This window comes from Zophobas morio, unplaced genomic scaffold (genome assembly GCF_036711695.1).
Source record: "Zophobas morio isolate AGI-343-1 ecotype UQ-CSIRO unplaced genomic scaffold, CSIRO_AGI_Zmor_V1 ptg000030l, whole genome shotgun sequence".
Taxonomy (NCBI): Eukaryota; Metazoa; Arthropoda; class Insecta; order Coleoptera; family Tenebrionidae; genus Zophobas; species Zophobas morio.
This window is the reverse complement of record NW_026972135.1, coordinates 18,056,072-18,119,107: the sequence shown is the minus strand read 5'-3', so window position 1 is coordinate 18,119,107 and position 63,036 is coordinate 18,056,072. Positions and strand designations below refer to the sequence as shown.

General features: G+C 34.0%; 7 protein-coding genes across 9 annotated transcripts; 3 read left to right on the top strand and 4 right to left on the bottom strand.

The window, feature by feature from the left end:
- Positions 1-6,182: 6,182 nt before the first annotated feature.
- LOC135138301 (cytochrome P450 4C1-like) lies at positions 6,183-11,164 on the top strand. Its single transcript, XM_064068246.1, has 6 exons — positions 6,183-6,587; positions 9,530-9,727; positions 9,777-9,962; positions 10,012-10,614; positions 10,665-10,844; positions 10,907-11,164. Exons 1-6 carry the CDS (start codon positions 6,437-6,439, stop codon positions 11,074-11,076), a joined length of 1,488 nt encoding a protein of 495 aa, XP_063924316.1. The 5' UTR covers positions 6,183-6,436; the 3' UTR covers positions 11,077-11,164.
- Positions 11,165-17,809: 6,645 nt separating this feature from the next.
- On the bottom strand, positions 17,810-19,821 carry LOC135138177 (zinc finger protein 142-like). 3 transcript variants are annotated; one of them, XM_064068077.1, is made up of 3 exons: positions 19,619-19,821; positions 19,491-19,567; positions 17,810-19,437 (listed from the first exon to the last, which is right to left on the bottom strand). In XM_064068077.1, exons 2-3 carry the CDS (start codon positions 19,542-19,544, stop codon positions 17,851-17,853), a joined length of 1,641 nt encoding a protein of 546 aa, XP_063924147.1. In that variant the 5' UTR covers positions 19,545-19,567; positions 19,619-19,821; the 3' UTR covers positions 17,810-17,850. The 3 variants fall into 3 exon arrangements, with proteins under 3 accessions (XP_063924147.1, XP_063924148.1, XP_063924150.1); XM_064068078.1 differs by having other exon boundaries at positions 19,491-19,560; XM_064068080.1 differs by having other exon boundaries at positions 19,491-19,554.
- A 1,222-nt stretch (positions 19,822-21,043) lies between these two features.
- Positions 21,044-22,228, bottom strand: LOC135138679 (uncharacterized). The gene is made up of 3 exons (XM_064068656.1): positions 22,180-22,228; positions 21,460-21,573; positions 21,044-21,315 (listed from the first exon to the last, which is right to left on the bottom strand). Exons 1-3 carry the CDS (start codon positions 22,226-22,228, stop codon positions 21,044-21,046), a joined length of 435 nt encoding a protein of 144 aa, XP_063924726.1.
- Positions 22,229-25,124: 2,896 nt separating this feature from the next.
- On the bottom strand, positions 25,125-26,328 carry LOC135138086 (zinc finger X-chromosomal protein-like). Its single transcript, XM_064067942.1, has 2 exons — positions 25,960-26,328; positions 25,125-25,899 (listed from the first exon to the last, which is right to left on the bottom strand). Exons 1-2 carry the CDS (start codon positions 26,255-26,257, stop codon positions 25,214-25,216), a joined length of 984 nt encoding a protein of 327 aa, XP_063924012.1. The 5' UTR covers positions 26,258-26,328; the 3' UTR covers positions 25,125-25,213.
- Positions 26,329-42,925: 16,597 nt separating this feature from the next.
- Positions 42,926-43,614, bottom strand: LOC135137935 (uncharacterized). Its single transcript, XM_064067714.1, has 2 exons — positions 43,285-43,614; positions 42,926-43,234 (listed from the first exon to the last, which is right to left on the bottom strand). Exons 1-2 carry the CDS (start codon positions 43,476-43,478, stop codon positions 43,036-43,038), a joined length of 393 nt encoding a protein of 130 aa, XP_063923784.1. The 5' UTR covers positions 43,479-43,614; the 3' UTR covers positions 42,926-43,035.
- A 4,549-nt stretch (positions 43,615-48,163) lies between these two features.
- LOC135137875 (uncharacterized) lies at positions 48,164-48,730 on the top strand. Its single transcript, XM_064067636.1, has 2 exons — positions 48,164-48,460; positions 48,511-48,730. The coding sequence occupies exons 1-2, from the start codon at positions 48,267-48,269 to the stop codon at positions 48,707-48,709; spliced, it is 393 nt and encodes a 130-aa protein (XP_063923706.1). The 5' UTR covers positions 48,164-48,266; the 3' UTR covers positions 48,710-48,730.
- Positions 48,731-55,972: 7,242 nt separating this feature from the next.
- Positions 55,973-59,714, top strand: LOC135137823 (uncharacterized protein K02A2.6-like). Its single transcript, XM_064067575.1, has 2 exons — positions 55,973-59,501; positions 59,557-59,714. The coding sequence occupies exons 1-2, from the start codon at positions 56,321-56,323 to the stop codon at positions 59,625-59,627; spliced, it is 3,252 nt and encodes a 1,083-aa protein (XP_063923645.1). The 5' UTR covers positions 55,973-56,320; the 3' UTR covers positions 59,628-59,714.
- The last annotated feature ends 3,322 nt before the right edge of the window (positions 59,715-63,036 follow it).

Here is a 63,036-nt window from a genome sequence, read left to right as displayed (position 1 = left end):
AATTTTTGAGAACCTGTATCAAACTTTTGACTTTTTTTCAAGCACGTTCGAGATTACCAAAAGGGATTCCTTTATTGATTTCGATCTCCAGATGTTGTTTTTGGTTTTATTTGGTTGAAAAGTCGTAAAATTTTTCAGCAATCGCCAAACGAAATGTAATTTTTGAACTTTGAAACCGAATGTTTCGAAAATCTTGATCTGGGACCATCTAGACCTTGTGTTTTTTGATTGAGCTCGTCGAGATCAACATTTCAGATTTTTTTGTGGATTTTTAGTCAACTTCAACAAAAGCTAAATTTTTGAAAATCTATAAAATGTTTTTGACTTTTCCCAACCGTTTTCGAAAATTAGCAAAAGGGATCTCTTTATCGATTTCGATCTCCAAATGTTGTTTTTGGTTTTGTTTTCTCGAAAATTTGTACAATTTTTCCAAAGCCGCCAAAAGAAATGTAATTTTTGAGAAATTTTGAAATGTCGACTTTGAAACCGAATTTTTCGAAAATCTTGGTCTGGGACCATCAAGACCTTATGTTTTTGGATTAAGCTCATCGAGATCTACATCTAGGAATTTTTTGTTGATTTTTTGTTAATTTCAACAAAAGCTCAATTTTTGAAAATCCATATACATTTTTTGACTTTTCCCAAGCATCTTCGAAAATTAGCAAAAGGGATCTCTTTATTGATTTCGATCTACAGATGTTATTTTTGGTTTTATTTTTTTGATATTTCGTCGAATTTTTCCACAATCGCATAAAGAAATAACTTTTTTTTAAGTCACTTTTGAGATTTTTTAGAAATTTTAGGTAGAACCCAATATTTCGTAAATTTTGCTCCGGGAGCATGAACATGTTTTTCGATTAAGCTCATCGAGATCTATATTTCAGAATTTTTTGTCAACTCTAACAAAAGCTCAATTTTTGAAAACTAAATAAATTTTGACTTTTCTTAGCATTTACAAAAATTACCGAAAGTCATTCTTTTATTTATTTCAATCTTCAGATGTTTTTGGTTTTATTTGATCGAAAATTTGTAAATTTTTTCTAGAATCGTCAAATGAATTAGGAGTATAATTTTTGAGAAATTTTAAAAATTCGACTTGGAAACCGAATAGCAGCAAGACCTTATGTTTTTTGACTAAACTCGTCGAGATCTACATCTCAGAATTTTTTGTAGATTTTCAGCCAATTTCAACAAAAGCTCAATTTTTGAAAATCTATAAAAAAAATTTGACTTTTCCCACGTATTTTCGAAAACTAGCAGAAGGGATCTTTTTATTGATTTCGATCTCCAAATGTTTTTTTTTTGGTTTTATTTTTTCGAAAATTCGTACAATTTTTCCAGAGCCGCCAAAAGAAATGTAATTTTTGAGAAATTTTGAAATGTCGACTTTGGAACCGAATTTTTGAAAAATCTTGGTAACTGGGACCATCAAGACCTTATGTTTTTTGATTAAGCTCATCGAGATCTACATCTCAGAATTTTTTGTCGATTTTTTATCCATTTCAATAAAAGCTCAATTTTTAGAAAATCCATATAATATTTTTGACTTTTCTCAAGTACCTACATAGTAGGCTATGGAATAAAATGTGACATGTTCATTTTTTTATACGGTCAACATCAACGGTAAGGTGATATTGCCAAATAATATACCCTGTACGAAAATAAAGGTGGGGCGGGTGGGGCCAGTTAATATGCTTCGGCAATCGGCATTATATTGAAATTTTATTACTAATTTGAAATTTATAATGTATAAGTCTTCCAGGGGGGGCAACCACAACTGCTAGGGGGGGCTCAGCCCCCTCTTGCCCCCCCGTAGCTACGGGGCTGCTGGGCCCACAAACTTAGTGCGACATCGGATAAACACTGGAGATGCACGACCGATCCGTCAAGCTCCGCGAAGACTACCAACCTTTGGCAAAACAAGAAGAGGCAGAGAAACTTGTACGGAAAATGCTGGATGCCGACGTTATAGAGGAATCAAATAGTCCGTGGTCTTCGCCAGTAGTGCTAGTCACTAAAACAGATGGGTCGACGAGATTCTGCGTAGACTACAGGAAACTAAACGATGTAACCAAGAAGGACAGTTACCCGCTTCCACGAATTGATGACACGCTCACAACACTATCAGAATCCGCCTGGTTTTTCACGTTAGACCTAAAAAGCGGCTACTGGCAAATTGGTATCCATCCAGAAAATAAGGAAAAGACCGCTTTTTCTGCCGGCAGTGGCTTGTATCAATTTACTGTAATGCTTTTTGGACTATGTAACGCTCCGGCTACTTTTGAAAGACTGATGGAGATGGTATTACGAGGGTTAACATGGAAAACATGTTTGGTTTATTTAGACGACATCAAGGTAATGGGAAAAACATTTGAGGAGCACTTGACCAACTTAGAAGAAGTATTTAGTCGAATGAAGGAGGCAAATTTGAAGTTGAATCCGAAGAAGTGTCTCCTCTTCCAAAAAGAAGTAGAATTTCTGGGGCATACTGTTTCGTCGAACAGAATCAAGACTACGGAAACGAAGATCAAGGCGATTCGTGATTGGCCAAGGCCCAGAGATAAACACGAAGTCCGGAGTTTCTTGGGATTGTGCACGTACTACAGAATGTGAAGCAGCCTTTAAGAGATTGAAAAACGCACTATGCTCTAGTCCCATTCTGTCCTATCCTCGATTATCGGGAATGTTCATCTTGGACACGGACGCGAGCAACATCGGAATACGTGCTGTATTGTGACAGGTGCAGGACAACGAAAAAAAAGTCACCGAGTACTTCAGCAGCGTACTTTCGAAACCCGAGAAGAACTACTGTGCTACGAGGAAAGAGTTGCTGGCGATTGTCAGGGCTGTCCAATATTTCCATAAGTATCTCTATGGACGCGAATTCCTTATTAAAACCGATCACGCAGCCCTTACATGGCTCCTTCAGATGAAGAATCCCGAAGGACAAGTGGCTAGATGGCTTGAACGACTCCAACAGTATCACTTCAAAATTCGACACAGGGCTGGTAAGCTCCACAATAATGCGGACTCCTTGTCGAGAAGACCGTGTAAGAATTGTAAACACTGTGACAAGATCGAGCAGCGTGAAACGTCGTTCAACTGTGGGAGGACAGCAGTTGTGGAAGATGAAGAATGGACTACCGCCCAGCTTAGAAAGGACCAAGAGGAGGACGTGGATATTGGGCCGTTGCTCAAATGGAAAGAAGATGGGATAGAACGACCAGCTTGGTCGGAGATATCAGACGAGTCACCCTCTTTCAAGGCGTTATGGGCTCAGTGGGACTCCCTGCGTGTTGAGAATCGATTGCTTAAGCGAGCTTGGGAGAGTCCGGATGGGAAACATACCACCATGCAGTTGGTTGTTCCGGCCATTAGAACCAAGGAAGTACTTCGACAAATGCACAACGGTGGTTCTGGTGCTCATTTTGGAATCAACAAGACGCTTGCTAAAGTTAGGGAGAGATTTTACTGGGTCCGTTGTCGAGAAGATGTTGAGAGCTGGTGCAAGAGATATACGACCTGTGCGGCAGTCAAGGGGCCTAGGACTAGAGCGAGAGGGCCGATGTAACAATACAACGTCGGTTCTCCTTTCGAAAGAATTGCAGTGGAGATAGCAGGTCCTTTCCCGGTGACCGAGAACGGGAATAAGTACATAATGGTCGTCAGCAATTACTTCAGCAAGTTGAGTTTTTACCTACGCCTGATTAATTATTCGCCCGTCAAACGTAACAATACTTTCAGACGATTTAATGTATCCAAATATTGTTCACCTCTACCTCCGGTTCCCGTATATAGAACAACTGAAAAAAAATGCATGCAAACATCGTTTATAATTATTGAAGTCTCTTTGAACAAAAGTGTCAAACTTTATCGAAAACTATAGTTTATTTACAATCTAAAATTTTAAAATTGCATGACGCTTTATCAAAACTTCAAAGTACTGTTGTAACTCAATTAAAAAGTCTTCCAGGTGAATTTGGGAAGAAGTTAAAAATAAAAGTAGAAACTGTTTTTACTACAAATCCCGATGCAAGTACAGTGGACGCCGCTTAATATGATCACTTTGGGACTCAGACAAATTGATCACACTAACCGACTGATAACAATAAGCGAAAACCACCATCAGAGACAGGAAAACTTTAAACAAATCAAAATCATGAACAAGACAGTGTTCATTATGCTGGTAGATGAAGGTACATAAACATTAGAATTTATTTTAATTTTGGTTATCATTCTGAGAAGTGAGAAAGGAACTCTTGATTTCCTTTGGTTATTTTAGAAAAAAAGGGCAGAGAATTTTTTTCTCTTATAAGCTGAAATCTCGTCGTTGCGACGTGCTCATTTTTACATAAGTACTATTCAAATTTAAAACAGAAAAAATTCGTTCATTCAAAAGACGAAAACGCGCTGATTACTAAAGTCTGTCACTGATTGTGGCTCTATAAAGTGAGTAGTATAAGCGAATGTATATTTTGAGAGCAATACATGTTAATTAAAAAACAATAGTACTTTCAATCGTCTCGTTTTTTGAAAAAAAAAAACAATCCCGCTTGTATAAGAATTGGGAGATTGATCACAATAAGCGAAATATTGATCACAATAAACGGAAAACCTGTAATGCATTGGTATTGCGTGGGCCCGTTCCAAGCCATTTTGATCACACTAAGCGGTTGATAACATTAACCGTGATCATATTAAGCGGCGTCTATTGTACTTTGTATCCATTTTGCGATGGCATAACAGAGTCAAACATTTGAACAAAATATGAGACTTTGCTCGCATATTATAATTACCTACGCTCCCATAACTAGTTGTGGCGTGGAGTGTTCGTTTTCTAAATTGCAAGACTTCTTAACCCCTAAAAGAACACATTTTACAGAAGAAAATCTCGAGCGAACGCTTGTCGTGTATGCCGACGCTAGACCTTGAGCAGACTTCGAAAAGTTGGTGCTCGCCTATGGATTAAAACGGCTCTGTATATTAGACACGTAATCTCCGAAACTACCTGACCGATTGTTATCAAATTTTGTATATATATTCGGAATATCATGTACGTGGTTAAACGCTAACCAAAATTTGTCTAATCATCCCCAACGTGATGCGATCCCCTCAAAGTTTTTAACAACAAACATTTTTTAAGTTTTATAAAATCACATACCTACTCCTACACTTGTAATTTACGAATCCGCATTTAGTTTTAGTCATGAATCATGATTACTTTACAAAACTGTTTCTGCAATATTCGCTGCATGTTGTTATGTATATAACCGATATCTCGCGGGCATCCGGACAACTGCGTTGTAGCTGCCCGGGCTGGGGGCCCAGGACAATTTCTGCATTCCAAGCGTTCGAATAAGATCTGCACTAGTGAGATTCCTATCTCATTCATATCCTCGCTACATCTTTTTTTTAATCAAATCAAGAACGGTGCACCCCATTTACTTTTCTATCGTTCGTACTTGCAGTTTACGCCCCCGCGGCGCAGGAGCTGCGGAGGATTTATTTACGCCATTGAGAGGTTATCAAAATAAAACAAAAATCGCAAAATCTAATTTTATAACTTTTCAAAGGAATTTATCTCAGGAGCGAAGAAAGTTCTGTCGAAATAAATTTCGACTATTTTTTTTTCTTTTTGCAAAAATTCGGACACTCAACACGGATTTCTAAAGCACAGGTGGAAGGGAATTTTGGTTAGCGTTTTGCCATCTACATAATATTTCTAACATATATACAAAATTTGACAACAGTCGGTTGGGTAATTTCGGATAACTAATTATCTGTGTAAATAAAATCGACACAGACGGCGGACAGACAGACAGACAGGAAGACAGGCCTAATTTTTCGTACTCTCGGGGTCACGAAACGTCGACAAAACATGAAAGTAGCCAGTCACCCGATGGGATCGATTACAACACTTGCTTAACTTACTCTCGGAAAGGAAAAAATTGTTTCGTTTCTGAAGTCGTATCTACGTTAGATTTTTGCTAAAAAATGGGAAAAAAGTACACATATTTTATTTATTTGCGCACTATTGGTTTTCATTGTTAAGATCATATGCAAATTTTCATCTTAAGGTCACGGTGTTTTATAACATAAGGATCTTGTGCGTGACAAGCGAAAATAAATGCCAATTAGCAAAAATTAAGTGCTGATGTTGAATTTGTACGTCAGTTGTATTTTGTTCTAGGTTTTGGCTGTCCTCGAAGCACGATTTATCATCAAGGTTATAATCATGAGTTCTGTTTGTTATTTCTATACAGCACCACTTCCGCACTATCTCTACAACTTCAAACAAGCCTAACCAGATTACAAATTTGATGTGTTCCAAGTGTTAAGATAACATGATAAGTATATAAAATTAGATACTTAAGTGTTCTTTTAATCATACTTTCGACTGAACTGGAGTGCAACAGTCGAAACAAAGTGCATAACCATGTTTCTAGCCATCGCAGTGATTTTGTTTTGTACCCCCTTTATTTGGTGGTTCTTATTTTTGCAAAAATACAAGTCTTTGAGTGTCATTCCTGGCCCTAGGCCTATTCCTCTTCTTGGAAATGCGAATGATCTTGGACAGACTCCTCAAGGTGAGTACCCAGGTTTTATCTATGGGTTAGACATTAGGATAAATGTTGTGTTTAAACTAGCATCATCTTACAAAAAATCGCAATTGTTCGGTATTTATTTACATTTGAATATTTAATTCCTACTCTATTGCGTAAGCCAATGCGTATATAAATAAATGTAATTAAGTATAATTTGAATTCGCGTCCACATCGTTATAAACGCAATTAATTTAAATCAGGTGTCAAAAAGTAAACAAAAATCGATCAACGATTTATTTGAAAAAAGAGTATTAAGATCTTGAGCGTAGTGAACACGTTTAGGTTTTATTAAAAATTACTCTTCGGTGTCCCTGAGAAACTAAATTATCTATAAAAAAATGTTTGTTGTGAATCCAAAAAATATTTGTGATTATCTGCTAAAGTGGGGAGGTTTTTTTTAAATCTCAAGATTTATTCCTACAATGGAACCCAAACAACTGAGACTCTTTCTGCACATTTCTTTGAGAAATTTAAAATAGGAGCGCAGCGAGGTGTAATTTTAAAAAATATTTATTAACTTAAAAGTTGTTAGCAATTACTAGAGTCTGCAAGACTGAAACATTCTGAACAAGCTCGCTACGCTCGCATTTTAGGATTTGCTTTTTCCAGAGTAATTTACCTTCGCAAAAAACTTAAAAATCCAGCAATTGAAAAATTCTCAAAAATTAATATGTCGCAAAATTCAGAAATCGAAAACCTGAAAAATCGGAAAGTCGAAAATGTAAAATTAAAAAAATATAATATAAAAATTGAAATTTCACTAAACTGAAAAATCAAAAATTTAAAAATTGGAAAAATTGAAAAATACCATATAATATCGAAGAACACAAAAATAAAAAAACCGAGAAATTGAAAAATTCGAAAAATCAAGAAACTGAAATATCAAAAATCCGAAAAATTAAAATTTGAAACATCTAAAATATAAAAATTAAAGCATCGAAAAATGGAACATCGAATAATGAAAAACTGAAGCATAGAGAAACGAAACATCAAGGAAAAGTCGAGAAGTCAAAAAATCGAAAAATTGAGAAACCGAATAGCCCAAAATCGAAAAAACAAAAATAGAAAAATGTAAAATAAAAAAAATTGATAAGCAGAAACTTGGATAAAAAGCAAAAAATTGAAAAACAGAAACATCGAAAAGCTGTAAATTCAAGAAAAGGAAAAATCTAAGATTTTAATAATTGAAAAATGTGTAAAAATTGAAGAACCGAGAACACGAAACATCAAAAAAATCGAAAAATCAGAAATTCAGTATAAAAATCGAAAAATTGAAAAAGTAAAAGATCGAGAAATTGAGAAATCCAAGAAAAACTGAAAATTGAAAGTTTGGAAAACTGAAAAACCAAAAAATGCATAACTCGAAAATCGAAAAATTGAGATGAGAAATTAGAAACGACAAAAATTTAAAAATAGAGAAATTGAAGAATCGAAAATTGAAACATCGGCAAACTGAAAAATCGAAAATCGAATAATTGATGAATCGAAAACTGAAAAATCGAGAAATCAAAACATCAAAAAATTGAAAAATCTAAAATTTAAAAATCAACAAAAATTGAAAAATTGGGAAAATACAATTTCGAGACATCGAAAAATTTAAAAATCGAAAAATGGAAGCATCAAAAAGTCGAAAAACCCAATAATTGAAAAATTGAAGCATAGAGAAACGAAACATCAAAGGATCGAGAAATCGAAAAATTGAAAAACCGAAATAGCCCAAAATCGAAAAGGTGAAAAGATAAAAATAGAAAAATTTTAAATAATAAAAAATTGATAAATAGTATCTTCGAACTGTCGATAAATCGAAAAATTAAAAAATCAAAAAACTGAAAAATCGAAAAATTTAAAAACCGAAAAATTGAAAAATAGAAATATCGAAGAGCTGTAAAATCAAGAAAAAGAAAAGTCTAAAATTTTAACAATTGAAAAATTAAAGTGTCTAAAAATTGAAGAACCGAGAACAAAAAACATCGAATAATTAGAAATTCCACAGTATAAAAATCGAAGAAAAATTGAAAAATTGGAAAACTGAAAAACCGAAAAATCAAAAAATCGATTAATCGAAAATTTGGGAAATCGAAAAATTAGAAACGCCAAAAATTTAAAAATGAAAAAACTGAAGCATCGAAAATTGAAAGTCGGTAAAACTGAAACATTGCCAAACTGAAAAATCGAAAAATCGAATAATTAATGAATCGAAAATTGAAATATCGAGAACTCAAAACATCAAAAAATTGAAAAATCTAAAATTTAAAAATCAACAAAAATTGAAAAATTGGGAAAATATAATTTCGAGAAATTGAAAAATTGAAGAATAGTAATTTTGAAACATTCCAAAGCTGAAATATCGAAAAATTGAAAAATCGAAATATGAAAAAAATCGTAAAACAAAAAATTTGAAAAATCCCAACATTGAAATATCGAAAAACTGAGTAATCGAAAAATTGTTATGTAATTTTGCTTTTTTTCAAAAATCTGGATAAACCACAAGTTAAGGTTACTTTTTAAATTTTAAATAACATATTTATTCGACAAAATTGTAAGATAACATTAATTCCTGTGGAGGGGGGCATGAACGGATAAATTTTGTTTAACGATTTACCATGAGTACCAACCTTAAATCGTTTGCAAGATTTCAAAGCATTCGATTTTGCAATTTCAAATTTAAATTGTAAAATTATTATACAATTTTGATTTTTTTCTAAAACTGTGATTACTTTAGATAAAAACTCGACTCAGATTCATAATTCACAAATGGAGAATTATTGACATATTCTATTGTTGCTGGGATAGATTAACGCATTCATTAATTTTTTTAATTAATAAGTAATTATAAAAACTATAAATAACTATGAAATATAGGTTATTTAAGAAAAAACGTGCTGATTTTATCTAAATAAATCCGATTTTTTCCGTTGTTCCAGCCTTCTTCAACAACTGCTCGAAATTCATGAAAGAATACGGTGACGTTTTTCGCCTCTACATCGCCGACGAATGCAAAATCTTCGTCGCCAACGCAGACTTCTTGGAACAAATCATGAGCTCAAACATCCACATCACAAAATCGAGAGGGTACTCCCTCTTGAAAAAATTCGTAAACTATGGCCTGCTCACAAGCACAGGTAAATCGCCGAATTCTTCGCACCACATCCGACTACCTGAACATTTTAGGATCAAAGTGGAAAACGCGCAGGAAAATGATCACACCAACCTTCCACTTCAAAATTCTGGATCAGTTTCTCGAGGTATTTAACGCCAGTGGAGACATCCTCGTAGATAAACTCTCCCAAGAAGTGGGAAAACCTTCCACCGACTTGTACCCCTACATAAATTTATTTTCCCTCGACGTGATCTGTGGTAAGTTTAAACACTGCTTATCCACCATATGATACTCTTTTCCTTCCAGAAACCGCCATGGGGGTGAAAATGTCGACTCAAGAGGGCGAGAACTCCGAATTCGTGGATTCTCTTCGGGGTTGGCTCGATATTTTCATGGTCAGGTTTTTCTCGGCTTGGAAGAGATACGACTCTCTTTTTAAAATAACTTCGGAGCACTCACTGAATGAGCACTATTTGAACGTTCTTCAGAAGTACTCGAGTACGGTGGTGGAAAGAAGGCGTTCTGAAAAGGCACAAGAGAAAAAAGAAGTTACGGATTCGGATTTCGGGATTAAGCGAAAAGTGGCTTTGTTGGATATGTTGCTGGAGTCTGAGTACAACCAGAGTTTGACGAACGACGACATTACGGAAGAAATTAACACTTTCATGTTCGAGGGTCACGACACCACCACTTCTGGAATTTGTTTCGCATTGTTAGCTCTGGCGGATCATCCGGAAGTGCAGGAAAGAGTTTACGAGGAGATCGAGGCGACTGTCGGGGACGAAAAATACGTGACAATGAAGCAACTACAAGATACGAGATATCTGGAAATGGTTGTCAAAGAGGTCCAACGAAAGTACTCAGCGGTGCCGATTGTGGAACGTCAGTTGGAAGTGGATGCTAAAATTTGTAGGCTCTAATTAACTTATTTCGGTACGACTATATACTATTTGTTTTAGGTGGTGTTGATTTTCCAAAAGATACAACTTTGACTCTGTATCTTTATGGTGTTCACCAAAACGAGAAATATTTTCCTGAGCCGGAAAAATTTGACCCGGATAGGTTTCTGCCGGAGAGACAATCGGAGCGTCATAATTATGCATTTGTGCCCTTCAGTGCAGGTGCTAGGAATTGCATAGGTAAAAAATTGATTAATTAACTTGTGTTGATTTTGTACAAATAAATAAATGTGTTCGTTTAGGCCAAAAATTTGCAATGTTGGACATGAAAGTGACCCTCATAAAAATTTTGCAAAAATATAAAGTTTCTCCTGTCCCGGGCTACAAACCAGAGTTAGGAATGGCGGCGATTTTGAAGTCATACAATGGAATCAACGTGCGATTCCAACGAAGAAGTCACGAAATGAAATAACTTAATAGATTTAATTTTATTACGTGTTTATTATCTACAACTTAGTGAAATGTGGATACTGATAAAATAAAGATTTGTGGTGTGTAAATCCGTGTCGAATTTTCTAGATACTTTTAAATTTTTGGAAAAAAATTGACAATTGTATCACATTCTTTTGCAATTTAATTTTGAAAATGCAAAACCTAATGCTCTGAAATCTTGTAAATATTTTAAGGTTACCATGATAAATGTAAATCGTTAAGAAAACGTAATTTTTTTATTCCCTTCCAAAAAAATTGGTGACGTCATACCAAAATTTTGCCGTCTCTGAACTATGCAAAATATTATGACTGTATACTTGTGGATTATTAACGCACACAATATATAGTTTTTAGAATAACTTATACAGGGTGACCCAAAAAAAAATGCAAAATATGATGAAACTATACTTGCGATTTTTCATTACATTAAAGGTGTTTGAATTTCTTCTGATCGCCTTCAACAAAAAAAAATAAAACGGGAAATGTCAGAAAAAGCTCTGTCAGATTTGATTAGTTTTCTAGAATGTAGGTTAAAAAACTGCCACGTACGTGGCAAAAATGTCAGTTACTCTTTAACAAATACTATTGTCAAATAAACAAAAATTAACATAAACTGATAAATTAAATTTTCAATTCACATTAGGTCACATTTCATTTTCCTTTTCTTTGAAGCCAACTGTAACAGGGTGACTTATAATGTTATAAAAATTAATGAATGGGTCAATTTATTTTATTAATGAAATCAGGAATGGCTCACATCATTTTCCCGAAAATTTGGGAATACAGTAGGTACAGTTGGCTCCAGAAAAAACGGGAATGGAATTTTTGTACAGTGTAAAGTGTACCTGACCTTACCTGTCACTTTGACAAATCTGTTAGGTAAATATTTGTGAGTTTTGTCACTATTTTGACACAAAATTTTTGCAATGTCATTATTGTTCTAACCTATTTTAAAATAGTCCAATTTAAACTAGAAAAATTCACACAGTAATCTCTCATACTAACTTTGACAGTTCCCGTTTTTTCTGGAGCCAACTGTACTGCTATCGTTAGTATTACACTGCACCTCTCTAGAGTCCTTGACAGAATATGTCGTTTTTAAGAGTGGGGACACGAACTGACAGTTTCAACTTCAAAATATTTCAAGTTATATGACTTCTTCTTCATGTAAGTAAAGTACCATGTCCTTTCAGAACGTTGGTCACCATCATAGCGATTTAGATCTTGTTGACAGCTATTCTGAAGAGTGTGTTCGTATCTACACCGTATTGTGACCGTCAAATTAGACCGAATGCTGCCTGGGGCGCGGTCGTGCTGCCACTCATTGAAGTGATTAGGATGGTTGTAATTTTTATTACTCTCCACTGTTTGGGCACAGCATATCTCTTATTTAAGTACTAACTGAATGCTATACGCCATTCGGCCCAAATTTATGGCATCTATAAGCTGTGGTTAGGGGTTTATTGAGCACTTGAGGCGTTCAGCTTATTGTGACAGCTACTATACCAATCCCTCAAATTCTTCAACCATGATGTTTTACCCCTGCCCGAATTTCGTTTGGCTGCTATATGACTGGTTGTCAGAAATACGTGTATGCCAAAATTGTTGTCAAATTTATCATGAATGTTCGTCTCAAAGGTTTTCCAGTTTGCTAAAAAAAATTGCAGCAATCCACTTGACTGTAATTTTTTATAATTTGTCATTTTTTGAAGTAAAAAAGTCAAACATTTAAAATATTTTCTGAGAATGCACTGCAGTTTAATTAATTGTAATAACAGAGCAACCGATGGATATCGTTTATATAATTTTCCCTCATGTAAGAAAACCATTGCACTTTAGAAGCAAAGTTTGAGGCGTCCAAATCGGAACATTGGTTCTAATAGCTATTGTTGACCGTGAGCTTATACTACTGCTTGGTTTATCAAAATTTTAAGTAAATGGTTCCGTATCATGTCATCCCGATGTGACATTTCGGCTATTAGCAAATCTAATTTACGTGAATACAAAAACACGTTGAAATTTTTGCAAGAAGTTATTATTTTATTTAAAAATATCAAAAGCGGGAAAGGGGGTATCGGGAACCAGTACAAACAGGTTTAATTTTGTCAAGGATTATTTAAATAAACCACTTGCTAGAAGATTTCATGAAATTCACTTAGTCAGGAAAAACACCTTATGTTTAATTACGAATAGGTCTCTGGATGCATATACGTAAGTGTTACATTATAACACTTCTAAATTCTTCACACAAGATTGCTAATAGTTCATTTACGGCAGGTAAACAAGTTCATTATACTGAGAACTGGCGGGGGAGGTTTAAAATGTTTTCTTCCCTTAGGCGGTTATCAAAGGTGTTATCGTCGTCATCTTGATTAATTCATCGAGGCATGCCTCACAACGCTACAGATTGATTAATTCATCGAGGCATGCCATTACAACGCTACACATTGATTAATTCATCGAGGCAATTTCTCGCAACGGTTTTAAAATTTACATCACCGAGACGCTTTTTCCTCGCAACGATTTTAAAATTTACATCACCGAGACGCTTTTTCCCTCGGAGCGATGATTGGATATTTTTGTGTTTGTTGATTATGTGTTTTGTTGAGGTAACCAGTTCGCAGTATTTTAAACTCTCAAAGTAATTTGTTTTTTTTTAAGTAACCACTCACTTGGATCAAGACAATTTAACATAATGTAAACTCTTTGTTTGAACCGTTGATAAAGTGTGGCAAATATCAATCTCCTGTAAGTTTTGTTAACTTGCAATTTTACCACCTCATACTATATTTCTTAATCTCACAATTTTAACCTCAGTAATTTTATTTATTGTATAATTTTAATTGAACGTAAATTTCATGTTCTACAGTTTTATCCTCACATAATATTTTTATTTGCACAAGTTCATTTCACACCAGATCTCTTGTTTCATAAATCCTTGCTAAGTTTTGTTTTGTAAATACTTTGTTGATGAATGTTTCTATCATATAAATTATTTAATGTCCCATCTTTAATCTCACATAAGAATTATTTGTTGTTTAAAATTTCAGAAGATTGTATGGCGAATTTAACTGTTGTTTATTGCTCTTTGAAACTTTAACACTCGTTCGGTAGTTGTTAATATCAAAGTTATAGGAGATTAAATATTTGAAAATGAAATTGAGGTTAAATGACACAGAAAACGTGGCAGAAGCGAAGTTCGGTTCCTAGTCGAGCTGGCGAGATTTATCGTGTCACCTGCACAAGCCCACAGGTTTGGATAGATTCAGGGGCGGCCGCCGGTTTGTATTGCTCTCGACTTGGACCAATAGTCGAGATCCACTTGCGGGTCTGGCGACCGTAATGGAGATATGCGTGTGGAGTAGGCTTTGTGATAGATAGAATCACCGTCGTGCGGGGAGAACAGCTCCAGACCGGTAGCCCCAAACTCCGCTTATGCTACAACACCCCAGGGGTACTTTTGTTGTGCTCCTGTTAACTGCCGTAACTTTAAAAATCTGCCGCCACACGCCCGTAATAACTTGTGTATTTGCATCCAGTTACTTAAGTCGGATTTTGCTTTGTTTTATTAAATTTGTGATATTCAAATATTTGCATTGATTCCAAACAGATGTATAGAATTTTGCGTTTGTTCGTTTTTCGTATGTGTATGTCTGTCAATTCGCGAGTGTTTCCTTTCATATATCTTAAGGTGTTTGAAATGTAATATTTCGGTGAATAAAACCCCAGGGGTTTTTTGGGAATGAAGACCGATGACGCCTTGACCCTGCGGAACCACCAGAAGGGCACGCTGAGTCACTGTCGCTCTTCGTTTCTTTGCCTCCTAAGGAAGGATTTCGACCTCCCTAATTTTGTCTATTATTTCTTGCGCTCTCGACTCACATGCAGTATATGCTCACTTGTATGAAAGAACGTCTTCCCGCCATTTTTCAAAAACAAAAAAAAGCACACAACGTAGGTTCCTATTTGTTAATCAAGGCCAAACTTGATGACATAAGTATAAAAAGACGTACAACGACAAGAGGTAACTTACCCACATAATGGAAGCATCCCTTCCACTTATCTCTAGAGAAGTTTCATTTTCCAGTTGTGACAAAAGAATGGCGAATGATGGACCTAGTCAGGGTTGAGGTTGAGGACAGATACTTTTACAAATATCTAGATACAGATATAGATATATGGAAGATAAAAATACCTAGATACAGATTGTTTTCGATTTTTTCGAAATGTATCTAGATACAAGATACAAGAAAGCAGATACTTTTTGAAGCTTTGGCGAATAAAATAACTGAAAACCTGTTTATGTATTTTTTTAAGTATTGTTTAATGATTTTTTTTAAATTAACAACATTTCGAACGTATTGTCACCTAAATCTTCTTGATGTCAGAATTTGGTTTCCGCTACTAAACACCGGTTCCACAGGTGCAGAAGAAGGGATTGTGGTATTAAATTTAAAAAATAAACATTTTACTGTAGCATAGTTATTCAAGACTGAAAAATATTTTCTTTTTTTCTGCAAATAGGCCATCGGTTCGCTGTTTGATGTGTCGCAAGTTGTGCAATATTTATTATGTACGTTTAAAAAGAATATTTTTTTTTGTTTTTATTCCCATACTACAGTATCCAAATTGTGTTTGAGTATATCTAATAATTATCTCCAGCATTAAAATTAATATTTCATAAGAATACGGAAAATGATTATTCTGTGCTGAAGGTCTGTTGTCGGCAACCTGTCATAAATTATTATTCTTCAATATCGGCTTACGATGTTTTTATGACCATGTCCGGTAATCGTCTATCCCGGTGGGGCAAGTATATACATTTTAGGAAGAATTGCTGGTTCCGTTTAATAAGGCAAAATAAGTACAATTTCTTAGAAAGCTATTTAAACCCTTTATAGGATCAAAGGCTGCCTGGCAGGCCGGAATCACCAGAGTGCAACTTTAAATTTTCAGATTTTTGTTGAAACTCATTTTATTTTAATCTCGTTTCACGATTTCTGAGAATATATCACGATAAATTATTCTACCGAGGGTTGTAAAAATATTAATTTTATTTCCCAAGATTTACACTTAAACATAATCGGCCTATTCTAGGGCAAAACGGACCTGCCAAGCCCGCCTCGCGTTAGGTCCAACAATGAAAAAGTGAAGAAATAACACATGTGGCAACTGGAAAAGTTGCTACATTTGTCTGAAAAATAAAGGTATAAAACAGTAACAAATATGCGATTTATGCGAGAGAAATGTATGTATTGAACATTCGATTAGTCGATTACAGAACTAATTTGTGCTAATTGAAAAAATTAATCATTATGTCACACGCAATTATTATTTTCTAAAAATAATAACATACCTTAAACAAATATTTTTACTATTAAAATTACTCTTATTTGATAACACAAATACAACCAGCGGGCCTACCGGACCCGGGTTGCTCAGGTACACAGACAAAATGCATTGCCCCGGTAAGGGTGAAACGCAGTGAATAGTGAACTGTGGTTTATGGTTTTTAAAATACCATCTTACCATGGCTTAGATTTATTACCCCTCAGGATTATATTTAAAGATGTATAAGTACTGAAGGCTACAATGTAGGAAATGATGGTATTTAAAAGATCAAAATTTCCGTGACAGAACACTATTAATGGACCTCTTACCTCTATTTTTGTTTATGTTACCAAAATCACCAACATGAAGTATCAAAAATTACTACTAGTATAACTCAACTAATAACTACTGAAAAAAGTGAAATAAAAAAATGTATCTGTATCTGCGCCATTAAGATTTTGTATCTAGATACTGATATTTTGTGCTTAAATTCGATTTTATCTAGATACAGATACTAGATACCCAAAAATGTATCCAGATACTTTATTTAGATACAAGTATCTAGATACTGCCCAACAATGGACCTAGTATTTACTGTAAAGCAAATTATCCCTTCATCATTGATTAAATACATACATTAAGCATTTGCTTATTATGTCACAAGATAGCTGTTGCACCTGTGGCATATTTCGTTCGATAAAATTGTGGAGCCAAAGACACAAATTTAAAAATATGTTGCATACATGGACCTACAATTTTAATTCACTATATAACATTCCTGGTTGGACACATTTAAATGCTGATGTCGATGTTGTACGTCAGTTGTATTCTGTTCTAAGTTTTGGCTGTCCTCGAAGCAGGATTTATCATCAAGGTTAATCATGAGTTCTGTTTGATGTTTCTATACAGCACCACTTCTGCACTATCTCTACAACTTCAAAGAAGCCTAAACCAGATTAAAAATTTGATGTGTTCCAAATGTTAAGACATGATACGCATATAAAATTAAGAACTGTTCTGTTAATCATAATTTCGATTGAACTGAAGTGCAACAGTCGAAACAAAGTGCATAACCATGTTTCTAGCGATCGCAATGTTCGGATTAGAGAAGTCATCTGTACTCCAAACTATACTGAACGATGATTATCATACACGTAATGGAAATGAGGTTGACTCTATTTGGAAAAAATATTTTATTTAAAGGAAAATACATTACCTTAAATAAACTGCAAAAGATAGGGATATCGTTAAGACAATTTTTTTCTAATTTTCGAAATAATTGACTAGGCTTAAATTGAATAAATTTAAATATCCCTAAAATTTATTATTTCAGTAAAAACATTGCGAAAACAAACTATTATCTATTACATGTAAAGTTCAGATTACTTTTGTTCTTAGTGTTAAAAGTACACTTTTCGCACTCTTATACCTTAATATCATTTTCAACTAAATGTTTAATCTCTATTGCATTTTGTGTCACCTTATACTTTATTTGTTCGTTTTGTTTTAAATTCGAATGACGGGTTCTCACGTGCCTTCTTAAAGTCGAACTATCTCTAGACTTGTATGGACACTGCTGGCATTCGTACCACTTGCGGTCCTTTTCGTCCACATGACAAGCGTTCACGTGTTTGGTTAGAGATTTGTAACATTTATTTTTAAATGGGCACTGTTTGCATTCGTACCATTTCGCGTTCTGGTCGTCCAGATGTCGTACGTTAATGTGAGTTTTCAAACTGCTTTTTGCTTTGCTCCTGAAGGAACACTCATTGCACTGGTGCCACTTGATTTCGTCTTTGTCCAAATGTCGCGCATTTATGTGTTTCTTTAAAGATGAGAGATACTGGGCTTTGTATTGGCACTTGTCACAGTCGTACCATTTGATACTGTCTCCGTCCAAATGTCGCACATTCACGTGTTTACGTAAAAGCACCACGTGTTTTGATTTAAATGGACACTCCTCGCACTGATACCACGTGATATCTTCGCCTCTCAAATGCCGCGCATTCACGTGCTTCTGTAAACTATTGCTATATTTGGTTTTAAATTGACACTCCTTGCACTGATACCACGTGATACTTTCCTCATTCAAATGCCGCCCGTTCACGTGTCTCGTTAAATTCGACCGATCTCTAGTCTTGTATGGACAATGTTGGCATTCGTACCACTTGGCGTCCTTTTCATATTGTTCACAATCGTACCAATTCATGTCGTGTTCGTTCAAACGCGACGCGTCCACGTGTTTCTGTAAAACCCCCTCGTGTTTTGTTTTAAATGAACACTTGGTGCAGTGATACCACGTGATACTTTTCCCACTAAAATGCTGGCTTTCCACGTGTTTCTTAAAGTTCGAACTATATCTAGTCTTGTATGGACAATGTTCGCATTCATACCATTTGGCGTCCTTTTCATCCATATGAAAAAAGTTCACGTGTCTCGTCAAATATGTCTTGCGTTTACATCTATATGAGCATTGTTCACATTCGTACCATTTGGCGTCGAGGTCGTCCACATGCCGTGCGTTAATGTGCTTTTTCAAATCGGCTTTGCCTAGGGTCCTGTAAGGACACACAGGGCATTGATGCCCTTTGTTTAAATGCCGCATTTTTATGTGTCTGTTTAATGATGAGCGATATTTGTTTTTGTATTCGCAATTTTCACACTTGTACCACCTGATGTCTTTTTCATCTCCACGATGCCGCTGAATATGCTGTTTCAAATTTGGTTGTTCTTTAGTTTTGTAAGGACACTCTCTCATGTGACGTAACCATTTAAGCGAAAAATGCGTCTCAAAGCCGCACTTTCCACAAACGTACTTTTGAATGTTATCTTGTACACTTAAATCGTCATTGTTTTCTTGTTTTATTCCGTGACGGTCTTTAATATGTCGCTTGAAAGGCAACGTTAGTTCGGTTTGAAAATCGCAGTCTTTGCAATGGTAAGAATCAAGAGGGTTTCCACAGGTAAAAAATACCAAGGATGACTGATGACGGCGAATGTGGTTCATTATCTGAAAGAAGGATGTTGTAACGTATGGAAAACTGTACAATAGTGGACTTTTACCAGGGAAGACTTCTTGTGTGCCATGTAAGCTACGGAATATTCCAGTGTTTCCATTTCAACTAGTCTGAAACTGATGCCTTATTATTACGTTAAAAGATTATTATAAAAACGAATCTTGTATTACGTACCGGTAAATTAATAAATTAAAAACAATTCAAATTGTTTCCACATAACCTCACAATCTTGGTAGTTTTTACTTTATTTGTATCATGTTGGTGGAAAATTAAAGAGATCGAGATTATGCAGCACGTTATACACGTTTATTGTCATTTTTTACTTCCAGAACGTAAGGTAAGGATGTACACGTTGTAATATCGAGTCAATTGGACAATTGACCGTTTTCATTTTTTTTTTGTTGGTGTTTCGTGACGTTTAGAGACGAAAAAAAAGGTCTGTCGTTTCTGTCTGTCTGCTGATAGGTAATAATAGACATTACCAGACCGAGCATTCAAATTTTGTATATTAGGAGTGTCGTGTGGATATGATCATCTCCAAATTTTACAATAGCAAATATTATTTAAATTGTATAAAACGAGATACGAATTTTTACTCTAGTCATCCATATTTTTGAAAAAAAAATCAAAATTTTATGACACCATTTTACAATTTCCCCATTTTTTAAATTTTAGCTTTTTTATTTTCTTTATTATTATTATTATTACTAGGAGAGCGATCGGGCAGAGTCTAGCCTGTTATGCCCGCACTAAATCAAGTGGTGGTAAAAGTTTTAGAACAATGTTTGTCATATTTGGATTTGAAACTCACTACAGATGAGGCTAAAACAATATCTTTTTGGCAAAACGTTCCAATCATCAAACACTGTATTCCTTATGAAGCTCTGTCTTCCAGTTGTACGAAATTTGTGTTTGAGCAATTTAAGTGGATGACCGCTGGTGCGATCAGATATGTTAAGTGGAAGTAGGCATTTAGTTGCTCGACGCCTGGTATATAGTTATAAGGTCGCCTCTTTAATGTCTTTCAGCCAGAGAGCATATATTTATTTGTTTCAACACATAGGGGTATGATGGTCGATTTTTGCCGAATGGAATCCTAGTGGCCTTTCGTTGTACAGCCTCCAAGAGGAAAATGTCTCTTTGGAGGCCGGGACTCCAGACTCCGTTGACAAATTCCAGGATGCGTCTAATGTACGTTTTGTGAAACTTCAAAAAAACTAAGGGACTGGCTTTGACAAATGTTTTGCTTAATATAAAAAGCATTTTATTAGCCTTCTTCGTGACCTGCAAGAGATGGTCACACCAAATGAGGCTGGAGCAAAAACGTGAATACCAAAATCCATATGGGATTCAGTGGTGGCAAGCCCGTTGCTTCCGGTACTATATACGTGTCGGGGATTTCCCTTGCAAGGTAACGCATTTGTCTAAGTTTGTGGGTAATAACCAAACTTGAGGCCATTTGTAAATCGAACGAGGGTCAGATGATAAGGATGAAAAATTGTCACAACTGTTGTAGTGCAGAGATGGCAAAAGACTTGTGTAAGAGTTAGCCTTTCGGAACTCTATCGAACGCCTTCGAGAAATCAAGATATATACGAGTTATACGACATCCAACGGTCGTTCCGAATCTGCATCTTTTGTCCAGTCGGACATACAGCACAAGAGGTTTGACTGAACAGATCTACCTGACAAGAATTCGTGTTGTTCGCGTGGAATGAGCTGGTGTGTCACTAGAAATGCAATCATGTGGTCGTATATTATGGATTCCATCACCTTGACCACAAGAGATGATAAAATGACAGGGCGGTATTTAGAAGCATCAAACTTATCGCCTTCTTTGAAAACCGGACGAATTATTGCCGTTTTCCAGTCTAAGGGAACTTCTCACAACTTAAAAAATGTTTCCATCAAAACTGAGAGTGGAACCGCGAGGAAGTCTGCACAATTTTTCAAAACAGTGACCGAAATCTGATCTGGACCAGGGGATTTGTACGTTTTTATTTTCTTTAGTTTACCTAAGACTATCTCGCTAAATAAACTCGGGTTTTCAATACAGTTCGGGTTATACTTGCTGGACAAACTTAAATCCTTTAGAAGAGATTCTACTATGACCCCTCTGGCAAATGTGTCTGCAAATAGTGCAAATATATTCGTAACATTGTCGTTTTCGTGTACTGTTACACCGGAATCATCTTTGAATTGAAGTGATTTAATTGGTCCAGATAGTTTGGTACGAATATGTTTGAAGATTTTGGATTTTTGTTTTCCGCTATACGTTGTTCGTATACAAATGTAGTTTCCCTAATAATACACGAAAGGTGACTTGAAAACTCTCTATAGGCTTTGTAGCTGGATTCGGAACCTGTTCTTTGAAGATGTGCCACAGCTGTCTTTTTTCACATACCAAACCTAGAATTTTGTTATTGATCCACGGTTTCGAGGCCGATCTTTTAGAAATAATAGTATTAGAGGTATCATTGTGCGGAGGCGTTCAATAAAGTTGTCTTAAACAAATTCCAGTTTTCGTAAATCGATACAGCTGAGAGATATGATTCCAAATCCAGTTGATGGGTCTGTTTTCTCAACGCCTTGAAATCTGTTACTTCTCCTATAACTGTAATAGTTCTCAGTCGCTTTGTACAGCAAAACTGTATGTTATTATTAATATTATTAATATTTATAATATTAGCTGTATCATATATATAATAATAATAATAATCAATGCATATCATTACTTGGTCTTAGTACCCGTAATGATAGAAGTCTTGCCTGAATGCCGGTCATTTCCGGGTCAGTGGTGAGTCTTAATAATAAGACCCAATAATGATCCGAAGAGGAATTTTTCAAGGCGATTCTCTTAGCCCGTTATGGTTCTGCTTAGCAATAAATCCCCTCTCCGATATCCTGAACAGTTGCAATTATGGGTTCAATATAAGAATTAACAAACAAAGAGAAAACAGAATAAGTCACTTGCTGTACATATGGATGACATAAAAATATATGCAAGTACACAAAATCAGTTAACAAACCTACTAAATCTGACTGAACAATTTTCCGGTGATATTGGTATGTCTTTTGGTATTGAGAAATGTAAGACCCAAGCAATCAGAAAAGGCGTCCAACACCAAGTACCACATATAACCCAGAATAAGGAAATAATCGAAGCCCAAGAACGAAATGATACATACAAATATCTGGGTTTCTGTCAATCCTCCCACATCAATCATACCAAAACGAAAACACAGTTGAAAGATCAATACCTAGCGAGATTAAAATTAATATTGAAGACACAGTTAAATGGAAAAAATTTAATGAAAGCGGTAAATACATTCTGCGTTCCACTGCTAACATATTCTTTTGGAGTCATTAAATGGTCCAAAACTGATCATGAAAATTTAAACATCGCAACAAGGAAAATTTTCACACAATATAGAAGGCATCATCCAAAATCGTCCATTGAAAGATTCTCATTACCAAGACAGAATGGAGGAAGGGGTTTCCAGAACCTAGAAAACTTATATCAGAGACAAATCTCAAATTTGAAGAAGTATTTCTCGAAACGAGCGGAAAGAAATGAAATGTTTCGCACCATCACAAGAGCAGATTTGAACCACACCCTTAAATGTGTCGAACACCGAATAAATCCACACCCCCCACACAATAGACAAAATAATATGTGGGCTAAAACAAAAACAACTACATGGAAAATTCTACAAAGACTTAGAAGAAACTCATGTCAATAAGAAGATGTCATTGATTTGGTTAAAAAAATCAAGTTTGTATGCCGAAACAGAAGGATTTGTGTTTGCTATTCAAGACCAAGTAATCAATGCCAAGAATTACAGAAAATACATCATCAAAGATCCGAATATAAGAAACGACTGCTGTCGCCTCTGCAAAGCAAAACCTGAAACGATCCACCACATAATCTCTTCCTGCAGCAGCCTAGCACAAACTGACTACAAAGCTAGACACGACAACGTCGCCCAAAATCATCCACAAAGAATTAGCAACACTTATGAACTTAATCGAAGATACGACACCCTATTACACTTACATTCCATCTCCGTTCCTTGAAAATAACAAATACAAATTATACTGGGATCGCACAATACTTACAGACTTAAACATTACAGCTAACAGACCAGACATCATACTTATCAAAAAACACACGAACGAAGCCATTCTCATTGACATTGCTGTTCCTAACACAAACAACATTATTCAAACATACCACACCAAGATTTCAAAATATCTACAATTATCGATAGAAATGAAATCCATGTTGAATCTTAAAAAAATTTCAATTCTACCCCTAGTTATCTCTAATGTAGGTGTAGTTCCAAATAGCTTAGTTGAGAATTTAAAGTCTTTGCATTTGAATGATTCAATAATTATCAAAATTCAAAAAGCTGTTTTGTTAGAAACATGTCATATTGTTCGTAAGTTTCTTGAACAGTCTGATCATGTCAGTCAGATTAGATTAGCACCAGTAGGTCAGAGTAGTCAAGGTCATTTTCCAAGTGATGCGCGGATAAAAGGTCGGTAGTTGCGCTAGACTTTTGGGGATGGGGTGAGATTAGAGAATAATAGCAGACTAATTTGTATGCTGTAATTCTAGAATCTCGAAAGTTGTTCTGTTAATCTAACTGTGGGAAAGCAGAGAAAAATGTTGTGCCTCGGTGGGAAAGCAGAGAAAAATGTTGTGCCTCGGTGGGATTCGAACCCACGTCTCCAAGCAATCCGGGCTGGTATGCTAACCGCTACACCACAAGACAACTTATCTTTACTCTGCTTTACCCGCGTGTTATTGTGCCGCCACATAACCAATGCATATCATTACTTGGTCTTAGTACCCGTAATGATAGAAGTCTTGCCTGAATGCCGGTCATTTCCGGGTCAGTGGTGGGTCTTTATAAAAGAAGTGAGATTAGAGAATAATAGCAGACTAATTTGTATGCTGTAATTCTAGAATCTCGAAAGTTGTTCTGTTAATCTAATCAATGCATATCATTACTTGGTCTTAGTACCCGTAATGATAGAAGTCTTGCCTGAATGCCGGTCATTTCCGGGTCAGTGGTGGGTCTTAATAATAATAATAATTTTTCAATTTTTTAAATTCTACATTTTTCAACTTTCGTTTTTGTGATGTTTCGATTTTTCAATTTATTAATTTGCCGATTTTTTGACACTGATGTCTCGGTTCTTAACTTTCCATTTTCCGATTTTAAAAATTTTTGATTTTCGATTTTTCAGTGTTTCAAATTTAATTTTTTTAAGTTCTCAGTTTCTTATTTTTTTGACAAATCAATTTTTAGATTCTTCAGTTTTTCGGTCTAATTCGGTTTTTCCATGTTTCGATTTTGTTAAATTTTAAACTTTTTAATTTTTTAATGTTTCGATTTCTACATTTTTCGATTTCTCTCGACTTTTCGCCTTGTCGCTTTTTCAATTTTTCGACTTTTTATATTTTAGATTTTTAATTTTCTCGATTTCCCACTTTTTTCATTTTACAGTTTTTCAATAGTTCGGTTTTTTTTTTAATTTTAGATTTTTCAATTCTCGATTTTACGATTTTTGTGATAACCTTCGCCCATTTTTTTATTTACTAATTCATTATTACCCAATTTGGGTAGCACCAAATCTTTTCTAATTTAAATTTAAATAAATCAACAACAAAATTATTGAATCGTATTTAATAACACATTTTTTACACTTTGTGCGTTAATATAATGCGAAAAGCAAGTTCTCCCTGGATATTCGCCACAATCATACAGTTTTAACATCTCGAACTGACAAATGATTCGCACTTATGTGACACTTTAGATGCTCATGATATTTAGCTTTATATGGACACTTTTCGCATTCATACCACTTAAGACCCCCTTCATCAGAATGATTAAACTTTACGTGCTGCGCCAAACACGAAATTCGTTTACTCCTAAACGAACACGTTTCACATTCAAACCATTTAACCTCCCGTTCATCCAAATGACGCGCAGACACGTGTCTCTGTAACTTCGTCTTCTGTTTTGATTTATACCGACACTCCTCGCACTTATACCACTTGATACTTCCCTCATCCAAATGGCGCATCTTCACATGAATTATTAAATTCGAACCATGTTTAGTTCTGAATGGACAATTTTTGCATTCATACCATTTCGCGCTCCAGTCGTCCAGATGCAGTGCATTAATGTGAGCTTTCAAATTGCCTTTCTCTTTGCTCCTGAAAGAACACACACTGCAGTGGTGCCATTTGATTTCACATTCATCCACATGGTGTGCCTTTATGTGTCTTCTTAAATTTGCCTTTTGTGTGGTTTTATATGGGCATTGGTCACATTTGTACCCTGTGAGGTATTTTTCATCCAAATGGACCACGTTTATGTGGTGTGTCAAGGATTGCTTGTTTTTAGTTCGGTATGTACAGAGTGCACATTGGAACAATCGTGCTAAAAAATCGTGATTGTTTAAGTTGTGCTTGGAGTTATACTTGCGCCTCCATTGAGTACATGTGGAAACGTCGCTGGTGGGGTCAGTCGGTGAAAGCTTTTCTGGATTTTGTAAACAGGTTGCAGCGTGTTGAAACCATTTCATTGAAAAGTGGGTTCCAAAGCCGCACTTTTCACAAATATTGTTCTGAATGATAATTTCCGGAGAAATTGGAGGATGTTCGTTTTTTCTGCTGATAAGATGACGGTTTTTGAAGTGTTGTTTCAAAAGGACTCTTAATTGTGTTTGGAAGTTGCAGTGATTGCAACGGTAAGGTTTGATGTAGGAAGTTTCACAGTTGAAACATTGCACAAACATTTTGGTTCTGTTGCTAAAAACAGAAATATTAAATTCATTCTTCCTAATTTTTTGATGTTATTTTTATCAACATAACCTCAAAAAGCCAGCATGGGAATATGCAACACACAATACACACAACCAACTTACGAAACTGCGAGATCTCACAGTTGAAATCTTACAGAAGCAGTTGACTTCGAATCTTGTATTACGCATCTATGAATTACATTAAATTAAATAAAATTCAAAACAATTCAAAATATTTTGAGATAACGTCAACATGTTCGTATTATCGGTTCACGATATTTATATAGTAGGGTTGGCCATGGAAATCTAGTGAGTTTGTTGGTATTCGATGCAGAAAAATAAAAATTCCCTGAACTTTTTTCGTTAGGTTATCTATCTATCTATCTATCTATCTATCTATCTATCTATCTATCTATCTATCTATCTATCTATCTATCTATCTATCTATCTATCTATATAAATAAAAATGGATGGCTAAATGTGTTGCTAAGCGCATAACTCGAGAACGACTTAACCGATTCGGCTAATTTTTGATTTCAAATATTCGTTAAAGTACGAGGATGGTTCTTACGGAGAGAAAAACTTAAAAAATTGCCTGAAAAAGTCTAAAAACAACACTTTTCTATTATGTATAAAATTCTCGCGTCACAGTGTTTGTAACCGAACTTCTCCGAAATGGGTTTACCGATTTATATGAAATTTTTTATGTATATTCGGTAGGTCTGAGAATAGGTTGTAAACTACTTTTTATACCCCTAAGTGATAAGGGTGGCCCACCCTAAAAAAATTTTGTCTATTTTTTAAACAAAATTTTTTTTTTATTTTTTTAAGATTTGGCATAAAAAAATACATATAACTTTAAATTTTCACCTTTCTACCACCAACCCCCATTTTTTAATCTTCTATATATGGGCAATTCCAACATTATTTAGACTAAAATCGTACGGGACTCTGCAAAGTTTATTTATTTTAAACTGTCCTCATAAGTGTTTTTACACTTTCGTTTTTTAACCTAATCGTAGAGATTTGTTTTCTCTTTTTTCTTAATAATTTGATTTTACTAAAGTCATATTTAATTTAAACAAAATTTAATTAAAAGTTTGCGTTACTTACGCGAAATCTTTGAACCTGCCTTCTCTCGAATTAATACATTTTCTCCATTTTCTATGGAATTGTGAATTATCATACAAAAACAATTATATTGATAAAAAATTTAATTTTCGGGTTTTCAAAAACCGAGAAGAAGTTTAATATTGATTATGTCTGAAAAGAGAAAAAATTGCGTTACTTACCTACGTCTTTGATCATTATATATTATACTAACAAAAACTTTACTATAACCCTAAACTTTTGGCAATTCTGAGCATGGCAATTAAAATAAACGAATGTGGAAGAGAATTTTTTTTTTTGTTTTTATCCATTTATTTACAAAAAACTATATCTAAGTACATAATTAAGTAAACAAACATTTTATCATAAAGCAAACACCAGAGATCATACGATTTTTCTATAATTGGCAACAGTTAGTGACGTCCGATCCCCTAGCATTCTTCCCACAACTCCTGGATATTTTGGTAGCAGCGGCGACAAAGAAGTCCTTATTTTGGACAGTCTAGGGTTGCTCGATGAGGGACCTCGGCGCCGCAGCAAAGTGAGCATGCCAATCCAAAAAATATTAATGGAATGATAAATTACAAGTACAGACTCATCATATTTTCTACGTTTTAGATAGGATTTATTCGGCAAACTTTTGAGCTGACGTCATCAATTTTTTGGAGGGGATAAGTATGTATATTTTAATTAAAAAAATTATCATGCTTATCATAACTGTAAACCATCCGCAAGATTTCAAAGCATTCGGTTTTGCAGATTCGAAATTAAATTGGAAAATGTTGTTTCATAATTTTGATTTTTTTCCAAACAATCTGGTAAAATCTCAATTCGGGGTCACAAATTACACGTGTAGGACTATGTTATTTTATACAATTTAAAACCCCTTTACTATGTCCAGTTTTCATCATATTGGTGGTACGGATGATTAGACAAATTTTGGTTCGCGTTTTACCATCTACATGATATTCCTAACATAAACACAAAATTTGACAACAATCGGCACAGTACATTCGGAGATTATCTGTCTAACACAAATCCGGGACGGCAGACAGACGGACAGACGGACAGAAAGATAGAGACAGACAGAAGGAAACGGGAGACCTATTTCTTCGTCTTCTAGGGGTCATGATAGGTTGAGAAAATGCAAAAGTATAGAGTCGGCCGACGGTCTCGATTACAATACTTCCTTTGCTTACGCTCGGGAAGTAACAAAATTGGAACTATTGAGAAGAACTTAAATTCACTAGTTGTTCAATACATACCAACAAAACTGAAAAATTTGATACAAGTTGTTGTTAAAAACCTCTTAAATATTAAAAATTATTGAATTTAATTTTTTTCACTCCTTTGTGTTGCAGTATTTATTTTATTTATCCTAGGCGTTCTTTGTTCCTCGTACGTCTTTGATCTTGAAATATCATAATAACAATAACTTGTTCGTTATCTTTACTAAGTATAATCCTAACTTTTCGCAGTTCCGACCATTGCAATTAAAATAAATTAATGTGGAAGAGAAGAGAAACTTTTTTTTGTTTTTGCCCATTTATTTACAAAAAACTATATCTAAGTATATAACTAGGTAAAAAAAAAATATGGGTTGGCAGGAGATGTATTCTCGACGACCGACGAATGAACCTGTGAATGCGATGTTCAATTTTTTTTGTATTTATAGGGCTTGTAGAAGGAGGGTGGTGGATGTGCAGGTGTACTAATGACAGTCACAAAGTGATTAACTCTGCTTCTAATTATTATCTTTAGAAATTCTGTATTAACTTATTTGATAATTTACATCTGTTTCCAAGTATCTTTAGAAACACTGTATTGACCTATTTGATAATTAACATGACTTCTTGTTTGAAGTTTTTATTGGAAACCTTCAGTTGCTTTGGACTATGATAATGATAATTTATAATCCTGACCCCCCGATTGCTTCACAGAAAAGAACGAAATTTCTATGAATCAGATGTGCATTATCGTGTTTTCAGTTGTTTTGTTTTTGTAAATGATGTATTTAAGCTTAGTTGTTCATATTCCTTGGCATATGCTTTCACATTTTTTAAAAGACAAACAAGGATCAAAGGGGACTTGAGATTTTTTAAAATTCTTAAAAAAAAAAGCATACAAGGAATATAGATATTCTTCCGCGTTCTATAAAAAATGACAAAGGGGCGCCTGAGATTTATTAAGCTCTAAAAAAATAAATAAAGGGAGCCCCTGAGACTATCAAAAAATCTTTGAAAATACACACACTAGCTGCCCCTGAGATTTTTTTTCAAATTATTAAAAATAATGACGCAATGGGCTTATGAGATTCCTTAAGATTTTGAGATTCATAAACAATACATGCAAGGGACCCCTGAGATTTGTTCACCTTCCATAAAGAATTGTCGGAAGGTTGTTTCGACAGAATTTCCCTCGTCCCTGAAATACATACAATGGAACATATACAGCATTTTTGAAAAATTATTAAATTTGATTTTCCGAATTTTATGTTTTTATGAAAATCTCTATAAACTGGAATAAATATATGTATGTAAAATAAGTGCAATGACGTCATCACTATTTTTGTAAGGACACATTTATTAACTTGCGTTGGTGCCGTGTAATCCTAATAATAGTTTGATCAATAAAATAAATTGGTTCGTTGTTTTTTTTGAGCCACTTGCATAAGCAAATTTAAAAAATATGAATGCAATGTTTAAACACAAGTCAAAACTCATCGTATTTGCACATTTTAGGTAGAATTTGTTCGGAAAAATATTGAACTGACATCAATTTTTTGGGGTGAATAAACAGATATATAGTGAACCAAGAACTATAAGGTTATATGGCCATCATAAAAGTAGTTGACCGCAAATAAATACCCCCTTTGTGTGGTTAGCACTAAGCTTACCGGTTGGCAATAAATCATCTTCTAAACATTTCTTGCTCATATTAAACAGGGTCGGCTTTCAAAGCGAGTGGTTATTTGGGAATCCTCAGCGGCTGCAGGTAGTAAAGAAATAGTGGAGTAGTGGATTTTCATATTTAGTGAAAGCCGCCCCTGAACGAAACCACAAGAGTCGGTCGAGCTGCAGTGGACACGTTATTTACGACCCTAAAACCTTTTCTATTGTAAACAACTTACCTTCGACACAATGGGATGATTTTATGATGGCCATATAACCTTATAGCTCTTGGTTCACTATATGTACTTTGATTAAAAATTTACCTTGCCTACAATAACTTCTGCACGATTTCAAAGTAATTAACCGTCTTTTAAAATTTGTTTACCTACCGTCCAGTTCAGGACTATCTATTATCTAAATTTATTTACCATAAAAATCCTATTGTATGTTTATAGTTACCCCTGAAAATCAGTATGTCAGAGACATAAAAACGGACAAGCTATTCCTGAATAACAAAAGGTTTAGGTTCAAATTATCCCCCGGTACACCAGGTAAGGTGATTAAGAGCTTAGAGCCAGCAATACTAATTTATAAATGAAAAATCGAAGTTTGTCTAGAATTTTAAGAATTTTATGGACTCCCAGAGTTAATTTGTTTTACAGCCCTTTTCGAACCACAGCTTTTCCAAGAAATTTGTAGCATCAAATTTTATAAACGATATACCGGGTGTCCCACGTAACACTTTCGGGCGCAATAACTCAGGTATTTTTGAAGGGATTTTTATGAAATTTAAAACAGGTGTAATATAATGGGTAAAGATTAGGCTGACAACAAAAAAACTGGTCTATCGTACAAAAAACGAATTTTAACACGGTTTCCTGTTGTTAAAAATTATTCATAATTGCGTTATAACTTTAAGCAACTAAAATAACGCCTGTGCGCGAAAGAGTAATTAAATTACTGTTTTTGTTTAAAAGAATTACGTTAATAAAAACGCAAAAATTAATTAATTTGTTTTTTTAATAGTACTGTCGGTGCAAAATAATTGCCTGCGTAGCCGATTTCAATTTTGTAGAGCCCTGACATTTTTGTCAAAATCTGACAAGTTATTAATAATGGTTCTCTTTTCGTTAATTATTAGAACAGAAACCATTTGAACCTACGGAGAATGCCGTATAGACGTAGATGAAACAATCAGGACTCTTATCGAACGGTATCCCGATGACGAATTTACCAAATTCAAAGTACAGAGAATAATAAACTTATTTGAAGATATGGGAAGTGTACAAGACTAAAACGAGTGAAAAAAACAAGATGTTAAATACACTTAGCAAAATTATTTCCATTCAAGTTAGAATTAATTCCTGAACCTAAAGCAATTTTGCACATTCGAAAAGGTTGCAACCGATCAACTGAAAATCATCTTAAAATTCAGAAAATAACGCTTGGCAAACAGGTATCAAATTCCCGCAAGGGTGTCCAAAATACGAGGATAGCAATTTTTTGTTTCATAGCTACCTAACCTTTAATACTTTTTGGAATTATTCGCGCAATAATTTATCGCCTTTTTGTCTAACCAATCGTATTTCGAAGATGAATTTTTGCATACAGTATGTATTTTTCATGTTTTATCAAGTGATGCAAAACTTAATTAACTCAAAATTAAATTGCGGTATGGAAAATTTACTTTTTCAAGATAACGATTATTCTCACCGGTTCATAATTTTCCTCACCTATCAAAATATCTATATTTCAAATTTCATAACAATCCCTTCAAAAATACCTGAGTTATTGCTCCCGAAATTGTTACGTGGGACACCCGGTATAATTTAAATATTTTTCGGCTCATAATGTCGTAGTTATAACATCGATCACTTTTTTTTAACAAGGAAGGGAACTTTTTTATTCGTATTTTTATAAATGAGTAGAAAAAAATGATAAAAAAAAAAATAAGAAGTGATACCTATTTGAATAAAACGCTTTCGCAGCTCAATTTTGTTTTCCACTATTACTATGAAGTGTAACTGTTAATTTGTTATCAGTTTTTTTGTTATCAGCCTAATCTTTACCTATTATATTACACCTGTTTTAAATTTCATAAAAATCCCTTCAAAAATACCTGAGTTATTGCGCCCGAAAATGTTACGTGGGACACCCGGTATACTGTATCCAGATTTCACCGATTACCTATTTTATCCGTAGTTATTTCCAAAAAATTTAGATCAGACAATTTCTGACATTTTAAAAAGTCCAATTTAGTATATTAAAATAAATAAATTGTGAAGACAGGTAGAAACTAGAGGTACCGCAGGTGTTTTGGTAGAGTAGGCTTACCCCCTGTGAAGCCAACTTTAAAGGTAATCCCTGTCACAGCGGAATACCGACAATAATTTAAGCTAAGGTACATACATACTAATCCCTTACACGGTCCGTAATCTATGGATCCTCAAATTAGGAACACCGGGGGATAACTTGAACCTAAACCTTTTGTTATTCAGGTATAGGTTGTCCGTTTATTTGGGTCTGACGTTCTGACGTACAGTGGTAACCATAAACATACAATAGGATTAAATAAAGCAGCTAGTTATTATTTTGTACTAATTTCTATTAATTAAAAATGCACAATTGAGTTTAGATACTGTTGTAATGTTGGAAATTTACTGTTCACGATATTACAGATATTAAAGAAGGGTTAATTAAACGATTCATTATTAAATCAGGAACTGCGAGACTGAATGTTTTGAAATCTTGTAGACGTTTTGAAGTTATTGTAGGCAAGCTAAATTTTGAATCAAAGTATATCTGTTTATTCCCCCAAAAAATTGATGACGTCATCTCAAAATTTTACCGAATAAATCCGACCTAAAATGTGCAAAATATGTGGAGCTTTTATTTGAGATTTATAACTGCATTCAGATTTTTTGGATTGGCTTACGTAGGTAAAATGAATGAATCAATTTATTTTATTTATCAAATCAAGAACACCTCATTCATTCTTGTCGAAAATTTGGAAATACAATATTGTTATAATTAGTAGTACACTGCACCGACCTAAGTTGATGAATGTGCCCTTGCAAAAATGTTGCTGACGTCATCACAAAATTTTGTAAAGTAAAAATTCATTTGAGACATACGCCTAGCATACTACTTTGCTTTTACTTTATTATTGCATACATATTTATAAGAATTTAACGGAATTCTCATAAAAAAAATAAAAATATTTCATAATTTTTCGAAAATACTTGGTATGTTTCATTGTATGTATTTCAGGGGAGAGAAAAGTTCTGTTGAAACTTCCTTCGGACAATTTTTTATAGAACTTGGAAAAATCAAATTTCAGGGGTCCATTTTCTGATTTTTCTTGAGCTAAAAGTCTCAAGCGGCCCTTTTGTCTTTTTTATAGATGGTGGAAGAATGTCAGGGGTTGCTTGTATGATTTTTTTTTAAGAAATTTTAAATATCTCAAGGTCCTGTTTGACCTTTCTTTGCCTTTTAAAAAATGTGAGAGTACATAATATCTATTTCAAAAATTTCAAATTTTGTTAGTGTTACTAAACAAATGTGGGGCCATTTAGCAAGAAAACTGAACAATTAAGCTTAAATACGTCATTTATAAAAACAAATTAACAGAAAATACGATTGTGCACATTTATTTCACAGAACCTTTGTTCCTTTGGATTAAAATTATCAACATCATAATCCAAAGCAATTCAGAGTTTCCAATAAACACTTTTGCAAACAGGAAGTTATGTTAATCATTTTATGTGTGTCATTAGTCCATGGCCACCCTTCAACTACCTGCTATTGGGCTTCATTACCCCACTTTGCAACCAACTGCACTTGTACAACCCCCACGCTCCTTCTACAACCCCTATAAATACTGAAAAATTGGCACATCGTTTCACAATTTCATCAGTCGTCGAGATTACATCTTCAGTCAGCTGAAAAATGGAGAATTCCCTTCAATTATATATTCCCACTAAACCCATCGACTCGTGGTGTTCAGTTTGCCACGACGCCGAGGTCCATCGTCGGGCAGCGTTATATTGTCCAAATCAGCGACCCATTTGCCACCAGTGCTACAGAAAAATACAAGGACATCTTCAACAAGCACAACCACATCATCGGTAAGTAAAACATGGGTTTTCTAGTTTCCGAACTAATTCTTTGGTTTAGTTCTAGAATGGATAACTGCCTGGAATTTCCTCCTCCCAGACAACTCACCGACAACTACACGTGGTGCTCACTTTGCTGCGACGCCGAGGTCCCTCATCGAGCAACCCTGAACAGTCCAAAGTACGGACCTCTTTGCCGCCGCTGCTACAAAAATATCAAGGAGTTGTGGGAAGAATGTAAGGGGATTGGACGTCGCTAACTGTTGCCGATTATCGTAATGTCCTGTGTTCAATGGTGTTTTCTTTATCATAATTTTTTTTTTACTTAGTTATATATATACTTAGATATAGTTTTTTGTAAATAAATGGGCAAAAACAAAAAAAAGTGTCTCTTCTTCCATATGAATTTATTTTAATTGCAATGGTCGGAACTGCGAAAAGTTAGGATTATACTTAGTAAAGATAACGAACAAGTTATTGTTATTATAATATTTAAAGATCAAAGACGTACGAGGAACAAAGAACGCCTAGGATAAATAAAATAAATACTGCAACACAAAGAAGTGAAAAAAATTAAATTCAATAATTTTTAATATTTTATTAAGAGGTTTTTAACAAAAAATAAGCCAATATTAGGCTGATTAAGTAAAGTTCATCTCTTTTTGACAGCATGCCTTTTATTTAAGTTGTATCAAACTTTTCAGTTTTGTTGGTATGTATTGAACAACTGGTGAATTTAAGTTCTTCTCAATAGTTCCAACTTTTTTACTTCCCGAGCGTAAGCAAAGGAAGTATTGTAATCGAGTCCGTCGGCCGACTCTCTACTTTTGCATTTTCTCAGCCTATCATGACCCCTAGAGGACGAAGAAATAGGTCGCCCGTTTCCGTCTGTCCGTCCCGAATTTTTGTTAGACAGATAATCTCCGAAAGTACTGGGCTGACTGTTGTCAAATTTTGTATTTATGTTAGGTATATCATGTTGATGGGAAAACGCTAACCAAAATTTGTCTAATTATCCGCACCACCAATATGATGACGTCACTTCAAAATTGTACATAGTAAATGGGTTTTAAATTGTATCAAATAACATAGTCCTTCCTACACATGTAATTTATGACTCCGAATTGAGATTTTACCAGAAACGTTCAGATTTTTGGAAAAAAATCAAAATTATAAAACAACATTTTGCAATTTAATTTTGAATCTGCAAAACCGAATGCTTGGAAATCTTGCAAATGGTTTACAGTTACGATAAGCATGATAAATTCTTAATCAAAATATATGTACTTATCCCCTCCAAAAAATTGATGACGTCAACTTAAGTTTGCCGAATAAATCCTATCTAAAATGTAGAAAACATGATGAAAACTTGTAATTTATCATTCCATTCATATTTTTTGGATTTGCATATACAGGGTGACTAAAAAAAATGAATGCGTGAATGTATTTTATTGATTTTAATCAGGAACTATAAAACCGAATGATTTGAAATCTTGGAGATGTTTTAAACTTATGATAAGCATGATAAATTTTTAATCAAAATATATTCACTTGTCCACTCCAAAAAATTGATGACGTCAGCTCAAAATTTTACAGAATAAATCCTATATAAAATGTAGAAAATATGACGAGCCTGTACTTGTGATATTTTGTTGATTTAATCAGGAACTATAAAACCGAATGGTTTGAAATTTTGAATTTTTTTTAAAGTTATCATAAGCATGGTAAATTTTTGAACAAAACGTTAATGCTCATCCCCCTAAAAAATTGATGACGGCACTTCAAAATCTTGCTGAAAAACTCCCATCTTAAATGAGTTTAAGTATGATGAGTCTATACTTGTGATTTATCACTGCATTAAATGTTTTTAAATTTTTTATTAGATCTGCTTATACGGGTTGTCTGAAAAAGATTAATGACTGAGTCAATTTATTTTATTGATTAAATCAGGAATTGCAAAACTGTATATGTACTTTAAAATCTTGACGTTGTTAAGTTATTATAGTAACTTTTTATTCAAAATGTTTATCAACCCCAAAAAATTGATTACGTCATATGAAAATTTTGCCGAATAAATTCTTTCGAAAATCTGCAAAATAATATCAGACTGTACTTGTAACTTATCATTTCATTCAATTTTTTACTTCCCGAGCGTAAGCAAAGGAAGTATTGTAATCGAGTCCGTCGGCCGACTCTCTACTTTTACGTTTTCTCGATCTTTCATGACCCCTAGAAGACGAAGAAATAGGTCTCCCATTTCCGTCTGTCTGTCCGTCTGTCCGTCCGTCTGTCCGTCCGTCTGTCCGTCCGTCTGTCCGTCTGTCCGTCTGTCCGTCTGTCCGTCTGTTGTCCCGGATTTTTATTAGACAGATGATCTCCGAAAGTACTCGACCGATTGTTGTGAAATTTTGTACTTATATTAAGAATATCATGTAGATGGTAAAACGCTAACCAAAATTTGTCTAATCATCCCCACCACTAATGCGATGACGTCACATCAAAATTGTACATAGTAAATGGGTTTTCAATTGTATAAAATAACATAGTCCTACACATGTAGTTTACAACTCTGAATCGACTTTTCACTCGAAACGTCCAGATTTTTGGAAAAAAAATCAAAATTATAAAACAACATTTTGAAATTTAATTTTTAATCTGCTAACCAGAATGCTTTGAAATGTTGCAGATGTTTTAAGGCTATAAAGAGCATCATAAATCTTTAGTCAAAAAATATTTGCTTATCCCCTCCAAAAACTTGATGACGTCAGCTCAAAAGTTTGTGGAATAAATCATATCTAAAATGTACAAAATATGATGAAGCTGTACTTGTGATCTATCACTCCATTCATATTTTTTACATTTGCATATACAGGGTGACTCAAAAAAATTAATGAATGCGTAAATATATTTTATTGATTTAATCAGGAACTACAAAACGGAATGCTCTGACATCTTGCAGATGTTTTAAGGTTATAAAGAGCATAATAAATGTTTAGTCAAAATATATTTGCTTATCCCCTCCAAAAACTTGATGACGTCAGCTCGAAAATTTGCCGAATAAATCATATCTAAAATGTACAAAATATGATCAGTCTGTACTTGTGATCTATCACTCCATTCATATTTTTTGGATTTGCATATACAGGGTGATTCAAGAAAATAAATGAAAGCGTAAATTTATTTTACTGATTTACTCAGGAACTACAAAGCCGAATGCTTCGAAATCTTGAAGATATTTTAAAATTATCATAAGCATGGTAAATTTTTGATCAAAACGTATTTGGTCGTCCCCCCTAAAAAATGTATGATGTCACCACAAAATTTTGCTGAAAAAATCCTATCTAAAATGTACAAAATATGGTGAGTCTCTTCTTGTGAGATATCATTCCATTCAAATTTTTTCGATTTGCATATACAGGGTGACTCAAAAAATTAATGAATGCGTAAATTTATTTTATTGATTTAATCAGGAACTACAAAACCGAATGCTTTGAAATCTTGCAGATGTTTTAAGGTTATAAAGAGCATAATAAATTTTTAGTCAAAATATATTTGGTTATCTTCTACAAAAAACTGATGACGTCAGCTCAAAAGTTTGCCGAATAAATCGTATCTAAAATGTACAAAATATGATGAGTCTGTACTTGTGATTTATCATTCCAATCATATTTTTGGATTTGCATATGCAGGGTGACTCAAAAAAATTAATGAAGGCGTGAATTTATTTTATCGATTTCGAATTCTTTGAAATCTTGGGAATATTTTAAAGTTATTATAAGCATGGTAAACTTTTGTTCAAAATGTATTTGTTCATCCCTCCTAAAAAAATTGATGACGTCACCCTTAAATTTTGCTGAATAATAAATCCTATCTAAAATGCAAAAAATATGATGAGTTTGTACTTGTGATTTATCATTCCATTCATATTTTTTAGATTTTCTTAAGAGGTGGTTCAAAAAAGCTAATGAAGTCAATTTATTTTATTGATTAAATTAAAGGCAACACTTATTATTAGTATTACACCCCAACCAACCCAATTTGGTAGACACAAAATTTGTTAAAGGAAAAACTCGGTTGAAACATAAGGGTAGCACGCTTATTTACATCGACTTTAACATTACAGACCTGTATTTGTTTTATGCGCTCACTTGGTTCCGCGAATGTAAAATAGACATGTTTATAATCAACCAATTGTGAATTTCACCGTCAAGAATTAAAATAAAACCCAATGTTTTATATAATAAGGGAAGTCGAAGCAATAAAACCGATGGTCGTTTTGTTTACAGTTTCTCTGTTTGACTCTCACGTATGCTGTTACGCCTGTCATCTTAAATTAAGAATGTTTATACATACACGATTTTCAGTTGCCTCTGATACGTATACGTGAGTAAATTGTTTCGTTATTTTATTGATTATTACAAATCAATATTCAAAACGACCCAATTAATTTTCCCGAAAATTCGAGAATATAATAATTTTATTCTTAGTATTACACTACATCTATCCCAACTGATATACGTGTCCTTGCAAAAATGTTGATGACGTCATCGCATTTTTTTTTTAAATTCCCATTACAAAAATGTAATGAGAAAAAAAACACAATAGGCATGCAGTCGTCAAGTTTCCGACAGCGAGGGAAGTACTGTCTAAACTCTTTAGACCAATTTTTTTTAATTGCTTTTGCAGGGTTACTCAAAAAAATGAATTAGTCAGTCATCCCTTTTGATGCAATAAACACATTCAAATCATACAAATGTCTAGGTGACCTTCTTTCGATGTCTAAAAATATTAACATTTTTATTTCCTGAGCGTAAGCAAGAAGTAGTAGTGACAGAAAAGTCACTAAATCTACGCGAAGAAAAGTGTACCATCCGCGCGAAATTTGAAATTTCAAAATTATTAAGCATAACTTTACGATAATGAATAGAAGGGACCACTGAGATTTCATTTTTTCGCTTCTATAAAAAATTTGACGAAGGTTGTTTCGACAGAACTTCCCTCGTCCCTGAAGTATTTACAATGAAACATATCCAGTATTTTCGAAAAATTATTAAATTTGAGTTTGCGAATTTTATTTTTTCATGAGAATACCTATAAATTGAAATAAATATATGTATGTAATGTTAAAGGAAATGTAAAGAAGGGTATCTTTCAAATGAATTTTTACTTTAAAACATTTTGTGATGACGTTATCGAAATTGTTGCAAGGGCAATGTAATACTAATAAGAACTGTATTTATATTTCCAAATTTTCGGCAAAATGGAGTAAGTAGTTCTTGATTTGGTTAATAAAATACCACCTGCATAAACAAATCTAAAAAATATGAATTGGATGAAAACTCACAAGCAAAACCTATACAATATTTTGCACATTATAGGTAAGATTTTTTCGAAAAAATTTTGAGATGACGTTATCAAATTTTTCGGGGGAATAAACAGAAATGCTTGGATTAAAACTTTACTAATCCTATAATAAGTTTAAAACCTCTGCAAGATTTCAAAGTATTAGGTTTTGCAGTTCCTGATTCAACGAACCGTGTAATTAAGCGTTCTTCGAGAGCTGTTTACCTACCGTCAACAGTACAGGAGTGTCTACTTTCTAATTATATTTACCATTAAAATCCTATTCTATGATTATGGTTACCTACCACTGAACGTCAGAACATCAGAACCATACAAACGGACAAGATTTATACCTGAACAGCAAAATGGTTAGGATTGAATTGCCTATCAGTGCCTTAAGGAGATAAAAGAGCGTAGCGCTCGCATTATCATAAATACTAATTTCTTATGAAGTAGGAGAAAGATCAAACCATTTTAATACTTTAAAATATTTAGAAATCTAGAAGAATGCAGGCAACAGGTAGCTGCTTATACACTATGTCCAAACTACATGAAAATACATCCACGTAATCTACATACAAATAAATAGAAATATGTATTATCTCTTGAATGCCTTAAAATGATTCGATATTGCCTTTACAAAATCGATTCATTTAATTATTATTTCTCAATTGAGTTAAATCTAAAAACAGATGTATATAATTATATATGTATATAGAGTTCTACTTGGAATTTATGTGGTTGACCAAAATTACCAGGAACCAAAATTTAATCCCATTAACGACGTCGGCTTAAAATTTGTGTACCTGCTCGCCTGGAGACAACCCGCAACATTTCGGGTGACAATTCGGACGTAATACAGAGTGTTGTTGAAATGCACATACAAAACAACTGGAATTATTCTGTGAACTCCAAGCGTTGAAACAAACCTTTAGTCAAAATTATACAAAGGAAAATTGACCTCTATATTTTTCTCTTCTGCACCACTGCCAAATACATTGTAGATATAAAAAACACCATTAATTTACATATGTAAAATCATATCGACCACAAAATGACAAAGAACATTTCTTGTCGTATCAAAAATGTCATATCGAAAATGAAATTTATTTATCTCTTTTCCCTGACAAAACAAAATGGGAAGTATTGTGGAATAATCCGAATTTAACTGGGAACATAAAAAGTATCTATTAGGTAGTAGTACTTTAACGGTGTCCTTTATGGCCTAAGTAGACAGGACGTAGGGGAAAGTGCTCAAGCATTAGAATGCTGTAATCCAAGTGACTATGAATTTCGTGCTATATGGAGCACTTTCACCATTTGAAATAAGTAAGATGTGTCAGATTTTCAGTAAAAAATATTAAGTGTTTTTTGTTTCCAAATGGAGCAAGATATTCCAGGCAAGGTAAATTTTTAATCAAAGTATATCTATTAATTCCCCCCAAAAAATTCATGGCATCATCTCAAAATTTTACCGAATAAATCCTACCTAAAATGTGTAAAATATGATGGGTTTTTATTTGAGATTTATCATTGCATTCAGATTTTTTCGATTGGCTTATGTAGGTGAATTGAATGAATTAATTTATTTTATTTATCAAATCAAGAACGGCTCATTTATTCTTGTCGAAAATTTGGAAATACAATACTGTTATTATTAGTATTACACTGCACCGACCCAAGTTGATGAATGTGTCCTTGCAAAATGTTGATGACGTCATCACAAAATTTTCTAAATTAAAAATTCATTTGAGACATACGCGTAGCTTTACATTTACTTTAATATTACATACATATTTATTTCAATTTATAGGAATTCTCATAAAAAAATAAAATTCGCAAAATATATTTTATAATTTTTCGAAAATGCTTGAAATGTTTCATTGTATGTATTTCAGGGGCGAGGAAAGTTCTGTTGCAACCACCTTCGATCAATTTTTTATAGAACTGAAAAAATCAAATTTCAGGGGTTCCTTTTATGCATTTTCTTACTACTACATTATAGGAAAGGAATCTCAGGGACTCACTGCGTCATTATTTTTAATAATGTGTAAGAATCTCAGGGGCTGCCAGTGTGTATATTCAAAGATTTCTAGAAAATCTCAAATTCCTTTATGCATATTTTGTCTTTTTTATAGAAGGTGGAAGAATGTCAGGGGTTCCTTGTATGATTTTTTTTAAGAAAATTTAAATATCTCAAGGTCCTGTTTGACATTTGCCTTTTAAAAAATGTGAGTACATAACATATATTTCTAAAAGTTTCAAATTTTGTTAGTTAATTTAAGCAATTAAGCAATCGGGGCGTCAGGATTGTAAATTATCAACATCATAATCCAAAGCAATTCAGAGTTTCCAATAAACACTTTTGCAAACAGGAAGTTATGTTAATTATCAAATAAGTTAATACAAGATTTCTAAAGATAGCTGGAAACAGAGTTAATCATTTTATGAGTGTCATTAGTCCCTAGCCACCCTGGACAATTAGAAATACCAATGATTTCCGAGTAGAAATTTAAAGACGGTCAGGTGGACATAAGTATAAACCTTCTGTCGTGGGAGGGGCGGGGTCAAACCTCAATTTATATATACCCATGTGATCATTAAATATTATAATAACAATAACTTGTTCGTTATCTTTCTTATAATCCTAAACTGTTCACAGTTGTGATCATTGCAATAAAAATAAAATAAATGTGTAAGACAAAGAAATAGCTTTTTTTGTTTTTGGCTATTTATTTACAAAAAAATATATCATAATAAATAATAATTAATTAAACAAAATTTTATGATAAAAAAAAAACACAATAGACATAGGACATTTCCAATAATAATAATCCGCAACAGTTATCGACGAAAATGCACTTTAGTTTTTATTTCAAAACACTTCCTTAAACATTTTTATGTCATAAGCATGTACATGTATAGCCCTGCTCTTCAACTGTTAAAATCAAGGTGCAAAATGATTCGGTGTTTTGCCTTATTTTGACATTGTGTGGAGGGGCCTTAAGCAAAATTTTTACCGCAATTCGATCACACGCTGTCTAGGGTTCTCCGGGGTTCTTTGATCATTAAACATTACGAGTACAATAACAATAACTTGTTCGTTATCTTTCTTATAATCCTAAACTGTTCACAGTTGTGATCATTGGAATAAAAATAAAATAAATGTGTAAGACAAAGAAAGTTTTTTTGTTATTGGCTATTTATTTACAAAAAAATATATCATAATAAATAATAATTAATTAAACAAAATTTTATGATAAAAAAAACACAATAGACATAGGGCATTTCCAATAATAATAATCGGCAAGAGTTATCGACGTCCAATCCACTTGCACTCTTCCCACAACTCCCAGATATTTTTGTAGCAGCGGCGGCAAAGAGGTCCATATTTTGGACACTCCAGGGTTGCGCGTTGAGGAACCTCGGCGTCGGAGCACAGTGAGCACCACCTTTTGTCGTCGGTGAGTTTCCTAGGAGTGAGTAACTCCAGGGAATTTTCCATTCTAGAACTAAACCAAAGGAATTAGATCGGAAACTAGGAAACTTAAATTTTACTTACCGATGATGTGGTTGTGTGTTGTGTGCATCAGTGGCTGCTGCTTGAAGATGTATTTTTTTGTAGCAGCCCTCGCAAATGGGTTCTTGATTTCCCCAATACAACGTTGCCCGACGAGAGACCTCGGGGTGGCAGCAAACCAAACACCCGGAGTCCGTGGGTTTTGTCGGAGTGTATAACTGCAGAGAATTTGCCATTCTGAACTGTCTGAAGAAGCTGTGTTCTCGACGACTAATGGAACTATGAATTTTACGTGCAAATTTTTCCGTTTTTATAGGGGTTGTAGAAAGAGAGTAGGGGTTGTACAAGAAAAGTAGGAGTGACAGAAAAAGGGTAGGGGTTGTACAGATGCAGAATATTTGCAAAAGTGTTTATTGGAAACCCTCAATCGCTTAGGATTATGATAATGGTAATTTACAACCCTGAAGACCCGATTGCTTATCTCAAAGTAACGAAGGCTCTAAGAATCAAATGTGCATTATGATGTTTTAGATTCTTTTGTTTTTATAAATGGCATATTTAAGCTTACTTATTCACTTTCGTTGTCAAAGGGGCTCCACATTTTTGTTATTAAAGTTTGTCTAGAATTATAAGAATTTTATGGACTCCCAAAGTTAATTCGTTTTACAGCCCTGTTGTCAATTTTATTGTACAGCTGAAGAAAGCATCGGCTTTCCCCTGACACGCTCTTTACCTGTACAATAGAATTGACGCCTGGGCTGTAAAACGAATTAACGTTGGGAGTCCATAAAATTCTTATAATTCTGGACAAACTTTAACACTAGCAGAATTTGAAATTTTTAGAAATAGATACTCGTATGATATGCTTTTTTAAAAGAAAGATAAGGACGGAAGGGGCCCCTGAGACTTTTTTAAATTCTTAAAAAAAAAAACATACAATGAACCTCTGACATTTTTTTACCTTTTGTAAAAAAAGACAAATGCAGATGTTTTAAATTTATTGTAAGCATGGTAATTTGTTAACCAAAATATATCTGTTTATTCCTTCCACAAAGTCGTTTCAAGATTTTGCCGAATAAATTCTACTCAAAATCTGCAAAATATGATGAGTTTTTACTTGTGATTTTTTGGATTTTTTAGTTGATTGAGACTATTTATTTTATTGATTAAATCACTCCATTTTCCCAGAAAATTTTGAGAATACATTAGTGTTATTTTTAGTAATACTCTGCACCATTCCAAGTTAATCTACGTGTCCTTGCAAAAATGTTGATGATGTCATCACAAAATTGTGTAAAGAAAAACTCAACTCGAAAATGCTGGATATGTTTCATTGTACTTCAGGAGCGAGGGAAGTTCTGTCGAAACAACTTTCGACCAATTGTTTTGACAAGCGGATAACTTTTTTCCTAATAAATTAGTCAAAATATGCATTTAAAATAATGTTTCCACTCTCATAAACATTTTTGCTGTAAAAAGTTTACGAAAACGTCAAATCAAGCATGAATTTTGTAATTATTAAATGTTTTCAAATATGTGATATCTATCTATTTGTGTTTTTATTTTTACGCTTAACAACACAGAAAATTAGAATTAATTGTTTATTGTTATTATTTATTCATTATACAATCATCTATTCGGCTGCTAGAAACTTCGGAGCACAGATTAGATAAAATAAAATTTACTTGGCCATAATCCGAAAGCTGGGATCGGCAGCAGGCAATATTGTTAATTATCCTAATGATTATACGACACTCAGGGTAGGTGGTTAACACTACTGACAGCTTGTCGGATTCAAACGGATTTTACAGTTACTTTTGCTGAGGACTCCTTTTAAGCTAGATTCTATTTCTAATATACCTACCTACAAAATTCGACAACAATCGGTCCAGCAGTTTCGGAAATTACTTGTCTAATATAAATGGATACAGACACCAGACAGACAGACGGAAACGGGGGACTACTTTTTCGTACTGTAGGGGTCATGAAACGTTGAGAAAACATAAAAATGACATTTCGTCCGACGGACTCGATTACTAACTATACTTCCTTAGCTTACGCTGGGGAAGTAAAAAGGAACAAAGAGCGCCTAAGATAAATAAAATAAATAATGCAACACAAACGAGCGAAAATAGTGAATTTTATTTTTATTTATTTCAACCGGATTAACTTCTTAAAAAATTGTGTAAATGTAAGGCCCCTAGAAATTTCCATTAGGCTCCATCTTTGCGAACTGTTTAATATTCTTGCACTTTTAAATATTTGTTACCTTTGGTGAGGGTCGGTTGAAAAATTGCTATTGTATGTTTATGGTTACTAATTAGAAGGTCAGAGCCATAAAAACGGAATATCGTCAGACAACCTAGATCTGAAAATTTTCAGAATGCAGGAACAAAATTATTGATTGATTACAAACTTGAGATATCTTAGCGCATAAAAATGGCACTTAAAAAAGTAACGTTAACCCTGAAAAAAAAAAATAAAATTCGTAAAATCTAATTTCATATTTTTTCGAAAATGCTGTATATGTTTGGTAGTGTGTAGTTCAGGGGCGAGGAAAGTTCTGTCGAAACAACCTTCGACAATTTTTTATAGAAGGTGAAATAATCAACTGTCATGGGTTCCTTCTATTTATTCCTTCTTCTATTAAATAATGTGAAAGAATACCAGGCGCTGGTGTTGTGTGAGATTTGTAGAACATCTCAGAGGCCCCTTCTGTTTTTTATGAAGCTTAAGGGGATGTTTGCTAAATGAAAACTGTCGGATTTTTAATTTTGCCGTGTTATTGTCTTCACAAGAAGTTTGCGTGTAGAAAAATAAAGACGAGAAGTACTAATAAGCTGGTTGAAACTCAGGAAAGCTGGGGTGTAATTTATGACACCCATAATCTCTGGAACAGTTCGGCACCCGCTTGTCGTGTATTATTGTTCGATTTTCGTTCGTCAACAGTTCAATTTTCATATACGAGTTTATAAAAATGACCACAAGAAATTAATAAGAAATAAAAATCTGAATATGTACAAAAATGAACTTCGAAAAATTAAGACAATAAATAGTAAGACCAAACAATTATGATCTAATTGGAAAACTGATTGATTTACAACAAAAAAAGCACTCAGCCGAATAATTATAAATGCAGTTATTTTTCGGACACAAAACAATCACTTGCGCAACACTTAAAAAGATTTGTGGCAAGTAAAATAAAATCAATTTTAAGTGTCCAAATGGTTCTACTGAGTGTGTCCCTATACTGAAATGCAACGAGAAAATCACCAATTTCTGCATCAGTACGTACTTATATGTCATGATGTAATGCAAATTATAAAATAAACTAGAGACCAATAATTTGTTTCGTTTTTATTTATGCGTATTTATAAATATACTCAATTGTTTTACTTAAAACTAAATACTTCAATTATTTGGATTACATATTTCAATTATAACTGGTTCCCTAGCTGGTTAGTATCGGCTAAGTTCAAACTAAAGAGGTATAGAAATTACCTGTGTATACTGAATGGTTATCCGGCTAATTATAAGGTTTATGGTAATCTTTTATTCAACAAAATAAAATTCTTTCAGGTAATACACTTTGATCTTTGACAAAAAGCCGAGAAGCAATAGGATTAGTGATTATATAAAGTAACAATAATAAAATTTCTATTAGTAACATTGACTTACACTTTATGTAAGTGTATAAAAACAGCGGCGCGTCTAAAAATCAATAATATTTATATGTACAGAAATTAGGAAATAAAAGCATAATAATAGTAAAACTAATCAAATGATGATTAAACTGCATTTTTTGTTTGTTGTTTTAGTACGTTTTTGACATAATAATTCTGATAAAAGTTTTTTCGACTTTTTCGTGGCTTTGAAAGTGGAATCTTCGACTTTCGTCCCATTTCAAAATTTACTCTTTATATATTTCAATGGTCACAACGAGTTCACTAACTACACTGAAGTAAATTTATGCAAAGATTAAATTTGTCACCGAAAAGATGTCGGAAGTAATAAATTATCCCATCGGTCCAAGAACGTTCGGTGGGTGTTAGACCCCAATCCGAGAGAGACCGCAGTAAGAGACAGCAAATGGAACGAATAAAATAAAGCTTCAAACATGATCAGTTTTAAATCAAAATTATGAAGTTTTATAAATCGCGAATTTTTTATTTTTTTTTTTGAAATATCATAGTAAAGACTTCAAAGAATGTCCATGACTTACTTTAATGTGAATTTTATAACTATGGTCGGCACAGTCGGACCTAATATTAGTGTGATTTTGAGCATATTTGCGATTTTATTAGAGCAAAACAGGTCATTTTTTCTCCAATTTTATAAGTTCCGGACACTAATAGCATATCAAAGATATTGTAAAAAAAAAATTAAGTTTAGTTTCCAACTAGTTGTCTAGTATTTGTGAAACAAAATCTACTGTAAATTCACTGAAAACTAAACGGATAACATCACCTTAAAGAATCTCAGGCTACCCATTTGTATTTTTTTACAAAAGGTAAAAAAAAATCAGAGGTTCATTGTATGTTTTTTCAAGAATTTTAAAAAATCTCAGGGGCCCCTTTGATCCTTATCTTTTTTTAAAAAAAAACATAATAATATATCTATTTCTAAAAATTTCAAATTCTCCTAGTGTTAATAACAAAAATGTGGACCCCTTTTGTCAATAAAAGTGAATAAGTAAGCTTAAATATGCCATTTATAAAAACAAAATAATCTAAAACACCATAATGCACATCTGATTCTTAGAACCTTCGTTACTTTGAGATAAGCAATCGGGTGTTCAGGGTTGTAAATTACCATTATCATAATCCTAAACAATTGAGAGTTTCCAATAAACACTTTTGCAAACACTCTGCACCTGTACAACCCCTACTCTTCTTCTATCACTCCTACTTTACCTGTACAACCCCTACTCTCCTTCTCCAACCCCTATAAAAACGGAAAAATTTGCACGTAAAATTCATAGTTCCATTAGTCGTCGAGAACACAGCTTCTTCAGACAGTTCAGAATGGCAAATTCTCTGCAGTTATACACTCCGACAAAACCCACGGACTCCGGGTGTTTGGTTTGCTGCCACCCCGAGGTCTCTCGTCGGGCAACGTTGTATTGGGGAAATCAAGAACCCATTTGCGAGGGCTGCTACAAAAAAATACATCTTCAAGCAGCAGCCACTGATGCACACAACACACAACCACATCATCGGTAAGTAAAATTTAAGTTTCCTAGTTTCCGATCTAATTCCTTTGGTTTAGTTCTAGAATGGAAAATTCCCTGGAGTTACTCACTCCTAGGAAACTCACCGACGACAAAAGGTGGTGCTCACTGTGCTCCGACGCCGAGGTTCCTCAACGCGCAACCCTGGAGTGTCCAAAATACGGACCTCTTTGCCGCCGCTGCTACAAAAATATATGGGAGTTGTGGGAAGAGTGCAAGTGGATTGGACGTCGATAACTCTTGCCGATTATTATTATTGGAAATGCCCTATGTCTATTGTGTTTTTTTTATCATAAAATTTTGTTTAATTAATTATTATTTATTATGATATATTTTTTTGTAAATAAATAGCCAATAACAAAAAAACTTTCTTTGTCTTACACATTTATTTTATTTTTATTCCAATGATCACAACTGTGAACAGTTTAGGATTATAAGAAAGATAACGAACAAGTTATTGTTATTGTACTCGTAATGTTTAATGATCAAAGAACCCCGGAGAACCCTAGACAGCGTGTGATCGAATTGCGGTAAAAATTTTGCTTAAGGCCCCTCCACACAATGTCAAAATAAGGCAAAACACCGAATCATTTTGCACCTTGATTTTAACAGTTGAAGAGCAGGGCTATACATGTACATGCTTATGACATAAAAATGTTTAAGGAAGTGTTTTGAAATAAAAACTAAAGTGCATTTTCAGCGAAAACTATAATTCGGTGTGCTTGTAAAAAATATCGAGGTGATAGAGAATTATTCTATACTTTAGGCTCCGTTCTTACTTTTCTTCTAAAATTTTACTTCTTTTAGTACAAAAACTGCAATGAATTTCGGGCGAATTTTGGTAAGTTAGGCAACCCAATAGCTAAGGCGATAAGCTGTAATTTAGGGCCAACACACGTTTTATGTGTTTGGTAAATAGAGTGCCGATATCCCTGCCTCTATACACTGAACCTCTACATTTAAATATTAAACAGTTACACAGGAAAGTATAAATGTAAATACTGTAATAAGTATGTAAATATTAATCAAAAACATGGATAATAAAAATGGGGCAATCAATAAAATCATTTCCGGGTCAGTGGTGGGTCTTAATCATTTCATTACTTGGTCTTAGTACCCGTAACGATAGAAGTCTTGCCTGAATGCCGGTCATTTCCGGGTCAGTGGTGGGTCTTAATAATGAAATTCAAAAAGCTGTTTTGTTAGGAACCTGTCATATTGTTCGTAAGTTTCTCGAACAGTCTGATCATGTCAGTCAGATTAGATTAGCACCAGTAGGCTAGAGTAGTGTAGGTCACTTTCCAAGTGATGCGCGGATAAATGATCGGTAGTTACGCTAGACTTTTGGGGATGGGGTGAGATTATAGAATAATAGCAGACTAATTAGTATGCTGTAATTCTAGAATCTCGAAAGTTGTTTTGTCAATCTAATCTATGCATATCATTACTTGGTCTTAATACTGTAATGATAGAAGTCTTGCCTGAATGCCGGTCATTTCCGGGTCAGTGGTGGGTCTTAATAATAATAAAATAAAAATAATAAAAATTTAATGGTCTTATTTTTAATAACTTAATAATATTTTTGTCGCAAGCCGCATATAAACATTTAATCTCTGCAATTGAATCAGAATTTATTAACCCATCTGGAGAATCTCCTAAAAATTTTCAATTTGGTATTTGTATAGACTTGTTTGTAAGGTTCGTATAAAACACTATTTGCGAAACTAGAAAATAGGATATCACTTGACTGTCCAGTTTTATATCCTTTTTAAGAATTGCAAATTCTCATATACAAAAGACTAGGTCCATTTTTGCGAAATTTGATACCATGTTTAAGAATATTTTTAGGTTTTAAGCTGGTATTATATACCTATTACCTATTGTAAAACTTCTTCTTTATTTTCACCTAAAAACCCAAAGGATTAACGACATTAGTAACTAAGTACTCGTAATCCAATGAATTCAGGGAATGCCTAATATTGTATAAATTCTGCGAAAGCTTAGGTGATTATCAAATTTATTATTCTTACAATATTTCGTAGGGGTGTATTTGTCTAAGTGTGGAGGGCGGAAAATATGCAGAAAAATTTTGAGAAATATAACTTTCTTAATATATGCAGAGATATGCAGTTGCATATGCTCCAAAAATAAAAAAAAAAGCGTAATAACCGAACTAAAAAAAATTAAAAAATGAAGTCACATCTAAACTTGGAGATTCATTTAATATCAGAAAATCTGGCATTCGCAACCCAAAGATTAAAAAATTAGATCTCGGGGAAAAACTCACTGAAGATGAATTAAAAAAATGTGTGGTTAGACAAAACCAAATTTTGAACAATATTTCTGTCTGGAATTTATTGGTGTCCAAGAAAATGAAAAAGAAACATTTTGCTATTGTGGAAACTGACCCTGTGACATTTGCAAGAATCTTGGAGTTAAAAACACTCACTGTAAAATGGGATACATGCAGAGTTTTTGAATATATTAGTGTGCTTCGATTTTACGACTGTGGGGGATTCAACCATGTAGCTACAAATTGTAATGCAAAAATTGTTTGTCTCAAATGTGGAGAAGAAGATTATGAAACAAGTAAATGTGGCAAGGACAGAGAATGTTGTGTAAACTGCATCAAAGAAAATGAAGTTAACCCAAGCACTGAGACTGATGTTAATCATTCAAGATTCGACTCTTCTTGCCCGGTATACAAAAAACAGGTGATGTTAGCAAAAAAAAAAATTGATTACAAAAAATAGCAATCAAAGTCCAAAAATAGTGCTAAATGCTTATTGATCCTATTTTGGAATGTTCAGTGTCTTCGTAATAAATTGAACTTCTTAGAGGCTTTTCTCATTGACAATAATTTTGATAGTTTGTGTATTGTAGAGCATTGGTTAAAACCTGCAGAATCCAGTATTCTGTCCTTGGAAGATTATGATGTAAAATCACATTTTTCTAGATCACGTTACCAACATGGAGGTGTGATGACTCTCTTAAATCGAGATCTATTGTGTACTAGTTTAGAAAACATAAATTCTCTGTCAATTGAAATTCATTGTGAGCTGAGTGCTGTATTTATAAGAGAGTTTGACTTAACATTAATAATAATAGTATATAATTCACCAAAGGGTGACTTCAATAATTTTATAGATACTATAATCAAGCTCTTTGATGTAGTTGAGTAAAAGTCTAAATTTGTCATAATAGGGGGGGATTTCAATTTGCTTTTTGGTACTAATGATACAAAATCGAAATATTTCTGTGATCTTTTATTTAGCTATGGTTTTCTTTCCTTTGTCACATTTAAAACACATAATAATAATAATACTTTAGATAATGTATTTGCTAATGTATGTAAATAAAAATTCTGTAGGTGCCCCTTAGTATTCCAAGATCTGATCACACAGGAATATTGGTTAAATTACGGTTAAGTAAACCAGCATATGACAATTTGATGAGGACGTGGATTTCTATCGATAAAACTGCACACACGAGAGGATTTTTATTCTATCATCCATCTTGTTTCTTACATTACATTACATTACTTACAAAACAAAAACAGGTATCTATATTATCGACTTGACAAATACATAAAAACAATAAACATAAAAGTACATGTTTCAATTCTCTACACTCCCCCTTGAACATAATTTTTATGTTTTGACGAGTCCAAGTTTTCCTCTGTGGAGACTGTGACTTTCTCTAGGCAAAGCCTTAGTCAAGACATCAGCGATCATCTTCGTCGTCGGAACGTGATCTATCCTTATATCGTTTTTTTCGATATGTTCTTTTATAAAGTGGTGTCTGATGTCGATGTGCTTCGTTCGCTGACTGTATGTGCTCATCGTGAGGCTGATGGCGCTCCTGTTATCACAAAAGTGCATTGCGGGTTTTTCTACAATTTCTGGTGCGAGATCTTTTGCCAATTCTCGTAACCATAAAGCTTCTTGGCAACTAGATGACAATGCCATATACTCAGCTTCTGTTGTAGATAGCGCGACCGTAGACTGTTTCTTACTATACCAGGAGATTGGTGCATTCTGTATAGTAAAAAATATCCCTGATACGGAATGTCTATCGTTCGTGTCGTTGGCCCAATCGGCGTCGCTGAATCCGATTAGTGAATCTTCGCCGTGCTTACTAAATTGCAACTTTAAGTCCATAGTACCTTTGAGATATCTAAATATTCGCTTGACGGCGGACCAGTGTGCTTTACCTGGGTTATTGCAGTAACGGCTGACAACTCCTGTTGCAAAAGCGATATCGGGCCTTGTTCCCTGACAAACATATAGTAAACTTCCAACAGCTTCTTTATACGGAACTTTCTTCATTTCTTCAATTTCTTCTTGTTCTGTTGGTGACTGTTCTTTACTCAGTTTCTGGTTGACATCCATCGGTGTTGATACTGGCTTGCAGTCTGCCATGTTGAATTTTTCCAAGGTTTCTTGGATATATTTCTCTTGGTCAATCCATAATTTCCCTGCTTGAATGTCCCTTGTGATTTTCATTCCTAAACAGCATTTTGCTTCTCCTAAGTCTTTTGTTTTGAACGAATCGTTTATACTTGTTTTTGTAGACGCCATTAGTAATTCATTACTTGCCAAAATTAAGAGATCATCAACGTAGACTCCAATGATGACAGTTTCTTCGTCATTTCTTTTAAAGTAAATGCATTGATCAGCTTTACTTTGCGTGAAATTTAATTCGTGCAAAACTTTATTGAGTCGTTGATTCCATGCTCTTCCGCTTTGTTTCAGTCCATACATGGATTTTTTTAGTCTGCATACTTTAGATCTTTTATTTTTAGCTTCAAAACCTTCAGGTTGGTAAACGTAAATTTCTTCTTGTAGTTCACCATGTAAATATGCTGTGGTGACATCAACGTGGTGCATAAGTAAATCATGTTTAGCTGCTAAACTAAACAGGAATCTGATAGAATTATACCTGATCACTGGTGAAAATGTTTCTGTATAATCTAGACCTTCTGTTTGTGCACAGCCTCTCACTACTAGGCGGGCTTTATAGCGTTCTACATCTCCTTCTGCATTAGTCTTTTTCTTATAGACCCACTTTGTGTTCAAAATTTTTTTGTCTGGAGGTGGATCGACTAGAACCCAAGTCTTATTTTCCATCAGAGCCTCATATTCCTGCTCCATTGCTTCCCTCCATAAACTTCTTTCTCTACTTGTTAGGGCTTCTTCAACTGATTGTGGATCTGTTGTATTTTGGTTCATCGTTAGGTAAGAAATAAAATCTTCCCTGATAATTGGCTTTGGACGTCTCTCACTTCGACGAACTTGACCATTTTCTTCATCTGCACTGGAGTATTCGCTTTCTGGTGAATAATCTGGATCTTTGCGGTCATCTGCTTCGGCTCTTCCAACTTCTGCGTGTTCTTGACTGGTGTTTCTCACCAATTCTTCGCCGTTCTCGCTTGTATTCGAACTCACTGTTACTGTTCTTGATTTATCATGTCGTTTTTCACTTTCTTCTGCATCTAGAGTAACCTGGAAATTTTCACTAGAGTTGATTTCTGTTTCAATTGTCTGCTCTATGAATACTACATCTCTGCTCTTTACTATTTTGTATGTTTTGGGATCAATAAGTCTGTATCCCTTGATATCTTCAAAATATCCTACAAAAATATATTCTTTAGATTTTGGGTCCCATTTCCGTCTCAATTCTTTTGGCACATGAGCTAGTGCCTTACATCCAAAGACTCTAAGATGGCGTAAGTCAGGTTTTATTCTACTCCACATTTCTTCAGGAGTTAAAGGAACCGCTCGTGTTGGGGACCTGTTAATCAGGTAGCTTGCAGTAGCTACAGCTTCTGCCCAATATTCTGTGGGGAGCTCTGCTTCAATGAGCATACTTCTTGCCTTTTCTACAATAGTCCTGTTCATTCGCTCTGCGATGCCGTTTTGTTGTGGATTATATGGGACTGTTAAATTGTGTTTTATGCCTGCTTTTCGCAATAAGTCTTGAAGATTTTTATTAACATACTCTGTTCCATTATCTGACCAAGTTTCTTTATTCTCTTGCCAGTTTCATTTTCTACCATCGCTTTAAACTGTTTGAAAGTTTCTGTTACTTGGTCTTTACTTTCTAGAAAATAGATAAAAACCTTCCTTGAATAGTCATCTACAAATGTGAGCAAATATCGGGCTCCACCGATCGATTTTGTTTCCATAGGACCGCACACGTCTGAGTGTATCAGCTCTAATACGCTATGAGTGTGGTTATTGCTTCGTTTGAATGGTTGCTTGTGATGTTTTCCCTTTACACAGGTCACACAAGGTTGCGCACTGCATTCTTTGAAATCAAGCCCTGTGGCTAGGCCACTCTTTAATTTTTGCATTCCCTTTCGATTTAAATGACCAAGACGCCTATGCCATAACTCTCCATTTGCTTTTTCAGTTGCATAGCATACTGACTTAGTTGGACTGTCCAATTTGTATATGCCGTTTGTTTGTGATGCCGTTGCTATTAAACTTCCATCTTTAGTAGTAATCTCACAACCATTTTTGCTGAATGTAACGGTATAACCTCCATTAACAATCTTACTGACAGAAAGTAGGTTCACAGCAATTTTTGGTACATACGCTACATCTTTCACAAATACTTCTTCAGTTTTTTCGCTTTTTACTGCAACTCTTACATTTCCCACGGCTTCCGCTTCCATCTTGGAATTATCTGAGGCGCTGATTTCTATATTTCTGCACTCTTTTGGATTTTCCAACCAATCTGAGTTTGTTGTCATGTGGCATGAAGCGCACGAGTCAACGTACCATGCACCTGTGTATTGCTGGTTGCTGGCTGCAAAAGCAAAGAATGAGCTTTCTGCTTTGTTTTTAGACGTACCTTTCCCGTTATTCCAATCTCTCGGTTTTTCTCTCTCAATGCCTTTGTTGGATTTCCTGTTCTTACTGTTGCAGTTGCTGGCATAATGTCCAAACTTGTTGCATGCATAACAACGAACCTTGTCACGATCAGTTCTCCTGTTTGAAAGTAGGGCTGCTGCATTGTGGGAGCTACTTCCAACTGAACTATTCTGAATATCTTGCAGTAGTTTCGTTTTAATTGAATCAGCTGTGATTGCTGTTCCTGAATTCTCTATGCCCATGATCATCGGTTTGTACTCTTCAGGCAATCCAGCAAGCAGGAGTGTTCCTACCCATTCATCAGGAATTTTGAAACCAATACCATCCAGTTTGTGGGCGGTTGTGATGATTCGATTTACATACTCATCTACTGAACTGCAGCTATTCAATTGTGTTGTCACAAGAGTTCTGAGGAGACCAACTTTTCTTGTCAAACCATTGTCTTCGAAAGCCCTTTGCAACTTATCCCAAGTTTCTTTGGCTGTCGTGGTTTCTTGGATATGTACGTAATTTATCGGGTCAACTGTGAGGATGATCTTCGACTTTGCCTTAATGTCTTTCTTTGCATCTTGTGTGTAGGCTTCAATTCCTTGTATACAGCCCCAAAGGTCCTCGTTGTTACAAGTGTAATTGGCATCCCTGCCATTTAGTGAGAATTAGTTAAGTTGGCAATGACCAAGATTAATGTACTGTGTATTTTGTTACCTGTAGAATGTTACACGTAGTTTAGTTTTATTAAAGATATAATTGAAACAAGCCTCTTTCTTACAACAAATGAAACATGGTGTCAGTGTGGGATTAATAATAATGGATTATTAGGAAAACGATCAGCCACCTAAACAAATACAACAGATGGATGTATCGTAAGTGCAAGTTCCCGAATTGAGGTTAGGATAACCACGTGCAAATTCAAATACTGCAAATTCACAAAAATCCAAGTCATCTGAAGAAAGTAACAATAAATACTAACATGGCACAAGAAATGGGAATGTTTCAAAGGCCCCCAGAGTTGGATTTTTCAACAAACGTATCGTTCAAATGGGATTTATGGAAACAACAATTTGAACTTTTCCTAATGGCTATTTCGAAAGAGGACGAGACAGAAAAAAGGAAAATAGCGATCTTTCTCAACGTAGTAGGGGAAGAAGGAGTAAAAATTTACAATTCCTATAAATTAGGTGAGCAAGCAGACTTAACTCTCGCAATTGTTTTAAATAAGTTCGGAGACCATTGCAAACCGAGAAGAAATGTGATCTACGAGAGGTACTGTTTCCTGAAAATAAGACAAAAGGAAGGACAGAGCTTTGATGCCTACGTAACTGAATTAAAAAATGCAGCGATGAAATGTGAGTATGGCGACCAACAAGACTCAATAATTAGAGATCAAATTATATTTAACGTAAGAGAAACACGGCTACAGGAACAACTAATTAACGAAAAAGATATTACGTTAGAGAAAACACTAGAAAAGTGCAGAAGTGCCGAAATAAGTAAATTCCAAATCAACGAGTTTTCCAAGGGAAATCAGCATTCAATGGCAAATGTGTCAGCGATCAACAAGAAAAAACAACCAATGAAACAGATGAAAACTGGGAAACCAACTACGAAAATAATAAATAACTGCAGAAATTGTGGACAAGTAAGTCACCCAGTAAACAAATGTCCAGCGTTCAATCAAACATGTAGGAAATGTAAGAAGCCAAACCACTTCGCAAAAGTGTGCAGAAGCAAAACCAACAGCAACTATAGCGTCCACGAAATAGAAGATGAAGAGGTTAATATGAGCAGTCTGCAAGTTCTAAATCTAAAGATCGAGGGAATCACTGCGGAAGAAAACACTTGGTACGAAGAAGTAGAAATTCAAGGTCAAAAATTAAATTGCAAAATTGATACTGGTGCTCAAGTATCAGTACTTCCGTATAATGACTTCAAATCACTGAACACGAAGAAGAAATTGCAGCCTACAAATGTCACACTAGTAGCGTATGGAAATAAAAACTTCAAAATTACTCCAGTTGGACAAGTGACACTGAAACTGAAAGTTGGAAATCAAATAGCAGAAGTTAATTTCGTCGTCGTTAACCCTAGTTCTGGTGCTATTCTTGGGTTACAAGATTGTCTAAAATTGCAATTAATTTCCAGATCAACCAAAGTAAATGAGCCACAGAAGTACATTCACGAGTTAACAATGGAAATGGTTACTGAAAAATACAAATCAATCTTCAATGGTATTGGAAAAATTCCAGGAACACATCACATCACTGTAAGCTCAGAAGTCAAGCCAGTAATTAATCCACCAAGACTGGTCCCTTTAAGTCTACATACAAGATTGAAAACAACTTTGGAAAAATTCAGCAAAGAAGGAATCGTCAGCAAAGTCAGCAAACCAACGAAATGGGTGAATAATTTGGTAATCATCGAGAAACCAAATGGTGAACTACGCCTGTGCCTTGATCCAAAAGATCTGAACACTGCAATTCAGAGGGAAATATATCAAATTCAAACACCGGAAACCATCATTGCACAACTAAGCAACAAAGAATATTTTTCCGTCTTCGACATGTGTCAAGGGTTTTGGCAAATTGTTTTGGATGAAGAAAGCTCCGAGTTATGTACGTTCAATACACCTTTTGGTCGATATAAATTCAATCGTCTTCCATTTGGTCTAAAATCCAGTCCAGAGGTATTCCAAAAGAAAAATGAAGAAATGTTTGGAGATATCCCAGGAGTACACGTGTACTTTGATGACATTATAATCTCAGGTGAAGATGAAAGAGCGCATGATCGTAATTTGCAATTGTTTTTAAATAGAGCAGCTCAAAACAATGTTAAATTAAATTCAACCAAAGTTCAATTTAAAGTAAAAACTATTCGTTATTGTGGTCACATTATTAGTAAAAATAGTGTAGCAATGGATTCAAAATTCACTAAAGCAATTACTGAACTTCAAATTCCTAAAGACAAAAAACATTTGTTAAAATTTCTTGGTATGCTTAAGTATTTAAGTAAATTCATACCGAATATGTCCCAAATTTCAGCTCCATTGCGTGAATTAACTAAAGAAAATACACCATTTCAATGGGATGAAATTCACACAGAAAGTTTCAATAAACTAAAAGCTATTATAGCCAAACCACCAACATTAGGTATATTTACTAGTAATCAACAACTAAAAATACAAACTGATGCCTCAAAAGATGGAGTAGGTGCAGTTTTATTGTCCAATAATCAGCCCATAGCATTTGCATCTGCAGCTTTAAGTTCTAACAAACAAAATTGGGCACAAATTGAAAAGGAAATGTATGCTATTGAATTTGCTTGTAAAAAATTTCATTATTATACCTATGGTAGACATGTTATTATTAATTCTGATCACAAACCATTAGAGTCAATTTTCAAAAAAGGAATAAACCAAATTTCTGCTAGGCTACAACGCATGCGATTACAATTGCTCAAATACGAAATAACTGTTGAATATTTGCAGGGTTCACAAATGTTTGTTGCAGATTATTTATCCAGATCGTTTTTAAATGAGATAGAACCTGATAGTGTAGATTTTACAGTTCACACACTACAAAAGGAAATTATAATTTCAGATGAAAAGCAGAACCAAATTAAAGAAGAAACAAAAAATGATCAAGATCTAAAACAAATTTTACATTTTTATGAACATGGTTGGCCTAATAATGTTAAACAATATTCAAAGGTAGTTAAACATTTTTGGAAAATTAAACATGACATTACAGTTAATAATGGTATTATATATTTTAATGAACGAATTGTAGTTCCTCAATCGTTCCAAAGTTATATGTTAAAAATTTTACACGAAACCCATCTAGGTATAGAAAAAACCAAAGCTAGAGCTAGAGAAGTATTGTATTGGTTAGGCATGTGTAAAGACATATATGAATATATATCAGGCTGTGAAATGTGTGAGAAGTTTAATAGAAATCCGCAAAAGGAACCTCTTATGTCGTATGAATGTCCAACGCGACCATGGTTTCGAATTTCAGCTGATATAGCTTATTATGCTGGTAATGAGTATCTTGTTGTGATTGACTCATATAGTAAATGGATTGAATTGAAAAAGTTGAAATATAAAGATTCTCATGAGTTAATCAAGCATTTTAAAGAAATTTTTTCACGACAAGGTATTCCTGAAGTCCTTATTGCAGATAATATGCCATTTAACAGCTTTAATTTCAGAAATTTCGCGAATCAGTGGAATTTTAAAGTCATTACTACTAGCCCAAATTATCCGCAATCTAACGGACTAGCTGAGAAAGGTGTAGGAATAGTAAAAAATTTGTTTCGAAAAAATACTGATATAGACTTAGCACTGTTAGAGTATAGGACAACACCAATTGTAACTTTAGGATTTTCACCAAGTCAGTTACTAAATAATAGACGTTTAAGATCAAAATTACCTGTCAATAACAAATTATTAAATACTGAAAATATAAACCCGAAATATGTACATGATAAATTAAAATCTAGTCAGATAAATCAAAAAAAGTACTATAATAGAAGTGCAAAAACATTGTCTTCATTTGAACCGGGTCAAAATGTGTATGTAAAGAATCATAACAATTGGGAAAAGGGAAAAGTAGAAGATAAGTACGACACACCGCGGTCTTATATTGTAAAAACTGAGCAAGGTCAAGTGTTTAGGAGAAATAGACGTCACCTTCGTGAATCGAAAAAGGAGTTTGTTCCGCGTGGTAATGTTGTCGATCCAATTTCTGATTCTGAAAATGAGACATGTACCCCTAGTATGAATAATTCGACCCCTTTTAAAACTGTGTCATCCCCAACAAAAATTAATAATGATGTAAATGTATGTTCAGGTAAGGAACCTGTAAGTCGACCTCACAGAAATAGAAATATGCCATCCAAATACAATGATTATGAAGTGTACGGTGTTCCTTCAACCTTAAAATAGTTTTGTAAACTTAGTGAGGGGGGTGTTACAAGTGTAATTGGCATCCCTGCCATTTAGTGAGAATTAGTTAAGTTGGCAATGACCAAGATTAATGTACTGTGTATTTTGTTACCTGTAGAATGTTACACGTAGTTTAGTTTTATTAAAGATATAATTGAAACAAGCCTCTTTCTTACAACAAATGAAACACTCGTGTTCAAGATACGCTTGCATCCCAAACTTCCATGTGTTGTAGTTTTCCCTACCTTTCAGTTTTTCGATAACTGGGGTGTAATTCTGTGCCATCTTGACAAAAAAAACTCCGCGCTCTCGGGACACTTTTGTCCTGCTCTATGCAACTGGGCCAATAACCTGATGAGGACGTGGATTTCTATCGATAAAACTGCACACACGAGATGATTTTTATTCTATCATCCATCTTGTTTCTTACATTACATTACATTAGGGGAAATGTGTCTGAGACGGCATGTTAGATAAGATGGCATACTATCGTTTTTACTAAGTTCGAATTTGAATTTAGCGCTTTGAGTAACGCCATCACGTGACTGTGGCGTAAGTAGAAAATGCTACGTAATTTGAGGTTAACTGGCGAGATGGTTTTCATGTTTGAGCAAACTGTTGAAACAGGTAAGTGTTAAAAACTTTTATCCGTCTCAGAAAAACTCTCGTAAGATTTATTTTGAGATAAGTTGAAGGTTCTAGTAGTAATTTCTTATTTTTATTGTAATTGCGCAATAAATTCATGACCACAAACCCAACGGTTTTATTCAAGATAATTCTTTAAAGGTGCACTTTCGATTTAAACGTACTTTTATGTGAGATGGCACAGTAAATCTAAAGATGAGATGGCATGGAGAATGTGCGGGCTTAGTTCGAAAAGCAAAACAGTTTATTTGTGATCTTTGCAAATAATAAAAATTGTACTTTCAGAGTTAACTAATATTTTGTTTCTTTTTCAAAAAGTTGTTTTCTTTAATTATTTAATTTTTGGAAGTGTATTTAATGTTTTTTAACGGCATTTGAATATGTTTATGAAAATGTTATTTTGTTTTTTGATAAATAAACGTTTAAGAAATATTTTCTATTTTTTAACATTTGGTTAATGTTTTTGTTGTAAAATTTTAATGGTATGCCATCTCACCCTTAAGTATATAGATGAGATGGCTTGTGCGGTTGAGATGGCGTAGTGTTAATATTAGTTTATGCGAAAAAGGTTATCGTTTCAAATATGCTTCAAAACATAGTTTTGTGTTAACTAAGAAAATGCCCGAGGTGAAATAAATTAAACTTTTTTTTTTTTAATTTTTTATGAGGCGATTACAAAAAGTATGCCGTCTCAGACACATTTCCCCTACTTACAAAACAAAAACAGGTATCTATATTATCGACTTGACAAATACATAAAAACCATAAACATAAAAGTACATGTTTCAATTCTCTACACAATTCTCTCATTTCAAAAATTGTACGTCCTATTTCACAGTATGGGAAAATTCTGTTCTATAATTTTTTGTATTTAGTTGATTGGAGTTTTATTAACTATGATTGTAACACATGCGTTATATTTTCTATATTTCTAGAAACTATATTAACAAATTTCAACGCTGCGTTTCCTGAAGAAAGAATAGTGTGTAATAGATCCAAAGTTGACAATATAATTTGGTTTACATCTGATCTAAAAAAAATGCGACAAACTCTTCATTTATTGCACGACTCATACAAATTATATGGAACTTTGCATCTGAAAAAAATGTACAACGATTACAAATATAAGTATGAACAAGCTATCAAACAAGCCAAGATTACTGCTAATAATGCTTTTATTAAAAACCATTGTAACAACTCGAAAGCTATGTGGTCGTTGATAAATAGAAATAAAAAACGAACAGTTCAGGACACTACTAAAATATTACCAAACGATTTCAATGCATATTTTACTAATATAGCTACCGATATTGTAAGTTCCTTCCTTGTCTACTTCAAATTAGAGATGTACCGACTAGTGTCGGCCGACTAGTCGGCTTTGTCAAAACCGGTTAAAATTGGTTTAATTGACCGAAAATTGGTGTCAAAGTGTAGATAATCTTCCGCTAGTTACGATTCTGAAATCACCGTCACGATATCTGGTCCAATAAACACGCAAAGCGAATTCAAAATTTCCAAAAATTTTCCAAAAAAGTGGTTAAAATTGGTTAAGTATTGTATAAACTGCCCTAAATTGTGTTATTCTTTGTTTTTGTACAGAGTTACTACAAAACATTAAATGTTAAAATTATCCAAACAAATTTAACACATTTTTTGGAAAACAAAGAAACTTTAGTTATTTCTTTTATTAAAATAAAACAAGTTTTTAAGGTAGTCAGAGAAATAGAAAAAAAAACACACTGTCTGTTGCATTTATAAACCGGTTTTAGCAAAGCGGAACAGTCGGCCGACTGTAGTCGGTACATCTCTACTTCAAATCTAGATCCTGTCAGAGTTATGTCATCATTTGATAAAGAATCAAACAAATTTTTTTCATTTCAGACGGTCAGTGAGGTACAAATTCGTGATAAGTAAATTAAAAAACAAACATAGTAGTGATATTTATGGTTTAAATGTTAAAGTTATCAAATCAGTTAAGGACATACTTATCCCACCATTGACTAAAATCTATACTTATATAATAAAGCTGAAGCTTTTGTTTATTTGAACACGCATATCTCAGAAACTACTGGTTCAAATTCAAAAAATCTTTTTGTGTT

Bases quoted from the DNA above. Each gene is read 5' to 3' on its own strand.
- LOC135138301 (XM_064068246.1), top strand. From the start codon at position 6,437: ATGTTTCTAGCCATCGCAGTGATTTTGTTTTGTACCCCCTTTATTTGG. The intron at 9,728-9,776 runs GTAAATCGCCGA...TGAACATTTTAG, and splicing joins TGGCCTGCTCACAAGCACAG to GATCAAAGTGGAAAACGCGC. The intron at 10,615-10,664 runs GTAGGCTCTAAT...TATTTGTTTTAG, and splicing joins GGAAGTGGATGCTAAAATTT to GTGGTGTTGATTTTCCAAAA.
- LOC135138177 (XM_064068077.1), bottom strand. From the start codon at position 19,544: ATGGAAACACTGGAATATTCCGTAGCTTACATGGCACACAAGAAGTCT. The intron at 19,438-19,490 runs GTAAAAGTCCAC...TCCTTCTTTCAG, and splicing joins CACACAAGAAGTCTTCCCTG to ATAATGAACCACATTCGCCG.
- LOC135138679 (XM_064068656.1), bottom strand. From the start codon at position 22,228: ATGACCGGCATTCAGGCAAGACTTCTATCATTACGGGTACTAAGACCA. The intron at 21,574-22,179 runs GTAATGATATGC...CACTATTTGCAG, and splicing joins ATTACGGGTACTAAGACCAA to ACACATTTGCCAGAGGGGTC. The intron at 21,316-21,459 runs GTAAACTAAAGA...AAGTTCCCTTAG, and splicing joins ATTTAGCGAGATAGTCTTAG to ACTGGAAAACGGCAATAATT.
- LOC135138086 (XM_064067942.1), bottom strand. From the start codon at position 26,257: ATGTTTGTGCAATGTTTCAACTGTGAAACTTCCTACATCAAACCTTAC. The intron at 25,900-25,959 runs GTACTCAATGGA...ACGATTTTTTAG, and splicing joins CACCAGCGACGTTTCCACAT to CACGATTGTTCCAATGTGCA.
- LOC135137935 (XM_064067714.1), bottom strand. From the start codon at position 43,478: ATGGCAAATTCTCTGCAGTTATACACTCCGACAAAACCCACGGACTCC. The intron at 43,235-43,284 runs GTAAGTAAAATT...CCTTTGGTTTAG, and splicing joins AACACACAACCACATCATCG to TTCTAGAATGGAAAATTCCC.
- LOC135137875 (XM_064067636.1), top strand. From the start codon at position 48,267: ATGGCAAATTCTCTGCAGTTATACACTCCGACAAAACCCACGGACTCC. The intron at 48,461-48,510 runs GTAAGTAAAATT...CCTTTGGTTTAG, and splicing joins AACACACAACCACATCATCG to TTCTAGAATGGAAAATTCCC.
- LOC135137823 (XM_064067575.1), top strand. From the start codon at position 56,321: ATGGCACAAGAAATGGGAATGTTTCAAAGGCCCCCAGAGTTGGATTTT. The intron at 59,502-59,556 runs GTATTCCTGAAG...CTTTAATTTCAG, and splicing joins AGAAATTTTTTCACGACAAG to AAATTTCGCGAATCAGTGGA.